Genomic DNA, 72089 nt, shown 5'->3' with positions numbered 1-72089 from the left:
ATTGCAATGTTTTCAACATTACGATAAACTTGATCTTGGCCCGAGAAACATACCGTAGCAAGACCTAAAAAGTCAAGTCCCTTAGGACATTACATAGTACTTTTTTTTAACTATCGATACAAATTTTTTTAGGGACAATTAGAAATTCCTAAAAATAATTAGGTTTTTCAAGAAAAATCAATTTCCTAAAAATCTAATATATTTTTCAAGTAAATTTGAAATCCTAAAAATATAATATATTTTTCAAGGATATTAATTCCTAAAAATAAAAAATATTTTTCAAGGAATATTAATTCCTAAAAATATAAGATAGTTTTTCAAGGAATTTGATTTCCTAAAATTGTAAATATTTTTCAAGGAATTTTAAATTCCTAAAAATATAGATATTTTTGAAGGATTTTAAATTTTAACCATATCAAATATTTTTCAAGGAAATTTGAATCCCTAAAAATATCTTGTCTGCCTGAGAGGTTATAAGTAGGTCTTCTCTTCTCATTCTTGCTCCATGCGCCACTTTTAAATAGTATCAAAGTTTGATTTTTCCAGTTCCTCATTGTACGCTCTGAATATCCGCGCACTTCGGCGAGCTAAAGAAAAGGGCTTGACTCGGTCTACCACGTGTCAACCGTCCACCCGGAGCTGTTTGTTACCATCCCTTAATTTAACTAGCCTGAGCTGGTTAATCATTTAGCTGCTCCCTGGAGCCATTGTGTCGACATGTTGAAAGCTACAAGCTAGCACCACATTAAGCTCGTAGTGCATCAGAGGCCTAACACCCCTGAATCCTTGTAAAGTCAACCACGCAATATAAACGTGCATATCCCAGGTGTCACATGTCTATTCTATTCCTGAATTCTTGGACACGCAGTATAAACGTGTGTGTCCAGACATCCCACGCCTGATTTGGGCCATGCGGCCCATTATCCCTCCTTACCTATTGATTAGACCACACTTCACTGCAAGGTTTAGGAATTAATCATCGATGTCACATAAATGATTTGATGGATGAAGAGGTCACGGGATGACCCCAATATCTACCTAGATATCATCTTCCTATAAATTCCAAGACGCTGGATAGTGCAAGGGGTTGGGATATTTTTTGTAAAGAAGCACTCTGTAAGAAATAGTCAAGAGATATCAATAATATCGACTGGTGGACTAGAGGGATTTTTACCTTCGAACCACCTAAAAAAAGGAGTGACCATCTTTCTATTGCTATTAGTTTCCCAAAATCTAGATTACAATTCTTTTCATATTATGGTTTATCAATTCGCACTAATCCATCCTACTTATTCGTATAATTATTTGTTGGCGAAAAACCGCGTCAACAGTTTGGTGCTTTCATTGAGAGGATTTAGATTAGTGCTATCACAAAAAATTGATCATGGTGGTTACTCGGTCGAGGCATGGTAACGAGGCGGATCAACGTGATGGGCAGGAGGCCCACCATGCCGCCATATCCAACGAACCAAACCCCGAGGTCCAGCAGCGATCGGGAAAGTAGCCGATGGGCCAGGACGACACCGGGAGTTCGGCGCCCCGACTGCCAAATCCGAACCCGGGTTACCTGACGGCGACAGAAATAGAGAACATACAGTTGAGGAGTCAGCTATCCAGAGCAAGTAAGCAAATCGAGGAAGTCTTGGCCCGACTACCCCCTCTTGCAACCAACATTAACGTCGAAAATAGGCAAAGCGGGACTCACAAGTCCCGTGGGGATAGTCGGACTAGACCCAGTCGATCAGTTAGAACCTCAACCTCGAGTTCTGAACCCATGTCACACCATAACCAGGGAGCTATGTTTGAGGAGTTTCCCAGGGCCAATCAGCAATTTAGCCGATCAGTCAGAACCTTAACTCCTAGTTCGGCACCATCATCGAACGCGCCCAGAAGGGCTCGTTACAGCTCGCGGAGGAGGTCCGGGGAAAGCTCGCACAGACAACTTGCTCCGACCAGCCCTCCCATGCCGCGATCAGACCGCCGGGCGCAGGAAGCTGGAGATGGCAGAGTAGAACGACCGCGAGCTAGTTTATTCCGACCGGACGGGATGAGGATCGCTTCACCAATTAGGCATTCCCCTTCGCTGATAAGATACCCATCTCCCCCTCATCCTACTCGAGATATTCCGGTGCACGGGAGTAGCAGAAGGAATCCTCCTCCCACCGGTCCTTCCCATCGCCCACGAGCACGCGGGGAGGTCCTGGATCCTCACCCCCGGCAGCAGGCTCCAAGCTTTTCCAATGGGAGCTACTGGACCGAGAGCCACCGAAGTGGCAGATCTGGTGGAGACCTACGTAATCGCTTAAGTTCGGCGCAAAGCCCTCGGGCCGCCTCGAGGGCTGACCTTCGAGATCGCCTCAACTTTCAGAGAGGGGATCCAGCTAGAAATGAAAGTCATGCTCGCCGAGAGGATGGTCTTTCCGAAGTACATGGCAGTGGGAATGTCCCACCTAACCAAGCTCAAGCTTGGAGGGACAATAACCCCCCTAACACATACAATGGAACTAGAGCTGTTGAATGGCCTCAAAACAACCAAGGGACTAAGGACCAGACCCTAGAACAGTTAGCTCAGATGGAGGAGCTAATGAAGAAACTCTTGTCAGAAAAGGACAAGGACGAGTATGACTCAGGGGACGAGCTCGAGCTTTTTGTGCCCAACATAGCAACCACAACGTACCCACCGGGTTTCTGAATGCCCCATCTATCCCAGTTCGATGGAGACGGGGACCCGTCGGATCATTTGGGTATGTTCAATACCCTGATGATGGCCCATAATATCGACCCCGAGTTGAGGTGCTTGATATTCCCTTCCACCTTGATCGGGCCAGCTAGGCAGTAGTTTAAACAGTGTAAAAAGAATTCCATCAGCTCGTGGAAGAATTTTTCTGCTGATTTCAAGAGGGCATTCCGAGCTTCTCAAGCTGCCCGCGTCAAAGCTGACACCCTGGCGAACGTGAAGCAACAACCCGGTGAACCTTTAAAAGCTTACCTGAGCAGTTTCGCAAACATCGCGGCTTGAGCCAGGGACGCAGACGATAGTTCCAAGCTTATGGATTTGAGGATTGGAATCCTCGTTGGAGGCGGGCTGTGGAAAGAAATCCAGAGAAGAGGTGTCAGCACCATGGATGAATTCTTGAACAAGGCCTAGGAATGGATAAACCTGGAAGAGGCACGAGCATCGGTCGCGGGAACCAGCCAAACCCTTGATCAGCCCGTTGGAGCGGAAACGGATGTTGTGAAAACGACTCAAACCGTTACCCAGAATAACCAAGGGGGTGGAGGCAAGAGAAAGGGGAGCGGCGAGGGCGGCCAACACTGTCCGAAGAAGAACAAGCCTGCAAAAATTTTTAAGCCAGTCTACGCAGCTTATACCGAGCTCACGAACACTAGGGAACACATTTTCCCAGCAAACTCTTCCCGCCTCCCCTGGAAAAAGCCGGAGCCTTTGAAACACCAGAAGGCCAAGAAGGACCCTTCCAAGTTCTGTCGATTCCACAACGACATTGGCCACAACACTGATGATTGTAGGCATTTGAAAGATGAGATCGAGACACTCATCAGAGCCAGAACTTTGGCTCAGTATGCGCGGAATTGGGTTCCTACTGGTCAACCAACCCCGAAAGCTCCGGTAATTCAGCTCGGGCCCCGGATAAATTAGGATATCCCTCCTCCTGTAATAGGAGGAGAGATATCCACAATCTCCGGAGGCCCCCATCTGGCCGGCACGAGCAGAGGTGCCCAGAATAGATATGTCAATGAGTTGAAGACTCATAACGGAGTGGAATTCATCCCGGAGCAGCATCTACCCAAACAGCAGCGATTGGAGAGGCAACCAATCATTTTTACCGAAGAGGACGTTGGCCATGTCCAGTTCCCCCATAACGATCCTCTAGTCATAACCGCCCAGCTCTCCAACCGAAGAGTTAGGAGGATACTAGTCGATAATGAGAGTTCGGTGAATCTGTTGTTCCGATCCACGCTGGAGAAAATGGGGTTGTCCGTAACCGAGTTGAAGGCCACCTCCATGATGCTATATGGATTTTTCGGAGAAGGGTCGGTAGCGATAGGAACAATCGAGCTAGTTATAACCTTGGGAGAGGGACCCCGAACTGTCTCTAAACTCCTTGAGTTCGTGGTTATCGATTGTCGGCCTACATTGATGGCATTTGAGGCCATAACTTCTATCTGCCATCTCGCAGTCAAATTCCCCTCCTCTATGGGGATATGTATGGTCTGAGGTGATCAACTCGCTTCCAGGGAATGCTATAGCATTTCCATGAAGGGAAAATCACAACCTGGGAAGCAGACGATGACCATTCAGGGCAGAAGTGAGGAATCTCAGGAAGTAGGATCTATTCTTGAGATGGAAAAACCTCAAGAAGCCAATGTGGAAGGTATCACCTTGAATGATGTTATCGACCCCAGGATAGGAGAAGATAGATCTGAGCTCCAGGCCATCGAAGAGCTCAAAGAGGTGAACATCGATCCGAGAGACCCCTCGAAGGTGGTGAAGCTCAGGAAAAACCTGTGTAATGAGAAAAAGGCTGAGCTGCTGAGATTTTTACAAGAGAATTTAGACGTGTTCGCCTGGTTTCATGAAGATATGATAGGGATCATCCTAAGCGTCATCATGCATGCCCTAAACTTGGACAAAAACGTGCCTGCGAAGTCCCAGAAACAAAGGTGCCTGGGCACGACCTGAGCTGAGGCCTTAGAAGAGGAAGTAGCTCGACTCTTAAGGTGCGGTTTTATTTACGAGGCAAAATACCCGATCTGGGTCGCCAATCCTGTTTTGGTCTCGAAGCCCAACGGGAAGTGGCGGACCTGCATCGACTTTTCTGATCTGAATAAAGCCTGCCCCATAAATTGCTTCCCCTTGTCGAGAATTGACCAATTGGTGGATGCAATTGCGGGGCACGGGCTCATGTCCTTCATGGTTGCATACTCGGGCTATAACCAGATCGCCATGAACCCTGCAGACCAGAAACATACTAGCTTCATGACCCCAACCAACATTTATTGTTACAAAGCCATGCCCTTCGGGCTGAAGAATGCAGAAGCTACATATCAGAGATTGGTCAACAGGATGTTTGCTAATCAGATCGAGAAAAACACGGAAGTGTATGTTGATGACATGTTGGTCAAGTCAAAAACCGCCGATAACCATGTTCCCGATCTGAAGGAATATTTTAAGATTTTAAGATAGTACGACATGAGGCTGAATCCCCAAAAATGTACCTTCGAGGTTACGTCAGGAAAATTTATGGGTTTTATAGTCAACACCTGAGGAATACAGGCGAACACCGATAAATTCAGATTGCTACTCGAAATGCCATCACCCCAGTCGTGAAAGGACGTCCAAAGTCTGACAGGAAGGGTGGCGGCCCTTAATCGGTTCATTTCCAAATCAACCGACAAGTGTTTGCCATTCTATAACCTGATCCGGGGAAATAAAAAGTTCGAGTGGACCGATGAGTGCAAGCATGCTTTCCTCGACCTAAAGTCACATTTAGCTGAGCCACCCATGTTGTCTAAACCAACAACAGGAGAACCTCTTTTTCTTTACCTGATTGTCACAGAAGATGCAGCTAGCGCTGTGCTGGTTCGTGAAGAGGACCGGTCTCAGAAGCTGGTCTACTACATTAGCAAGAGGCTCCTTGGAGCCGAATCTAGATATCCGATGATGGAAAAGATGGCGTTCTGCCTTATCATGGCCTCTAGAAAGCTCAGGCTGTATTTCCAGTCCCATTCAATCCACGTCATAATCGATCAACCTTTAAGGTAGGTTTTGCAGAAACCTGAGGCATCAGGACGTCTTTTGAAGTGGGCTATTGAGCTCAGCCAATTCAAGATACTATACGTGCCGCAAACTACGATCAAAGGCCAAGCTCTGGCTGATTTTGTGGTAGAGTGCACGGGATTCCAAGAGGAACCAGTGGAAGAACCGGTACGGGCCTTGTGGAATGTCTTTGTGGACGGTTCATCTAATGAGAACGGGTTTGGAGCTAGAGTCATTTTGATATCCATAGAGGGACATCGGTTCCACTCTGCGTTACGGTTCGGATTTGAAGCGTCCAACAACAAGGCCGAGTACGAAGCTTTATTGGTTGGGCTAAGGGTGGCCTGAGAGCTGAAGGCCAACTCCATCCAGTGCTATAGCGATTTCCAGCTCGTGGTAAACCAGGTATCAGGAGAATACCAAGTGCGGGGAACCAAGATGGCGGCCTACCTGGCCAAGGTAAAGAAAGAGTTGTCCACATTTGAGTACAGCCTAGTTGAACAGATACCTCGGGAGCAGAATGCCAATATTGACGCCTTAGCGAAGCTCGCCACCTCCAGGGAGACCGAAAACTTGGGCCTGGTACCGGTGGAATTCTTGGAAAGGCCAAGCATAGAGGAAATTGTGAGAGAGGTCGAGATGATCATCGCTAGGCTGACCTGGATGACTCTCATAGTCGAGTACCTCACAACAGGAAAGCTACCTGAAGAGCGAAACGACGTGAGGAGGATACTTTACCAAGCTCTGAGGTATACAATGGTAGACGGGACGTTGTACCGGCATGGTCTTTCTCTACCACTTTTGCGATGTGTTCTGCAAGGCGAAGCCAAGACTATTCTGCAGGAGGTGCATGAGGGATTTTGTGGGGATCATGCTGGGGGGCAAAGCCTGGCCTTGAAGATATTGAGGCAAGGATATTATTGGCCCACTCTATCAAAGGACTCAATTTTTTACGTCCAAAAGTGTGACAAGTGCCAGCGGTTCTCCACAATTGCTCGAGCTCCGCCAGTCGAGCTGAAGATGATCTCGTCCCCGTGGCTGTTTGCGGTCTAGGGAATTGACATAGTTGGTGCCCTGCCCACGGGAAAAGGAGGAGTTCGCTATCTGGTGGTGGCTATTGACTACTTCACGAAATGGGCAGGAGTGGAGCCCCTGGCGATAATAACATAAAAAAGAGTCATCGATTTCGTGGTTAAGAATATTGTCTGCTGATTCAGACTGCCGAAGAAGATCGTGTCAGATAATGGAACCCAGTTCGATAGCAACCTCTTCACCGAATTCTGCGAAAGGCATGACATAGTTAAAAGTTTTTCCTCCATGGCCTACCCTAGGCTAATGGGCAGGTCGAGGCTGTGAACAAGACGCTCAAAGCGAGCCATAAGAAGAGGCTGGATAAAGCTAAGGGAGTTTGGCCTGAACAGCTTCCCCAGATGCTGTGGGAATACCAGACCTCACACCGAACGCCAATGGGGCACACTCCTTTCTCCCTGACTTTCGGAAGCGAGGCCGTCCTTCTTGTTGAATCAAAGATAACGTTGCATAGAGTCTTGGCGTTTGACCAAGACCAGAACAAAAAATTGCACAGCGCGTCCCTCGACCTAATTGACAAAAAACGAGAAGATTTGCAGCTCCAGCTCTCACATTATCAACAAAAGATCACTCGTTATTTCAACTCAAGGGTCAAGAGATGCGTCTTTAACTTAGGCGACCTGGTGCTCTAAAGGCTCTTTTTAGCTGGTAAGGATCCCAAGGACGGAGTGTTGGGACCAAACTGGGAAGGACCCTATCAAATAATAGAGGTTGTGAAGGAAGGAACTTTTAAGCTTGCTTGGGTTAATGGGGAAACAGTCCAACATACATGGAACGCTGTGCACCTAAAGAAATATTACCAATAATCGTGCTTTTGTAAAGATTAATTGTAAAAGCCACCATGTTTTATTAAAAAATTAGGAGTATATTTCTTGTATCGTATGTTTCCGTGTGCGTATAGGCTTAAAAGAGCGTGTTCAAAGTAACCGAGAAAGATCTTTTTCTGCTTACTTGGGGGGTGTATATCCTGGACCTAACCAGGATTTAACAAAACTTAAAAGTTAGTTAAATTGATTAACCAGTGTTTTCCTAAAGAGCACGAGGTGTCGATAAAACTAACGCGAACTAAATTTTCAAATTAATATCCTGGATATAACCAGGTCCTAAAAACACTTAGAAGTTAGTTAAATTGATTAACCAGTGTTTTTCTTAAAGAGCATGAGGTGTCGATAAAACTAACGCGAAATAAGTTTTTAAATTAATACCCTGGATATAACCAGGTCCTAAAAAAACATAGAAGTTAGTTAAATTGATTAACCAGTGTTTTTCCTAAAGAGCACGAGGGGTCGATAAAACTAACGCGAACTAAGTTTTTAAATTAATATCTTCGATATAACCAGGCCCTAAAAAACTTAGAAGTTAGTTAAATTGATTAATCAGTGTTTTTCCTAAAGAGCACGAGGTGTCGATAAAACTAACGCGAACTAAGCTTTTAAATTAATATCCTGGAACAAACCAGGTCCTAAAAAAACTTAGAAGTTAGTTATATTGATTAACCAGTGTTTTTCCTAAAGAGCATGAGGTGTCGATAAAACTAACGCGAACTAAGTTTTTAAATTAATATCCTTGATATAACTAGGTCCTACAAAAACTTAGAAGTTAGTTAAATTGATTAACCAGTGTTTTTCCTAAAGAGCAGGAGGTGTCGATAAAACTAACGCGAACTAAGTTTTTAAATTAATATCCTAGATATAACCAGGCCCTAAAAAACTTAGAAGTTAGTTAAATTGAGTAATCAGTGTTTTTCCTAAACAGCATGAGGTGTCGATAAAACTAATGCGAACTAAGATTTTAAATTAATATCCTGGATATAACCAGGCCCTAAAAAACTTAGAATTTAGTTAAATTGATTAACCAATGTTTTTCCTAAAAGAGCATGAGGTGTCGATAAAACTAACGCGAACTAAATTTTTAAATTAAATGTCCGGGATATAACCAGGTCCTAAAAAAAACTTAGAAGTTAGTTAAATTGATTAACCAGTGTTTTTCCTAAAGAGCACGAGGTGTCGATAAAACTAACGCGTACAAAGTTTTTAAATTATATCCCGGACCTAACCAGGTCCTAAAAAAACTTAGAAGTTAGTTAAATTGATTAACCAATGTTTTTCCTAAAGAGCACGAGGTGTCGATAAAACTAACGCGAACTAAATTTTCAAATTAATATCCTGGATATAACCAGGTCCTAAAAAGACTTAGAAGTTAGTTAAATTGATTAACCAGTGTTTTTCCTAATGAGCACGAGGTGTCGATAAAACTAACGCGTACAAAGTTTTTAAATTATATTACGGACCTAACCAGGTCCTAAAAAAACTTAGAAGTTAGTTAAATTGATTAACCAATGTTTTTCCTAAAGAGCACGAGGTGTCGATAAAACTAACGCGAACTAAATTTTCAAATTAATATCCTGGATATAACCAGGTCCTAAAAAAACTTAGAAGTTAGTTAAATTGATTAACCAGTGTTTTTCCTAAAGAGCACGAGGTGTCGATAAAACTAACGCGAAATAAGTTTTTAAATTAATATCCTGGATATAACCAGGTCCTAAAAAAACTTAGAAGTTAGTTAAATTGATTAACCAGTGTTTTTCCTAAAGAGCACGAGGGGTCGATAAAACTAACGCGAACTAAGTTTTTAAATTAATATCTTGGACATAACCAGGCCCTAAAAAACTTAGAAGTTAGTTAAATTGATTAATCAGTGTTTTTCCTAAAGAGCACGAGGTGTCGATAAAACTAACGCGAACTTAGTTTTTAAATTAATATCCTAGATATAACCAGGCCCTAAAAAACTTAGAAGTTAGTTAAATTGATTAACCAGTGTTTTTCCTAAACAGCACGAGGTGTCGATAAAACTAATGCGAACTAAGTTTTTAAATTAATATCCTGGATATAACCATGCCCTAAAAAACTTAGAATTTAGTTAAATTGATTAACCAATGTTTTTCCTAAAAGAGCACGAGGTGTCGATAAAACTAACGCGAACTAAATTTTTAAATTAAAAGTCCGGGATATAACCAGGTCCTAAAAAAACTTAGAAGTTAGTTAAATTGATTAACCAGTGTTTTTCCTAAAGAGCACGAGGTGTCGATAAAACTAACGCGTACTAAGTTTTTAAATTATATCCCGGACCTAACCAGGTCCTAAAAAAACTTAGAAGTTAGTTAAATTGATTAACCAATGTTTTTCCTAAAGAGCACGAGGTGTCGATAAAACTAAAGTGAACTAAGTTTTTAAATTAATATCCTGGATATAACAAGGTCCTAAAAAAACTTAGAAGTTAGTTAAATTGATTAACCAATGTTTTTCCTATAGAGCACGAGGTGTTGATAAAACTAACGTGAACAAAGTTTTTAAATTAATATCCTGGACCTAACCAGGTCCTAAAAAAACATAGAAGTTAGTTAAATTGATTAACCAGTGTTTTTCCTAAAGAGCACGAGGTGTCGATAAAACTAACGCGAGCTAAGTTTTTAAATTAATATCCTGGATATAACTAGGTCCTACAAAAACTTAGAAGTTAGTTAAATTGATTAACCAGTGTTTTTGCTAAAGTGCACGAGGTGTCGATAAAACTAACGCGAACTAAGTTTTTAAATTAATATCCTGGATATAACCAGGCCCTAAGAAAATTAGAAGTTAGTTAAATTGATTAGCTAATGTTTTTCCTAAAGAGCACGAGGTGTCAATAAAACTAATGCGAACTAAGTTTTTATATTAATATCCTGGATATAACCAGGCCCTAAAAAACTTAAAATTTAGTTAAATTGATTAACCAATGTTTTTCCTAAAAGAGCACGAGGTGTCGATAAAACTAACGCGAACTAAGTTTTTAAATTAAATGTCCGGGATATAACCAGGTCCTTAAAAAACTTAGAAGTTAGTTAAATTGATTAACTAGTGTTTTTCCTAAAGAGCACGAGGTGTCGATAACACTAACGTGTACTAAGTTTTTAAATTTATATCCTGGACCTAACTAGGTCCTAAAAAAAATTAGAAGTTAGTTAAATTGATTAACCAATGTTTTTCCTAAAGAGCACGAGGTGTCGATAAAACTAACGCGAACTAAGTTTTTAAATTAATATCCTAGATATAACAAGGTCCTAAAAAAACTTAGAAGTTAGTTAAATTGATTAACCAGTGTTTTTCCTAAAGAGCACGAGGTGTAGAAAAAACTAACGCGGACTAAGTTTTTAAATTAATATCCTGGATATAACCAGGCCCTAAAAAACTTAGAAATTAGTTAAATTGATTAACCAGTGTTTTTCCTAAAGAGCACGAGGTGTCGATAAAACTAACGCGAACTAAGTTTTTATATTAATATCCTGGATATAACCAGGCCCTAAAAAACTTAGAAGTTAGTTAAATTGATTAGCTAGTGTTTTTCCTAAAAGAGCACGAGGTGTCAATAAAACTAATGCGAACTAAGTTTTTAAATTAAATGTCCGGGGTATAACCAGGTCCTAAAAAAACTTAGAAGTTAGTTAAATTGATTAACCAGTGTTTTTCCAAAAGACCACGAGGTGTTGATAAAACTAACGCGAACTAAGTTTTTAAATTAATATCCTGGATACTAACCAGGTCCCAAAACTTAGAAGTTGTTTAAATTTATTAATCAATGTTTTTCCTAAAGAGCACGAGGTGTCGATAAAACTAACGCGAACGAAGTTTTTAAATTAATATCCTGGATATAACCAGGCCCTAAAAAACTTAGAAATTAGTTAAATTGATTACCTAGTGTTTTTCCTAAAGAGCACGAGGTGTCGATAAAACTAACGCGAACTAAGTTTTTAAATTAATATCCTGGACTTAACCAGGTCCTAAAAAAACTTAGAAGTTAGTTAAATTGATTAACCAGTGTTTTTCCTAAAGAGCATGAGGTGTCGATAAAACTAACGCGAACTAAGTTTTTAAATTAAATGTCTGGGATATAACCAGGTCCTAAAAAAACTGAGAAGTTAGTTAAATTGATTAACCAGTGTTTTTCCTAAAGAGGACGAAGTGTTGATAAAACTAACGCGAACTAATTTTTTAAATTAATATCCTAGATCCCAAAACTTAGAAGTTGTTTAAATTGCTTAATCAGTGTTTTTCCTAAAATGCAGGAGGTATCAATAAAACTAACGCGAACTAAGTTTTTAAATTAAATGTCCTGGACACGACCAGGTCCTAAAACTTAGAAGTTGGTTAAAATTGACTGGCAGTGCTTTGCAGCCTCAAAGAAAAATAGTCAATGAACTAACACGAACTAAGTTTTTACCAAACACATCATATTAAAGAGAAAACTAAATGATGAAATAACTAAAATCATAAAATTGTCTCGAGGAGAAAAACCTCGTAATAAATAATTACAAAAGATAAAAATGAATAGGAAAAATCCTAAGCCTCCCCAAGTCGCTCTGAGGACGTCTCCTCCTTAGCATCTCTGATTGTAGCTGACCCTTGAACTTCTCTAGGTAGTGTCCCCATGCATCGGGGGCCATGAATGAGAAGTTACCGTCTTGGTTGAAGGCCCAGCAATGGTACATCATACTCTCCATGGAGAATGCTGACGCTTCCTTCTCCTCCCGGACGGCCGCCTCAGCTTCCAACAGCTTTGTAACGCCCTACTTCCTTAGAGCCATTACTAAGTGAGTTTTAAGACAAAACAGTGCAATGAACTCGCTAACCGAGGTTTTAAAACAAAAGTGTGAATAATAAAAAGTTAAGGCTGTAATCTTTGAAAATGCGTTGACTCAATAAAACTTCTAGTATTAAACAATTGGGATCCCAAAATAGGGTTTGAAAACTATTTACATCTTGAAATAAGTTTACAGTTGATCAGTACTAAAAATCATAGATTATTACAGCCATTTTCGAATAAACCCCCAACCAAAGTAGTCGGGCAGGCCAAACATGTACGCGTCGCTTCACGCTCTCCGTACTCATGGTTGGTTGACTCAGTCTTTGCCCTACCTGCAACACGGAGCACCCGTGAGCCGAAGCCCAGCAAGAAAACTCATGCAGAACATAACATATGCAAATATATATATAGTTAATCATATCAGATAGCCCATAGATAAACAAGTCAACCATTAGACTAGGCAAACACGGCCATGCCGCCCCAGAGCCTTACCGAAGCCTGGGGTATCGGTTCTCACCGTAAGTATAACACATGTATCCACCGGGCCCTGCCCTGACTATAGCATCCCATGTGCTAGGTGTTACTTCCGGCCCTGCTGCCGTACCCGGCCTATGCCGCTCTCGGCCCTTGCCGTTCATTCCATTATAATCACACATATAATATAACACAACAACATGCAATCAAATATTAATTCATTTAAGTCTGCACCCTAACATGTGATGCAATATAGGGCCGTGCCCTGAAATCATCTCATCATGCAACATGCAACATAGGGCCGCGCCCCGCAATCATACTATGGGCCCATGCCCTATCCTACGGGTGTTATAGTTTTCTTACCTTAATTCCAAATGCTTTAAATAGAAAAAATGACGGCCCCCGAGCACGATCCACTTCCCGAGCTCTAGCTTAACACCTAGTCACAACCAAGATAATGGATACCAATAAGATAAATCTCAAATGAGTTTCTAAACCAAGTTCTAGTCCCCGGAACATTGAACTTCACCAAAAATATAAAAAGATTCAATCCCGAGCACCCATGGTTAAATTCCCAAGCCTAAATTCTCAAAATCCCAAAATTCCTTAAGCGCCGCGGCATGGCCCAACCATGCCGCGGCATGCCCCCAAACAGGGCCACAAAAATGCCCAGAAACAGGTAAGGGCCGCGACCCTACAAGGACCATGCCGCGGCCCTCCCTCCATCCTCAGCGCATCTAAGCCTTCAAGGGCCGCGGCCCTCCAAGAACCATGCCGCGGCCCGACCCTTCGAACCCAGAAAAACCCACCATTTTCAAGAATAAAACCTCACCTTCAGCCATCCAAAGCTCCCAATTAAAAACCAATTAATAATCACAGCATTAGGATGGTTTAAACAACACAATTCCACCAAAAATCCAACCTAACACTCACCAAAATCCCAATTCCAAATTTTTGAAATTTCAAACCTAAAACTCAAAACCAACCATGGAATTCTCAATTTCAACCATCAAACTTTAATTTAAACCTTACCTCAGTTGTAGAATTGTTTCCCAAAGGATCCCATGACCTTTCTTAAAAGTTTCAAGCCTCAAACTCCACCTTGAATATCGAAATCCATAAACATTCACAACCCAACAAAATCTCATAATTAAACTTGAGAAAAGGAATTAATTGCTTACCTTTACCCTGATTTGTTCTTGATTAACTCTTGAGCTAAACCTCCAAATCCCACCATCAATTTTCAGAAATTCAAGCTTGATTTCTCCTAAGATTTCTGTGGATTTCATGAAAGAAAGAGGAAAGAAAGAAGAAGAGGAGAGGGTGGAGGCTGGGTCGGTTTCTCTAAGTCTCCAAATGGTTTATTTGTTTTGTTTTTATAACTTAAGCTGGTTACCTCAAGGTTCGGGGTACCAAAATGTCCCCGAGGCAAAAATGGTAAAATCCCCCAGTATTCCCGCCTAGACATCCTAACCTCAAATATATCTCCAATTATTTATTTTCATAACCCAATATCAAAAATACTCCTTGACTTGTCCAAAGTCAATTATAATGCCCCGTTGTGACTTTTCCCCGCTATCCAGCTCTAGGATCGCCTCGTGCCGAGAGTTACCAATCACGGATATACCCACATACCACTGTGGTCTCAACAATCGTCACATATTAATACAGTTATGCCCAACATGGCCAAAATTACAATTATGCCCTTCTAACACAATCCGGGCCTACATGCATACTAATATACATAGTCATGCATCTCAAATAATCAAATAGTCACATAACACGCTTTAAATTATAACCATGCATTTAACTCATAAAATCACACATAAATCCCAACACGCCATCCTGGCACACTAATCAAGGCCCTTAAGCCTTATTAGTGAATTCGGGTCGTTACAAGCTTTGCAGGGTTACATTGAGGTCTGGGTCGTTTCGGTGGCGGTGCACGAGCTGGTGTGGGTTAAACCTAACTAACCTAAGGTCCGCGGCTGCCCTATCTACGTCCTGAAAGAGATAGGGGTTACCTTGGCAAGAGGGGCCTGATTGAGCTTGGTCCAAATCTGGATCCTGGGTAGCCTCCGAAGCTCTTCTCTTCCGCACAAGGGGCACCTCCGGCTCATCTTCCTGCTCGTTGCCGTCGCTAGCCATGACCTCGACCTCAGGAATTGTCTCCTTCACGCGGGCTGCTGGTTGATTGGCCCCTGACCTTCTTAAGCCCAGAGTCTTGCCTGCAGAGATCAGCTTACACGCCAGCATTGTCTCATCAGACACGAGCTGGCGGTAGTCCTTATCACTCGACGAAAGCCCTGCTAAGGTGTCGTATTGACCCCCAAGGGTCACTGATTTGGCCGTCCTCGCAAAGATGGCTGCACGACGTTGTTCCAGTCAGTATACACGCGAAAAAAAAAGAAAGGAAATAAATTTTTTTTTTAGCCACGGGCTGAGAATGGAAAGCTTACAAGGACGGTTGAAGTAGTGGTACTCGCAGTTGCAAAACCCCGTCGACATGAAGAACTGGTCCTTAAAGTCGTTGGGGTGGCTGGGCAGCTCGATGACTGCAGGAGAGTTTGGGAAACAGGTCAAGTAGTAGAACCCGTCGCCTCGTCCCCGTTGATCCGGGTTGGCTTTGAGGTAGAAGAAATAAAGGATGTCCGCTAGAGTAGGGACCTCCCACTTGTGCCTCAGGAAGAGGTACCTCAAACTCGCCAACAGACGGTAGGAGTTAAGGGGCAGTTGGAAGGGGGCCAGCTTGACATAATTTAGGAAATCCGCGAAGTACTGGTCCAGAGGTAGGAAGGCCCCAGCCTTGAGGTGTTCGTTGCTCCAGGCTGCGAACTCCTCATCAAGAGGCGTGCAGCTCCTCTCATCCTCGAGGGGAGGTCGGGCTACAAGAGCGCCTGTCCCAACTTCGATGTTATGGGACAGCAGAATCTTGTTGACCCTCCCTTGGGTCGTAATCTTCGAGACCATCCTATCCGCCTCGAAGAAAGCGTCAGGTCCCACCTCAACCTCCTTCTCCACTGTGGGACTGAATTGAGGGATGGGAGACTCCACTTCAATCTCTTTCCCCTTGCTGGACTGCTGGGATGACGAGCCAGCCATACTTTTCTTGGACGCGTTCTTCTTGGGTCCCATCTGGTCGCCTAACGAACAAGAATGAGGAAAAACTTAAATAGGTGACCTAAAAAAATAGGAAAGGGAAAACAGCGTGAGAAGAAATGATTTTCATACACGGGCTAAGGAAATTTCAGCCCGTGGTGTGTGAAGCCACGCGTTGCCATAGTCACGCGCCCATGTTCCCAATGGATCCCTGATCTCCAGGGATCTTTGTGTCAGAAAGGGCAGATTATTTCTTGCCTTGGAAGGGAAGTTTTGAGAACAAAACCACCTAGGAAGCGTGACCCCTAAGCTACCTGGTTTTGCACCCTAAAAACCTCTCACCTTCCATACTCCGAATAGGCATACCCAAAAATTTACCCAGAAAGTTACCCATAAGTCCCCTGGTTATGAACATCACATTCCTAGACATGTTTCTAAGTGTAATCAATATGCCTAGAATTGGAACCTATGCACCGAAAACCAGCCAAAAACAGCCTATTGTTTACAACTAAGAAATAAATTTTCCTATCAAAGAAATAGGGAAATCGAAACATGCATACGGACAGGGAACTTACAGTGTGTTTTTTCGAATGAAAGTTGTAGAAAGCGTAAGGGTAGGAGTCCTGGTTGAATCCTTAAAGCTGGAATTCTGAGAGACTCTTGTGGCAAGAATGTGGTGATCTCTGGGATTATGACCAGAAGAAGGACTTCTGAAACTCAAAAAGAGAAAATGAGGAAAAAATTTCAAGCGAAGAGTGACTAGTACTGAAGATTTCCCACCTTATATATACGTAAGAGGCATGAGAAAGCAATGACTGCCTGATCAAATTAATGCGAGATATGAGGGTAATAACTCGGGAGGCGAAACGACTGCTGAAAGGTGGCTAGGCAATTTAATGCAATTCTCGGAATCCGAACAGTCGCCAACCACGGTGTTCCACATGTCCGGTACCAATATAGTGGGCAGGACATGAAGAGTCGGAAGGGAAGTTTAAAAGCCCCTGCTGTGAAGATCAGGGGTGACGTCATAAGTCACGAGCAGGGGCTTGGGGGGAAAATGTACGCCCTGAATATCGGCGCACTTCAGCTAGCTAAAGAACAGGGCTTGACTTGGTCTACCACGTGTCAACCGTCCACCCGGAGCTGTTTGTTACCATCCCCTAATTTAACCAGCCCGAGCTGGTTAATCATTTAGCTACTCCCTAGAGCCATTCTGTCGACATGTTAACAGCTACGAGTTAGCACCACATTAAGCTCGTAGTGCATCAGAGGCCTGACACCCCTGAATCCTTGTAAAGTCAACCACACAATATAAACGGGCATATCCCAGGCGTCATGTGTCTATTCTATTCCTAAATTCTCAAACAGTGTAACGACCCAAATTTGCAAATGAGGCTTGGGGCCTTGATTAGTGTGCCAGGAGGGCAATAACTGTTATGCTGTATTAATTTATGTGAATTTAATGAATATGTGGTTAGAATGCATGTTTAGATGAAATAAATATGCATGTGGGCCCCATTTGGTTGTTAGGGGTAAATTGGTAATTTCAGCCCACTGAGGGCATAAATGTAATAATTATGTTATATGATTAATACCACGTGTGAGCGGTGATATTGTTGTGATGCACGTGCCGGGACGGTCCTAGGGAGCTAATTAGTATAAATGTCACAACGGGCTTAAATACCCAGCTCGGGAGGAGCCTAGGGGTATTTTGGGAATTTTATAATTTGAGTTTGTGAGTTAATGGTTAATGGTGATTGAGTAACTTTAGTCACCATTGGTAACTATTGAGAGTAACAATTTTAGGTAAGGAAAATGGTAGAATTGTAGGAAAGGTGAAATGGCAAAAATGCCCTTGAGGTTTAGTTAGGAAGGGAATTACATGGAGGGGTAAAATGGTCTTTTGGTAGGATATAGATAACTTCAGATGAGGGAAATGTTATTCACGTTTTAACACTTAGGCATATTCTGTTTTGGCTGGAAGCTTGAGGAGAAAACTAGAAAGAAAGGAAAGGAAGAAGGGAGCTGAAATTTGAAAGACCTAGGAGGAGAATTAAGTGGTTGGAGGCAATTAAACTTGATCATAGACCAAGACTTTTCTGAGGTAAGGATTTTTCTTTGTTTTTGTTTAAGTTTAAGCTTAATTTCTAGAAAGTAAGTGTGGAAATTTAAAGATAGTTGTGGCTGGTTTTGTAAGGAATTCAGTTTGGGTAATCAGGAGGAATTGGCTCAAAGCTGGGATTGGAGAGAATTCAAGCTGAATTATTGATTGAGGTAAGAGTTTTAAACATCTATGAATTTTCGTATCTGATGTGGTTTAAGGAGCTAGAAGCATGGTTTACATTTTTCAAGCCTTTGTTTAAGTTTTAAAAACTATGGTTTAAGTTTCTGGAATTTGAAACCAAAGTGTGGATTTTGGGTGTGATTGTGGTTGTACCTTGTTGTTGGTGTTTTTAGGATGTTAGATGGTTCATTTGAGGTTTCAAATTGGTTTTGGGGTTTGGGTATGTGTTTGGGTTGAATTGGAAGTGTTTTGGCTCAAGAAAAATGCAGGGGAAAACCCAGAATTCTGGGTTCGCGAAGGGGCGCCGCGGCTCTGTTCTTCTGCACCGCGGCGCTAGGCTACAGTAGGGGCGTGGGCCATTCTGGGCGCCGCGGCGCTAGGCCATTTTTGGGCAGGGGAAAATTTCCATTTTAGGGTTTTTGCCCAGGGGGCTCGGGGGTTGTGTTCCGCTACTTTGTTTTGGGAAATTGGAGGTCCCGAGAGTACGGGATTGGTCCTGGGAAATAGTTTTGGATTGGTTAGTATTAAAGAGTGTTTTATATGTGTTGTGACTAGGTTTTGTTAAAGAGGCTCAGGATAGAGGACCGTGCCCGTGACTTCTGTGCTTAAGGAGCTCGGGACACAGGTAAGAAAACCACTATTGACCGCGTTTTTGGCCAACGACGTGAGAACGTCAAAAACGATTAAACCGCCAAGAGAAATAAAATGACACAGACGGTTTTGAAAAGAAAGTAAATAACACACGCAATTTTTATAGTGGTTCAGACCCAATATGTTGGTAATAGCCTAATTCACTTAGAGTTGTGATTATAGATCTGCACTCAAGATCAGATGAAGCTGAGTCAACTGAGTTTCTTCAGTGCAGATTACAAAAATACAAGGATTCCTCTCAAATACAAGTACTTTCTCTCTCTAGAAAATTTGGATCCAAAAAGCCCCAAAAATCCCTTTTTAATCACACAAGCCATATATTTATAGGCTTAGGATCATACATCTGCTCTCCCCTAGAATCGGGATATTTCATTATATTTATTATATTTAAATTACAAAAATATTCAAAATGTAACAGAACACCCACTTTGTGGGAAGAATGAGAGATTCCCGCGTATGCCAAGACCGATTCTTGTTGAAGCCGTTTCTAGGAATCTTGACGTAGTCTGTTCTACTTGGTTGATTAATATCACCTTCTGGTCGGCCATACCTCTACTGGACAGTCACGTACTTGGCTGGTAGGACACGCACTCCTCTGGTCTAACATGGCACATCTCTGGTCTAACATGGCACATCTCTGGTCTAACATGGCACACTGGTCTAGCATGACACATCTCTGGTCTAACATGGCACACTGGTCTAGCATGACACATCTCTGGTCTAACATGGTACACTGGTCTAGCATGACACATCTCTGGTCTAACATGGCTTATTGAGCTACTCCTAAGCCAAGTCACTTTATCACAACTCTGAGGAGCCAATATATTTATTGACTTATTAATGTGTCTTTTATGGACCATGTACTGCCACTTGTCACCACTATTGCCACGTCATCGATCTCCATTTTTTGGGGATAACAACCACTGTCTTCCACAGAGCTTGTATGCAGGGCTGAGCCCTATATGTCTGTGTTGTAGGGCGTAGCCCTTTGATTGATTTGTTCATAATTAGTATTTTCTTTATTATGCTATGTATGCATATGTGTAGATGTTCGGCAAGAGCTGGGAACAGCGCGGGCCGAGGTCGGCAAGGCTGGAAATGGTAAGGGACCAGAAACGGCGTTAGGCACATGGAGTGCAAGCCCGAGAGCGGCAAGGGGCCAGGAGCAGCATTGAGCACGTGGAGTGCGAGCTGCTAGGGCGAGACCCTAAAGGATACCTGGGATATCCTCACGGTGTGGACCGCGAACCCAAGGCATGGTAAAGCGCCTGGGACGGCATGGCAGTATGTGTTTAGCCTGTTGATGGCCTGTTTAACTGATAAGTGTTTGTTATGCATATGTTATCTGCTTGTGAGGGTTTTCTTGTTGGGCTTCAGCTCACGGGTGCTCTGTGGTGCAGGTAAGGGCAAGGGGATAGTCAACCAACCATGAGTACGGAGAGCGTGAAGCGGCGCGTACATGTTTGGCCTACCTGGTTGCCACAGCCAGTGGTTTTGGGAGATGGTTGTATTAAAACTTAGATTTTGTCATCTAGTCAACTTGACTTGTAATTATATGTTGTAAATATTTCTAAACAGTATCTTGGGATCCCAAGTGTCAAACACTCGATGATTTATGGTAAATGGAATTATTCTCAAGGTTTATTTCACTGTTTATGATTTAGTTACACTTTTGACCTAAAACCTCGATTAACGAGTTAAGTGCATGTTTTAAACTCACTTAGTAACGGCTCTAAGGCAGTAGGGCGTTAGAAACACGCAGTATAAACGTGCGTGTTCAGACATCCCACGCTTGATTTGGGCCATGCGATCCATTATCCCTCCTTACCTATTGATTAGACCACACTTCACTGCAAGGTTTAGGAATTAATCATCGATGTCACATAAATGATTTGATGGATGAAGAGGTCACGGGATGACCCCAATACCTACCCAGATATCATCTTCCTATAAAGACCAAGACCCTGGATAGTGCAAGGGGTTGGGATATTTTTTGTAAAGAAGCACTCTGTAAGAAATAGTCAAGAGATATCAATAATATCGACTGGTGGACTAGACAGATTTTAACCTTCGAACCACCTAAAAAAAGGAGTGACCATCTTTCTATTGCTATTAGTTTCCCAAAATCTAGATTACAATTCTTTTCATATTACGGTTTACCAATTCGCACTAATCCATCATGCTTATTCGTATAATTATCTGTTGGCGAAAAACCGCGTTAACACTCATCAAACTCAAATCTTTGGTAAGTACTTTCTTCTAATCCTCACATCATTTAATTTAAATGCACTTAGATTTATAAGAAATACTTTGAGTTTTTGAGGAATTTTCGTCTTAATCTTCTTTTTTTGGTGTATCTTGATCCAAAATAATTAACTTAATTGAATCAAGATCTTTTTGGAAAATGGCGATTTCTAGGGATATAAACCCTATGGGAAATTTCCAGGGATAGGAACTGGGTTAGGCTGAGCACCTTCAGGGCTCCTCCTTTTGCGATTTTCAGGTATAGGAGCAGGGTTAGGCCGAGTACCTTCAGGGCTCCTCCTTGTGCAATTTTTAGGTATAGGAATAGGGTTAGGCCGACCACCTTAGAGCTTGGTGAGTTGAGCCCTTCCTTTCCCTCCCTTAGGCGATTTCCAAACCTAGAATTAGGGCAAGGCCGACACCATAGAGCATTATGGCCCGAGTACTCCCTTTATCTCCCTTGGGCGATTTCCAGACCTAGAATTAGGGCTAGGCCGATCACCTTAGGGATTCATTGGCCGAGTACTCCTTTTCCCTCCCTTAGGGGATTTCTAGGCCTAGAATTAGGGCTAGGTCGACCACCTTAGGAATTCATGGGCTGAGTATCTCCTCTTGCCTTAGGAAATTTTCAAGGATTCAAGGTGGTCGCCCCAAGCATAAGCCAACCACCTAGGACCCTAAAAATAATTTTTTCACCTCAATTGACCTCCTTGGGGGCCTTCCTTGTACTGTAAAAATTAATTTTTCTGGAGACTTGAACAGTCCTCTGGCACCTTTCTGAGGCTTTCATGTGGTCGGCCTAAGGTGGTAGGTCAAACACCTATACCTTATTTTTCATGCTTCGTAATTTGATGGATTCAGGGTGGTCGACCCAGGCTTAGGCTCACTGGGCTGACCCCCTATATAGAATTTTACTCCTTAGTTCATGGATATGCCCCCAGCTATTGGCTTCATTATGCTCATTTACTAACTTTAATCTTCATTTTTCTTCCGTTGCAGATGTCCAGCTCATCTTCATCAGACAAGTCTGTAAGTGAGCGTACTCCTTAGGAGTTGTTGGAAAGGGTGAAAATGATTCTCCCTCGCTCCACTTTATATTTATTCAGTGAGGAAGACTTCTTGAAACAGTATAGCCCAATGGCAAGAGTAAAACAGACATCTCGGCCAGCTTCTGAAGATAATCTTCTTATTTCCCATCACATCACCCAAGGTTCTTCGCCTGACTCTTCTCAGCATAGTACTTCCCGTGGCTCTCGGGGCACATCCCAGCGAAGTCATTCTTTTTAGCAGAGTCTGCCCAGTCAGCGAGACCCCTTGCAACGCCCTTTACATCGGGATACCAGTCGGGTTCCCCATCAGTCTTCTTCTCAGTGAGAACATACCGAGGGCTCTCATTGCCAGGCTACTCATCCTTAGGAGCGTTCTATTCATAGGTTCCGATGGACATGCTCTGACATCAAGTCTGGTGCCCTACTTCCTCTTCATCCATACTTCTGGGGCGTGGCAGATTATTTTGGTCCAACTTTCATTCTGAGCTTGAAGCTGTCCACCATGAGGTGCTGGACTTTAGGCGAGTTCTTGGCTCTAGGGATGCTGACATTGCTTCAAAGAATGAAGAGATCAACACCCTCCGTAGTACCGTGGAGCTCAAATAGCAAGAAGTGATCGAGTTGACTCTTTGAATAACCTAGATGGAGGGGAAACTTGCCGATCAACTCCAACAGTCTGAAGCTGAGAAAGAGAAGTTGATTGCTGACATGGACCAATTGCGGAAGGATTCTCTTGTCGAGAAAGAGCAAAAGGTCAAAGCTGCTCGGGACAAGGCTTAAGAAGAGTATTCAGAGAAAACTTTCTCTTGCTTCTGCTTGAATTGGAAGTCCAACAAAGATCTAAACTTGGATTTCCTTCCCGAGAACACGCAAGCGAAGGAGCTTAGAAAGTGTCTGGCTCGTGAGGCTGCCGAGGCTCAGGGTGGTCTTTCAGATTGTACTCCCCGCCCTAGTTAGTCTTCTATTGGTCTTTTATTCTATCTTTCCTTTCAGGCCATTGGTGGGGCACCTTGTACTTGACAATTTTTACATATGACATTTTATGCCTTTATGCTTTTTTGTTATGAGTACTCAGTATATTGATTGAAAATTTTAATTTCCAATGCTTACTAAGTATATCAACTCACAACCCTCATTGGTTCAGGTATCAGTATACTCTGAACACATGTATTTCACATGCCATACTAATCTTAACAACCATGGTAATGTGAGTAGTATGATACTTCACCAAGTCCCATGAACAAAATAGGTCAGGTCGACAACCCCAAGGTTGACCACCAATGCCTTTTTTGTTTTTGTTTTTTGCACTTTCGAAACATATGTTGAACAAATGTCCTAGAAAAGCTTGAGCTTGCTTAGTACTTAAGGTCATGCCCTCATTGCTTGTGTATACCCCAATCGGTATGTACTATATGCCCCCCATGGGTTTAAAAGCCTTGGTCACTTGCTACTTGACCATGCTTTGCTTCGAGCGTTTAGGCATATAGTACTATCCTTTTAACCCAATGATGCAAGCAGCAAATTCTTGTCCCTCATTGGTAGTTGGGTGATGGTTTCATACTCAGTAGTAATGATACATATACACATATGTAGATTGTGTAGCAAGTGTCGATCACTATCTATGTAATCTCTTGTGTACTCATTATAATGATTGTAGACAGAAGTGTCTAAGTTGGACCAACTTGGTCTAGATGGGCTAATCAAGCTTGTAACGAGTCTTAGATCAAATTATCAATCGGTCCCTCAAGGAACAGATTCAATTATGATTCAATGAGGGCGACTAGTCTTTGGACCAGTCGCTTTTTTGGATCGTATGGGTCGATAGGTTCCCCAAGAACCAGGATCGAACGTGATCAAATAAATTTAGCAACAAGGTCATAGGACCTGTCTCTTGTTTGGATCATATGGGTCGATAGGCTCCTTAAGATCCAAGATCGAACATGATCCATAAATTTAGCAACAAGGTCCTAGGACCTATCTCTTGTTTGGATCGTATGGGTCGATAAGTTCCTCAAGAACCAAGATCGAACATGATCCATAATTTGGCGACAAGGTCCTAGGACCTGTCTCTCGTTTGGATCGCATGGGTCGATAGGTTCCTCAAGAACCAAGATCGAACATGATCCATAATTTGGCAACAAGGTCCTAGGACCTGTCTCTCGTTTGGATCGTATGGGTCGATAGGTTCCTCAAGAACCAAGATAGAACATGATCCATAATTTGGTGACAAGGTCTTAGGACCTGTCTCTCGTTTGGATCGTATGGGATGATAGGTTCCTCAAGAACCAAGATTGAACATGATCCATAATTTCGCGACAAGGTCCTAGGACCTATCTCTCATTTGGATCGTATGGGTCGATAGGTTCCTTAAGAACCAATATCTAACATGATCCATAATTTGGCGACAAGGTCCTAGGACTTGTCTCTCGTTTAGATCGTATGGGTCGATAGGTTCCTAAAGAACCAAGATCAAACATGATCCCTAATTTGGTGACAAGTTCCTAGGACCTGTCTCTTCTTAGGAATGTATGGGTCGATAGGCTCCTTAAGAACCAAGATCGAACATGATCCATAATTTGGCGACAAGGTCCTAGGACCTATCTCTTGTTTGGATCGTCTGGGTCGATAGGTTCCTCAAGAACCAAAATCGAACATGATCCATAATTTGACAACAAGGTCCTTGGACAAGTCTCTTGTTTGGATCTTATGGGTCTATAGGTCCCTCAAGGACCAGAATCGAACATGATCCGATAACTTGATGACAAGGTCCTAGGACCTATCTCTCTTTTAGATTATATGGTCGATGGGTCCCTCAAGGACCAGAATCGAACATGATCCGATGAGGTTGACAGGTCTAAAGGAAAATTCCATCGTTGAAAGAAATTAAAAGAATTAAGTGAAACTTAAGAAAATAACTTCATTCATTGAAGCACAGCGGCTGTTAAATCTCTAGGAACTGTGCATGCACATCCCGAGACAAGCGTAATCCTGCTAATAATGCCTCGTACTCAGTCTAATTTTTTAAAGCGTTGAATCCAAATCTAAGAGTGCAATAGATTCGGTGATTCTCTGGAGTGATCAATATGATTCCTGCACCTGGGTTGTGTTCATTCGATGCTCCATCAACATATAGCTTCCATACAGGAGTATCTCCTTCCTTCTCGGTATCTCCATTCTTTGATTGGTAGGAAGGGTCTTCAAGGTTGGTGCCTTCGACTATAAAATTTGCCAATGCTTGTCCTTTTATCACCGTCCTCAAATGATAAGTGATATCAAACTGTCCTAGTTCAACTGCTCACTTGAGTAATCATCTCGAGGCCTCTATTTTCTTAAGAACCTGTCTCAGCAGTTGATCGGTCAGGACTCGGATCGAGTGAGCTTGGAAATATGGACGCGATTTTTGAGAGGCGATTACTAAACAGTAGGCTAGTTTTTCAAGAGGGGGATACCTAGACTCTGCACCTACTAGCCTTTTACTGATATAGTATACAGGGTGTTGTACCCTATTCTCTTCTTTTATCAAAGCAACACTTATTGCATGCTCAGTGATTGCCAAATAGATGAATAGTACTTCACCATATATTGGCTTTTCTAGGATGGGAGGTTGGGCAAGGTGCCCCTTTAGGGCTTGGAAAGCTTCCTCACACTCCTCGGTCCATTGGATCTTTTTGCTGCCCTTCAGTAAGTTAAAGAAAGGGACAAACTTGTCTGTAGACTTTGATATGAACCTACTGAGGGCAGTTACTCTCCTAGTTAAGCTTTGCACTTATTTGATTGTGGTAGGTGACTTCATGTTGATCAATTCTTTGATCTTCTCGGGGTTAGCCTCGATTCCACGTGAATTAACTATGTATCCGAGAAACTTACCAGAACCAACTCCAAACGAACATTTGAGAGGGTTTTAATTCATGCTATACTTTCTAAGTATTGCAAAGCATTCCTCCAAGTCTTGAACATGCCCTCCAGCTTCTTTAGACTTGACCAGCATGTCATCGATGTATACCTCCATATTTTTTTCGATCAAGTCTCGGAACATGCCATTCACTAAACGCTGGTAGGTGGCTCCTACATTCTTCAAGCCAAAAGGCATAACCTTATAACAGTACAATCCCTTGTCTGTCCGGAAGCTGGTATGTTCCTCGTCGGGAGGGTGCATACTTATTTAATTATACCTAGAATACGCATCCACGAATGAAAGTATTTCATGTCCTGCCATTGCATCGACTAGTTGGTCTATTATAGGTAGTGGGAAGCAGTATTTGGGGCAGATATTGTTCAGTTCTATGAAGTCCATGCATGTTCTCCACTTCCCATTTTGTTTTGGGACTAGCACGTGGTTTGATACCCAATCTAGGTAGTAGGCCTCCCTTATAAAACCATTTTCCTTTAGCCGCTCGACCTCCTCCTTCACGGCTTGTGATTGGTCTTTGTCAAGTAGTCTCCTTTTTTGTTGCATTGGTGGGTAGTTTTTGTCTATATTGAGTACATGACTTATCACAGATGGAGAAATTCCAACCATGTCCTTATGTGACCAGGCAAAAATGTCCTGGTTTTTCATCAAAAATTCTACCAATCGTGCTTTAATTTCCACCTTTAACTCCTTCTCGACTTTGATTACTCAAGTCGAGTCCTCCTCATCTAGTAGGACTTTGTCAAGATCTTTGACTGGTCCCACCCCCCATGACGTCATCCCCAAAGCGAGGATCGATGTCGTTTCCCTCGCTTTGAGAAACTCGCTATAGTAACAAATCTTCGTTAAAAGGAGCCCTCGGCTCCAGTAGAATGTTTCTTTCAACATCAACTTCTATGTTGACAACCTCATCGGTTCCTTCACCTTATTCGCAGTAGGTTACTATCATGTTGTTTACACACGGTCCTTTCTTTGCCTTGAACACTGACGCATTATAGCATTCTCGTGGCTCCCTTTGGTTTCCCTGTACGCATCTTTGCTCTGCGCTGGTGGGGAAATTCAAAGATAGATGCCAGATAGATACTGCCACGTGTAATGCCATCAGGAGGGGTCTCCCGAGCACTACATTGTAAGTCGATGAGCAATCAACCACTAGGAACTCTGTCATCACAGTCTCGTGCCTGGGGGCATCCCCCACCGTGATCTGTAGTCTGATAGTTCCTGCTGGTGCTAGGCATTCTCTCGTGAACCCATATATCACTTGGGAACATGGTGTCAGGTCCTTGACCGTGAGCTTCATCTTCTCGAGGGATGATTTATGATATCTACTGATCTTCACGAATCCACCAAGCATCTCTTCACCCGGGCATTGGTGATTTGAATGGTAAGGACTAGAGGGTCATTGTGGGGGTACCTCACGTGTCGGGCGTCATCCTCTCTAAAAGTGAGAGTTTCACTTACATACTTTGGATTTTTTGGAGATCGCTCCTCGACTGCCATACACTAGGAAGACTCCCCTACCTCATGTCTGTGGGTCCTTGCACATCGCTCCCGGGCATTGTTACTGTTGCATGCTATGTGGGCCCCTCCACATATGGTATCCACTTTGAAGTCTACAGCCACCAGCTCCAGTGGTGGACTTCTCTGCCTTCAGAATTCTGGATTCCTGCTTGGGGTTTCGGTCTTGACTCGGTATCTTGAGAGTTTTCCTGATCGAAGAAGAAACTCTATCTCATCCTTCAATTGTTTGCACTCGTTTGTGTCATGCCCATAATCATTATGTAAACGACAAAACTTATTCTTGTCCTTCTTTCCTTCTAAACGCAAGGGTGGTGGCTTTCGGTATGGTACCTCTGGTTATGCTGCCAAGTAAATCTTAGCCCTTGATGTAGTCAAGATGGTATAATTGGTGAACCTGGGCTGTCTATCCTGTCTCAATTTTGAGAAATTTCTCGAGCTAAAGCCAGGGACGAGGAGCTCTGAGCTGCCCTGGGTGCTGATCAAGAGAGTGAACAGACTGCCAATGCCGCCCTAGTTTCCTCCTAGGAAAGCGAGTGGTCTGCAAAAGTTGCCCTGTCTGCCTCCCAGGATCAGGTCGTGGAGGTGAGCCGTTGAGTGGACCAACTTCAGGCTGAAAATGAAGAACTCAAGAAGAAGCTAATCGAGGTTCAAGCCAAGGCCAAGGTGGAAGCTGTGGAGTCATCGGCTCAAATGGAGGAGATGCTTTACCATTGCTGGGCTCTCAACCAGGATGGGAACTTCTCTTTTAGGCAGCCTGAGCTATGGGACCCATATCTTGCTAGGTTCAAGATTCGGTTCTCATAGGAACCATCGGAGACTGCTGATGCCTCTGGAGTTGTTGAGTGAGATGGTGAGGAGGTTACTTCTTTGGAGCAAGCTGACAAACCTTAATGACTCATTACTTTCATTTTTATCAGCAAGCTTTTGTAATCAAGTCCCTTAGGACCAATTGTCTTCAGGCTTAGGTCAAGGTTTTTTCCCCACGAGATGACAATATATTTTTGAATATTCATCTAACTTATGATCTATCTGCATTCCCTTTAGTCTATTATTTTCTCATGTTTATAAATCCTTAGATTCTTGTACATTCGAAATCTTAGGGGTTGACTTCACATCGAGATAGATTTGATCATTATCTTAGTTGTATCCTAAGATTTTGCTTACTTATTTGCGTCATACCTGTTAACAATCAGGCCTCAGACCTGGTTATATCCAAGATTTTTAATAGGCTTAGTAGCTTTATACCTGTTAGGAATCAGGCCTCGGACCTGGTTGTTTCCAGGGTTTTTTAATTTGCTTAATAGCATTGTACCTGCTAGGAATTAGGCCTCGGACCTGGTTATATCAAGGGTTTTAGTGATATTTCAAACTTGGTTCGAGCTTTAAAAAGCTGTTGAATAATCAATTCCTATAAACTCTAAGTTTTTAATCCTTATTTGAATAAGCTAAACTCTTTTAAAAACTCTCCTCGGTTATGTGCCCCCCAAGCAACCAGAACGTTGAGAGCATGTGATAACAAAACGATAAAATTGATTATTCAATAATCCAACTGTTATTAAACTGAAATGGATTTTATAAATAAGTCTTACAAAGATGGTAACTCTGAAACATTAAAGACAACAAAACTATTGATAATAAATTTTTAAGTGTAGGGCATTCCAGGTTCATGGGACTATTTCCCCACATAGCCGGGCTAGCTTGAAAGTTCATTCACATAGGACCTCTACAATATGATACGGTCCTTCCCAGTTCGACCCTAACACACTGTCCTTGGGATCTTTATTTGCCAAAAAGACCCTTTAGAGAACCAGATCGCCTAAGTAGAGTTTTCATCCCTTAACCTTGGAATTGAAATAATGAGTGATCTTCTTCTGATAATGGGCAATTTATAATTGCGATGCCCCTCATTTTTCTTTGATCAGATCGAGGGGTGCACTAAGTAGCTCATGATTATGATCTTGATCAAATGTCTTTTGTCTGTGAGTCATTACCATTTCCTCAATTGGGAGCATAGCCTCGCTTCCAAAGGATAGGGAAAAATGGATATGTCCCGTGGAGGTTCTATGTGATGTCCAGTAGGCCAAGAGTACTTGTGGGAGCTGCTTGGGCCACGATCCCTTTGCTTCATCTATTCTTTTCTTCAAGCTTGCTTTCAGGCTCTTATTTACAGCCTCGACTTGTCCATTGGCTTGTGGGTACGCTATCGACGAGAAACTCTTGGTTATGCCATATTTTTCACAAAAGTCTGTGAAGAGATCATATCGAACTGAGTTCCATTTTCTCAGACGATCTTTTTAGGGAGTCCAAATCGACATATGATATTCTTCACAACAAAGTTCAGGATGCTCTTCGAGGTGATGGTTGCCAAAGGTTCAACCTCTACCCACTTCATGAAATAATCGATTGCAACTACTACATAACAAACTCCTCATTTTCCCATTGGCAGGGAACCAATTAAGTAAATTCCCCATGCCGCAAATGGCCAAGGGGATGAGATCATGGTTAGCTTGACTGGAGCAGCTCATGCAACTATGGAGAATCCTTGGAATTTGTCACACTTTTGCACATATGAGATCGAGTCCTATGTTAAAGTGGGCCAAAAATAGCCCTGTCTAAGTACCTTTAGAGCTAGGTTTTGCCCCTACCATGGTCTCCACAAAAGCCTTCATGTATTTCTTGCCAAATAGCTTGTGCTTCCTCGGGCAGAACACATCGCAGGAGGGGCAATGAATGCCCTTGTCGATATAGGATCCCCTCAATTATAACATACTGCAGAGCTTGATACAACAACTTTCTCGCGTCCTTCCTATCATAAGGTAGCCTTCCAGTTGTGAGGTATTCCACTATGGCAGTCATCCAGGTTGATTTTATGTCAATCATTCTGACCTCAACCATTTATGCTATACTTGGGCTTTCCAAGAACTCCACCAAAACTACATTCAATGTATCTGCCTCTTTGGTGGTAGCAAGACGAGCCAGAGCATCAACATTGGAATTCTCCTGGAAGGGTACTTGCTCAACGGAGCTAAACTCAAACTCAAACAACTCGCCCTTTACCTTAGCCAGATAGGCCGCCATCTTGATGCCTCGAGCTTGGTATTCTCCCCATATCTGATTGACCACAAGCTAAGAATCACTATAACATTGGATGGCTTTTGCCTTCAGCTCTTTCGCCACCCTTAGCCCTTCCAATAAGGCCCCATACTCTACTTTGTTGTTGGATGCTTCAAACACGAAGCTGGGAGCTATATGGAACCGATGTCCTTCAGGTGACATTAAGATTATCCCAGCTCCCGATCTGTTTTCGTTAGATGATCCATCAATGTATAATTTCTATAATTCTTGCACCTGCTCTGTTATCAGCTTGTCTTGAAAACCTATGCACTCGGCCACAAAATAATTAATGGCTTGGCTCTTGAGTGTAGTTTGTAGCATGTATAATATTTCAAACTGGCTGAGTTCGATGGCCAATTTTAATAGAGGCCCCGATGTTTCAGGATTTTGCAAAACCTTCCTTAAAGGTTGGTCGTTTAAGACGTGAATAGAATGGGACTGGAAGTATGGCCTTAGCTTCCTTGAAGCTAAAATGAGATAGAACACAAGCTTTCTATCAACGAGTACGGTAATTCATCTCTGAGAAGCCTCTTACTTACATAATATACGGGTTTCTGCGCTCGTTATTTTCTCGAACAAACACAGCACTAACTGCGTTTTCTATCACAACCAAGTAAAGAAACATACATTCTCCAAACATCAGTTTTGATAGTAGGGGGGGTTCAGCTAGGTGCGCTTTCAGGTCGGGAAATGCCTGTTCGTATTCTTCGACCCATTCAAATTTGTTGTTTCCCCTAAGCAAGTTGTAGAATGGTAGGCACTTGTCAGTGGATTTTAAAACGAAGCGGTTTAAGGCCGCTGCCTTTCTAGTTAGGCTTTGTACCTCCTTATGCGACCTGGGCGAAGGCATTTCAAACAACGACCTAATTTTTTCCAGATTCGCCTATATCCCCCTTGTGTTCACTATAAACCCCAGAAACTTTCCCGACGCGACTATGAAAGTGCACTTCTGGGGAATCAGCTTCATGTCGCACTTTCTCAATATGCCAAAACATTCTTCTAGATTGGGTACATGGTTATTGGCAATCTTTGATTTGACGAGCATATCATTGACATACACCTCCATGTTTATCCCCTTCTAGTTAGCAAACATTTTGTTGACCAAATGTTGATATGTAGATCTAGCATTTTTCAGCCCGAATGGCATAACTTTGTAGCAATATACGTTATGCTCAGTCATGAAATTGGTATGCTCTTTGTCTGCAGGGTTCATCGCGATCTGGTTATATCCAAAATACACATCCATGAAAGACATGAGCTCGTGGCCGACTGTGGTGTCTACCAGTGGATCAATTCTTGGTAGTGGGAAAGAATCCTTGGGACACGCCTTGTTGAGGTCGAAGAAATCGATACAAGTTCCCCATTTCCCATTTGGCTTCGGGACCAGCACGGGGTTAGAAACCTAGATCGGGTATTTTGCTTCCCTGATAAACTCGCATTTAAGTAGGCGAGCTACTTCTTCTTCTAATGCTTCAGATTGTACTGTCCCTAAAAGCCTCCAATTTTGGGACTTTGCAGGTACATTCTTCTCCAAGTATATAGTATGCATTATGATACTCGAATTGATTCCCACCATATCTTCGTGCGACCAGGTGAAAACATTCAGGTTCTTGTTGTGTAAATTTTAATTGATTTAAATACGCAAGTATACACAGTCACACAAGTAATACAGTGACAAATAAATCGTCTCCACAGTAATACCTAGAATTGTACCTCTAGGTTTCCCAATTTGGCCATCCAAGTACAATATTGCCCCCTTCTTTTGGTATATACGTGAGTCTCCTTTTTCATTCCTTTGACATTTGCTTCTAATTTTGACTCATGCTTTCCATACTTGCCACCTCAGCTACTATTCCACCTCATCCTCTGAGTTTCCAAGCACACTTAGATGTCCAAAAATAGCCTGATCAAAATGCTTCAGCAAAATCTGCTTTGCAGCCGCAAACCTGCTATTTCAGCAATCAAAATTCAACTTTGATAGTTTCACACGTTAGTTCATTCTTTGTACAAATATCTATCTATGAAACTATGGTCTTCAACCCATTAGCTATTAAAAACTACAAAAACAACTAAACTTAACTAAGATCATATAAGCACAAAAGTTAGTTACAAAAGCTAATGATAAACTAACATCACCATCGATTTTTTCACAATTTTAAGTTCAAAAGAACATGAAATAACTCTTTATTCAATAGCTATCACACCCCCAAACTTATGACATTACTCGTCCTCGAGTGATGAATCTAAAAAGATAACAAAAAGACACCAAAGACACAAACTAAAAAACAAAAGAACAAGGAAATAACAAAAAAAGACACAACAAAAGAGGATAAACTTTGCTTTGCCAATGGTAAAAATGGGAAGGATCTCGGGAATTTTATTTTTGAATAAGAGAAGCTGAATTTCAATCTTACATAAGCTTTAAACCAAATTCTTCAAGCATTAATGTTGCTATCAAAATATGAGTCAAGTGTTTCACCCTTTAGTGCATGCATAGCTTTTCCTAAACATTTTCAATCACCAAAAATCAAACTAGGCTTTGGTCCTAAAGCTTAAATAATGTATCCATAAGTTACTTAGTAATTCCCTCTCCAATAATGTAGACAAACACCACACCAAAGATCAATAAGAATTTATCAAACTTGAAATGATAGGCTAGGGTGAAGGTAGGATAAGAGAGATTAATTTAGGCTCAAATCACCCTAAGCACCTCAATCTTTCTAGGACCTAAATAAATGCACACATTAATTTCCCCATTGAACACCCCACAACAAAATATAAATCTTGCCACTAGCCTTTATTACTACATACAAAGACAAAAACTAAAACAAACTTTTCTTTTATTTGAAGAGTTACACCCCCAAACTTGTTTACACACATAATTACTTTTCGCTTTCTTTTTCTTTTATGATATATTTTTTTAACTTTGCTTTGATGCAAGAGAGTGCACTCTTTAATCCTATTTTTGGAATTTATTTTTGTTTTTTTGTTTTTGGATTTTCTATTATTTTTTTTAGAATGAAAATAAACCACTAGATGGCAAGAGAACAAGAAAAACTAGAATACACTCTCCCCCAAACTTAAACTTCAACATTGTCCCCAATGGTGAAAAAAACAAAAAGAAGAAAATGAAAACGCTCACCCAATTTCCTCTCTTACACTCAACTCCGTTCAACCCCCCCTCCCAAAATGCAATGACAAATCAATCCTATCAAGATTAAGGTGCTAAAGGGTTATGGTCAAAGGAAGTTATTATATTTAGCTAGGCTAATGAGTGGCTAAGAAAGAAAGTGACACTTAAGCTCAACGGGGTGAATAGGGATAACAATGCATAAAAGGTAGGCTTCAAAGGCTCAAACGGTCCAAGGATGGCCTAAATCATGTCATTGGTGTGGTGTTGTCTAGGATTTTTCCTCAAGGAAAATCACTAAGCAATTCTAGAAAACTAAGCTCTCACGTGAAAATAGCTCTTTCTAGGGTCGCAAAAATGTTTAATCAAGCTATGCGCACACTAAAAAGAAAAACACGCTCATCAATCAATTGCTAGCAACATTCACACCCAAAGAAAGACATCCAGCTTGAACTTAGATTTATTATATTTTTGTAGTTTTTCAAGATTGTCATCGAGACCCCCAGTTAAACACTAACAAAAACAAAGATTATCCGAAAAAGATCAACCAAACAACAGGACAAGGACACTAAACACAGCAGGACAAAACAGAACAAAAACTAAACAATAGACTAATAAAAGAAAACAACAGGACAAACCCAAAAAGAAATTAAGTACAGAACAAAAGTTGGGTTAAAGATACTCCCCACGCCTATTCCTCAGAATTGGCATCCGAAGGAATAGGGTCGTCTTGAACAACTAGAGCTGCCCACTTCTCCAAAATGGAGCTGGGGAATGCAGGAAAGGCAGCAGTAGGCCTAGTGAAGTTTTGCTGAAGGGACTTGATTAACGCCGCATCCTGCTGTTTGGCATATTTCCAGTATGCTTGCTGCTGAGTTTCAAGAGATACCATTCGCCCAAGAATTTCCCGCTGGTGAGAAAGGAGGTCTACGAGTGTGGGAGCAAGGGGGGGTGCTGGTGGAGGTGCGGTGGATGGCCCAGCTTCAGATACAGGCTCTCATATCTGAATAGGAGTGAGGAAATCAATGTCATGGCGCTCAAAGAGTACATCCTTAGTGGAATCATAAGGAACCCCAGCTCGCAGGCACAATTGAGTGATGAGCGATGGAAAAAATAACTTTCCCTTTTTCTTTTTGGCACAACTAACAATCTGCCTTGTGATCAACTTGCCCACATCGATACTTAGCCAAGCCAACATACAATATAACAGAATTACCCGCTCTTTCGACACCATAGTGTCATGTGTTGTAGGCAGCAGATGTCATTTGAGGAAATGAAACCACACTCCAGCTTCAGGTAACACAGAGGTGTGCAATAATGTACGCACACCGCTAGAAGAAACACACCACTGAGCACCTGGAGATGCGACAAGCTACAGTGCCTTGTCAAAATTTTCTAGTGTAGAGGCCACTACCATATCATTATAAACAGCACACTCAAAGTTGTCCAGCCCAAATATTGAATTAATAGCATCACTAGAAAAGGAAACAACCTTGCCTCTAACTACCACGTCAGAATTCTCATAGGACATCATGTTGGCGTAAAGCTCACGCACCAAAAGAATGATAGCAAGCTCTGGTTTATGACAGAAGGTTTCCCAATTCTGCTTCTCAATGATGTCACTGATGAAGGCTGGCACCTCAACAGTAGTAGGCAAAAATCCTTTTCCAGGTAGCAATTTATTTTTCTTAATGGCTTCATATTTCTCCTTGGCTTGAGCAGAAACAAATTTCTGAGAGGGTATTGAAGGGACTGGATTTTTCTTGGTCTTTGGGGTCGGTACAGCAGTAGGTTTCCGCTTGGGCACACATTTTGTGGTAGTGGTGGTCTTTTGTGTCTTGGGTGGAGGTGCAACTGATGAGAGTTTGGTTGGCTTTTTGGATTTGGGGATGGTTGTTGTTTTGGTTGATGATTTGGTAGTGCTAGTGGTAGGGTCAGTGACAGTGGCTGGTGAAAGCAATGGTGGTGGGGTAGTGATTGAGATAGAGGTAATCTGTTTGGTTGATGGTGGGGTAGATCTTGGGACAGTGGTACTCTTTTTGGTTGGTGGTGGGGTAGAGGGTGGTTTGGATTTCCTATTCTGAGCTCTTGTTTTGGTGGCCATTGATTTGTAGAGTTAAGGAAGTATGTGGGTTAATATTGGACAGAGTCTCACAAAGCACAAGAATACCACAACAAAGCAGAATCTAACAGTAATAGTGGAGGTACAACTTGCTCAATGCATCCAATAAGAACCCAAACAGACCAAAATAACAATCCCCCCACACCCAGCAGAATCTACAGTAGAGGCACAATTACAAAGTACCCAGGCAAAATAATAGGAAGCAGTGACCCAAGAGGAATTTCATATAATAGAGTGTATGAGTCTATGTGAAATTTCCAACAATCTCAGTGTAACTCATAGTGTAGGCAGAGAGTGACTACACCTAGGCTCGGTTTGGTTGATGCTCGACTCTAGCTTGGAGGTGCATGGGCACCGAGTTGGTTTAGGCGAAGGTACGGGTGGATGGGGCTAGGTGCCTGGTGAAGCCGCACCTTTGCATGGTGCATGAAAGGAGTTGTGCCTGGGTTTTGAGTCAATGGGTCATGTCTGACCACGCATGGCAGCTGGGCTCTCAAAGTACAGGGCTTGACGGCTGGACGACATAGGCAGAATCGTACCTATGAGTGGTGCTCGAATGGAAACATATCTGGGTCCGAGGGTGGTGGGTCGCGTCCGGGTGCTTTAGAATCATGCACCTGGGTCTGAGTGTGGTGGGCGGTTTGGTGATGGGAGACTCTCATTCTCTCTTTGAGGTGGCCGTGGGTGGAAAGGATCAGAGATCAGTGGTATTGATGGAAGGAAATGAGGAAGATGGGGTAGCAGAAATAGGGCAGTTGGGTGTTGGTTTCCTTAAATCTGGGGGGTTATTTTGTATATATATATATATTTTCTATGTATATATATATATAGTATTATATGTTATTTATATTTTTTTCCTCTCTGAATGACACCACGCCCCAAACTTGTGCATGCTCCAAAATTGCCAAAATTTGCTTCAGCAAAATTTTTGACGAATCCCCTCTTTTTTTTTTCAGAAATTTTTGCTCCCTATTTGCTGAAGTAAAAATTTCGCAAAACCATCAGACCCAAAAATGACGTCCAAAATTCCAATTTTTCACCTTTTAACCCCTGAAACACTAGAATAAATGTAACACCACTTCCAAAAATAATACAATCACATGAAATTAAACCAACAACACTAAAGAACTAAAAAAACTTAGATAAACAACAACTACATATATGTATATTTATATATATGTTTAATATATATTTTTTTATATATATATTTTCTTTATTTTTTTATATACATATCAATTTACACTTCTGCCTCTTTGGGTTGTCTTACAGTTAGTGCCTGAATCACTTGGCAACCCAAAAACAACAATTACTTTAAGGATCCTCCAAAGTGATAGAGGTCTTCTCGCAGTCGACCTCACCTCCCCAATAATGCTTCAAGCTGCCCATTCACTTTAAAATCCCTTCTGGATTGATCTTCTTAAACTTCAACTGCTCCAAAGGGATAAACTTTTACCATGGTGAATGGGCCTGACCAACGAGATTTCAATTTGCCAGGAAAGAATTTGACGTGGGAGTTAACGAGTAACACTTGCTGCCCTTTCTCAAAGACTCGAGCTTGAATTTTCTGGTCATGCCACCTCTTAGTTTTCTCCTTATACAGCTTAGCATTTTCATAGGAGAAAAACCTCATCTCTTCCAGCTCATTTAATTGTAATTTACAAGCTTCTCCAGCAGCTTGGAGATCCATATTCAACTTCTTAGTGGCCCAATATGCCTTATGCTCCAACTCAACTGGCAAATGACAAGCTTCCCCAAACACCAAACGATACGGTGACATTCCCAAAGGGGTTTTGAAAGTCGTTCTATAGGTCCAAAGAGCATCATCCAATCTCTGAGACCAATCTTTTCTACTAGGATTCCTTTGATCTCTCTATTGGATATTTTCGCTTGACCATTTGTTTGAGGGTGGTAGGCTGTAGCAATCTTGTGTTTCACACTATATTTGGCTAATAAAGCTGCCAAAATCTTGTTCACAAAGTGGGTGCCTTCATCACTTATAAGCGCCCTTGGAGTGCCAAAGCGGGTGAAAACATGCTTATGTAAGAACTTCATGACCACTTTGGAATCATTGGTAGGACTTGCCACTGCTTTAACCCACATGGAGACATAGTCAACCGCCACCAATATATAAAAATTTCAGAACGACGGTGGAAATGGCCCCATGAAATCGATTCCCCAAACATCAAACAATTCCACTTCAAGGATGCAATTTAAAGGCATTTCATTCCTTGCTGAAATATTTCAAACACGTTGGCATCGATCATATCCTTTAGCAAAGTCATGAGCATCCTTGAAGATAGAAGGCCAATAGTACCCTGATTGATAAGCCTTAGCTGCTGCCCTTTGCCCACCAAAATGTCCACCATAAGGAGCTGAATGAAAATGCTCTAGTATAGTCGAAACTTCATCCTTAGGCACACAACGTCTCATGATTCGATCTGGACATTGCTTGTACAAATAGGGCTTATCCCAATAATAAAATCTTACATCATGAAAGAATTTCTTGAGCTGCTGCCTATTTAAACCAGGTGGTTGTAAACCACTCACCAAATAGTTTACAAAATAAACGTACCATGGTGTAGTGACTTGGTTCACAACCAACAATTGCTCATCGGGGAATGTCTCTTTAATAGGCCCTTCACCTTGCTTTTCATTACCAGCCTCAAGTCTAGATAAATGGTCAGCCACTTGGTTCTCCATTCCTTTTCTATCCTGAATTTCCATGTCAAATTCTTGAAGAAGAAGCACCCATCGAATAAGTCTTGGCTTAGCATCCTTCTTGGCTATTAGATACTTGATCGCTGAATGATCTGTGTAAACCACAACTTTAGTCCCCACAAGATAAGCTCTAAACTTGTATAAATCAAACACCTCCGCCAAAAGTTCTTTCTCCATGGTGGTATAGTTCAGTTGAGCATCGGCTAATGTCTTGCTTGCGTAATAAATGGAATGAAACACCTTCTCTTTTCGCCGCCCAAGAACGACACCCACAACAAAGTCACTAGCATCGCACATCAATTCAAAAGGAAAAGACCAATCCAGAGCTATAATGATGGGTGCGGTGATAAGAGCTTTCTTTAAAGTTACAAATGCTTCTTGACACTCCTTAGTGAACTCAAATGCTCGATTTGGCTCAAGTAAGGAACAAAGGGGCTTGGAGATCTTTGAAAAATCTTTTATAAACCTCCTATAGATGCCCGCATGGCCCAAAAAGCTTATAATTCCCTTGACTGAAGTAGGTGGTGGTAACTTCTCAATGACTTCAATCTTAGCTTTATCTACCTCAATGCCCTTGTTAGAAATCCGATGACCCAATACAATGCCTTCCTACACCATAAAATGTCACTTTTCCCAATTGAGCACCAAGTTTGTTTCTTGAGCATCAAGCCACTTAACCACTTCTTTTTTTACCACTTCCTTCATAATGAGATTCAACCTTCTTTGTTGTTAAACAAAATTGCTACATGAATCTTCCAGCAAAATCTTATGCATACAATGTGAGGGACATATACCCTTTATATCATCCATAGTCCAACCAATAGCCTTCTTATATTTCTTCAACACATCCAGCAACATATTCTCTTTTTCAACTCCCAACAACACAAAAATAATCACCGATAAAGTCTCTTCACACCCCAAATAAGCATACTTCAAATGACTAGGCAAAGGCTTCAATTCCAACTTTGGTGGTTCTTGAATAGATGGCTTGGAAGGCTTGAAATTTCTTTCCGATAACTCTAAGGACTCAAAATTCCTTCCAACTTTAGTAAAAGACTGCTTGGATTCAACCCATGTAACTTGGGTTTCTTCCTCTTCACTCATTTCTTCAAGCTCTTCAAGTGAAATCACTCCTAATCCATCCTTACAAGTTTCTTTTAGAAATTTTTCAGCCACTATAGTATTAATTACACTCAAAGAAGAGCATTCCTCAATCTCACTCGAAAACTTCATAGATTTGAACACATTGAAGGTCACTTATTGGTCATTCACTCTCATATTAAGCTCTCATTTTTTAACGTCAATCAAAGTCCTTCCGGTGGCAAGAAGTGGTCTTCCCAAAATTATTGGAACATCTTTATCCACTTCATAAGCAAGAATAATGCAGTCCGCCGGAAAAATGAATTTATCACTTGCACAAGTACATCTTCAATCTTTCCTTCCAGATGTGCCATAGATCGATCCGCTAATTACAAAGTGACTGTGGTTGGCCTTGCTTCTCCAATTCCCAACTTCTTGAAAATTGACATGGGCATCAAATTGATACTAGCCCCCCAAGTCACAAAGTGCTCTACCAACATCTCTACCACCAATAGAACAAGGAATTGTAAAGCTGCCTGGGTCTTTCAATTTATGAGGAATTTTATTCTTTAATATGGCACAACAACCTTCATTCAAGGCCACCGTTTCAAATTCTCCAAGTCTCCTCTTCTTGGTTAAAATATCCTTCAAGAACTTCACATAGTTGGGCATTTTTTCCAAAGCTTCCACCAACGATATATTGATGTGAAGCTATTTCAAAACATCTAAAAATCTTCAGAATTGACCATCTTGTTGCTGCTTTTGAAATTGCTGAGGAATTGGTGGAGGTGGCTTGCTCATAGGCTTCTCTAATACATTTTGCTGAGGAATTACTGTAGCAATTGCTTCAGAATCAGCATTTGACATTTTCAAACTCATAGCTCTGTCTTCCTTTTTCACACTACTTTGGATTGAAGTGGGCTCTCTTGTGCTCTTAGGATTATCCTCAGTCAACTCTAGATTTTTACCACTTCTCAAGGTAGCTGCCTTGCAATGCTCCTTACCATCTCTCCTTGGATTTTTGGTATCACTAGGCAAGGTGCATTAAGGTCTAGTCCTTAGCTCATTAGCTAGCTGCCCCACTTGAATCTCTAGGTTCCTCAAGGATGCTGCTTGGCTCTGAATCACAACATCATTCTCTGCCATATATTCTTTCATTAAACTCTCCAATGATCTTGGTTGAGACACTTGAGGAAGAGGTTGTTGAGTTCTTGGTGGTTGTTGAGAAAACCCCAGTGGATATGTAGGCTTGTTTTGCATTGGTGCTCCACTTTAACTAGCTCATTGACCGCCCCATGAGAAATTTGGATGTTGCCTCCACCTCGGATTATAAGAGTTTGAATATGGGTTATTACAGTTTGCATTTTGATTCTCCACAAAACAAACCAAAGCGGGATTCGAAGGAGCACTCTCAAATGTATGCCCATCTCCACAATAAACACAAGATACATGTAACGACCCAAATTCACTAATAAGGCTTAAGGGCCTTGATTAGTGTGCCTGGAGGGAATAATGGGAATGATGTGTGACTTTAATGAGTAAAATGCATGATTATGATTTAAATCATGTTATATGACTATTTGAATATTTGAGATGCATGACTATGTGTATTAGTATCCATGTAGGCCCTGATTAGGTTAGAAGGGCATAATTGTAATTTTGGCCATTATGGGCATAACTGTATACATATATGTGATAATTGTTGAGACCACATTATTATGTGGATATATCTGAGATCTGGGACTCGAGACGATCCTAGTGAGCGATTTAGTGGAAAAGTCATGGCGGGGATTTATACTTGGCTCGGGGTGAGCCTGGGGGTATAAATGGGAATTTAGAGAATATATTGGGGTCTATTTTGATATCAAGGAACATATTTGGTGATTAATTAGGTATTAGGAAGTAAGCAAAAAATATTAGAGACACTCGAGGAATTAGCGGGAATTGGGTAAAATGACTATAATGCCCCTAAGTGGATTAAAGGGTTTAGAATTAATAGGGAGGGCATTTGGGTCAATTGGCTTCTCAAAGATAGATAAGTTAAGGCTTTATACTAAGTGGGAATTGTAGAATAATAGAGAAGTCTTAGGAAAGAAAGAAAAGAAGGAAAAGAAAGAAAAAGAAAAAGGAGGAAAACAGAGTTGTTTCTCTAGGGTTGGTTTGTGGTTCTCTCACCATTTTTCTTGGGTTTTCTTGGAGAAAAGCTCAGAGGAGAGCTAGGTTAGGCTGAGCATCAAGGATCCTAAGCTAGGCTTGAAGAATTGGCAGGGGTTTAGCAAGAACACACCATCACTTGAGGTAAGACTTTGTAGCTTCTTCAGTTTCTGGTTTTAGTTTTTGACCTATGGTGCATAAGCTGGATTTGATGGGAACTTTAAGGAATTCAGGCCAAAGGTTGAGGAAGAGAAAGCCAAGGAGGTGTAGAGGTTGTCTTGAAATCTAATTCCCATTAAAGGTATGAAATTCTAAGCTTTGAACTTTGAAGGTTTGATTGTCTTTGCTGAGTTTCTGAAGTCTGTGAGCAACAATGGTGAATTTTGAGATTAAGGATGCATGTGATTGGATTTTGAGTATTTGGGGTGCTTGGGATGATTGGAGTGTGTTAATAAGCTTGTTTTTGAGTTTGGTGAAGGTTTGGAGAAGTTTTGGTTAAGTTTGGCTCGAGGAAATCGCAGGAAGGGAAAATGAGCTGTTGCCTGTCTGTGACTAGCGCTACAGCGCTAGCGTTTGGGCGCAGTAGCACTAGGCCATGTATGCTGAGGGTATTTTGGTTCTGTTTGTAGCACTGTAGCGCCCTCCAATGAGTGTTGTAGCGCTACCCTATCTTCAGAAAGGGATTTTAGGGTTATTTTCAAGGGTTTTTGACCAAGGGTTCAGGGTTTGATTCCACCACCTTGTTTGGTGGAACTAGAATTTCCCGGGGGCTCGGGATTGGTCCCGAGGCTAGGTTTTCGACTTGAGGTTTGGTGATGACTTTGACCTATGGTTGTGTTTAGGTGAGCGCTAGGGCTCGAGAGGGATCGTGCTCAAGGAGTCAAATGATCAAAGCTGGGGAATCGAAAGGTAAGAAAACTGCACCCGGTTATATGTTTGTGATGGGACTAAGTGCTCCCGATATTTATATTATGTCAATGATGGTATTATTCCATGGGACATGTGATAGCGGCCTAAGGGTGCCGTACACAATATTTGCGCATAGGGCGCGGCTTGGCCACTGGTAGCCGAGGACAGCTTAACATTCACTGAGCTCGGTTTAAGCGGGCCGGAGTTAGTGGGATAACGGAGGGTGCGGCTTGAGGGCGCTAACCCTAGTTATCATATGTGCTTTGGTTTATGATATGAATTGATATGTTTAGTATGTTGAATGCTTGACTATTCTGAGTGTTGATATGATTAAGAATATGTGATGCAACATGAGATATTGATTTGTCTGTTGATTGCTTATGCTCTGTTGTTGTGTTTTCTTGCTGGGCCTTGGCTCACGGGTGCTACGTGGTGCAGGTAAAGGCAAAGGAAAGTTAGACCAATCCTGAGACGGAGAGCTGCGGGGTTGAATGTACATAGCCAGCTGTTCGATCACCATGGTCGAGGAGTGGATCAGGACAGGGATTGCCTAACTGTCTGTTTTGCCTTAATATGGCTTGATATTGTATTTAGTTCTTGAATCTTTTGTAAACGGTTCAATCATAACATTTTTGGGATCCTGTGTGAACAGGAAAAGTTTCTTTATGAAAAATGTGACTTTTGAGACCAAAACATTTTATCCCTAGTACTTTTATAGTTTCAGTAACACATTTTTAATTAAATGACTTGATTAGCGAGTCTAGCACTTTATAAACACACAGTGTAACGGTCTTGGCTATCCAGGGCGTTACAACACATCAGCAACTTGTCCGATAATAGCTGGTTGTGCCATTCCCCTCAAACTCATGTTCTTGAGAAGGTTAGTCATTCAATAAACTTTAGCGGTCAAAGCAGTCAATGCATCCACTTCAAGTATACCAGCTATTTTTTGACTTGCTGATGCTCTAGCATTGGACCATTGGTAATTGTTGCTCGCAATCCTTTCCAAAATCTCATAGGCTTCATTGTAGGACTTAGAGAGAATAGCCCCATTAGCTGAAGCATCCAACACCATGCAAGTGGAAGAATTGAGCCCATTATAGAATGTTTCCATTTGTATAAAATGCGGAATCCCATGGTGTGGGCACTTCCTCAATATCTCTTCAAATCTCTCCCAAGCTTCATAAAATGATTCATCTTCTAGCTGCTGAAAGGACATGATTTCATTGCGAAACTTGGCATTTTTGTTAGGAGGAAAGTACTTCATCAAAAAAATTCAGCCAACTCATTCCATGTAGTCACCGAGTCGGGAGGAAGGGTGTTGAGCCAAGCTCTAGCTCAATCCCTCAAAGAGAAAGGGAACAATTTCAACCTTAGGGCCTCGTCACTCACTCCTTGTAGCTTGAAAGAATCGCTCACCTCCAAAAATGAACGAAGATGAAGATGAGGATCATCAGTAGGCAGCCCACTAAATTGACCCACTATTTGCAACATTTGGAAGATCATGGGCTTTAACTCGAATTGGGGTGCTTGAATTCCAGGCCTAACAATGCCCGGATTGAGCACATTGAACATGGGGGAAGCCTAATCCCTTATGGCTCTTTCTCTATCATCAGCCATAGCAATCTCGTTAGCGACATTATTAGCACACTCAAATCCTTAAACCCCTTCAGCCATATTAAGGCGATTTTGAGCCCGTTGTTCCCTTAGTCTTCTTCTAACTGTTCGTTCAATCTCAAGGTCAATAGGAGCTAGTTTAATCTCTTCTTGCTCGTTCATACAGTAGATCATCTGAGAAAACACAAGAGCAAGCAAACACGGCCAGCTCAACAAAGAAAAAATAAATTGCAAGTAATTGATATTACACAGATTTCTAATTCCAATCCCCGGCAACGGCGCCAAAAACTTATTGTGTAAATTTTAATTGATTTAAATACGCAAGTATACACAGTCACACAAGTAATTCAGTGATAAGTAAATCATCTCCACAAGGATTGAAAAATAGAAAAATAGGCAAAAAAATTACTAAACAACTTAAAGATATTGACAATTAAATGTGTTGTTTGTAAGCTAAACGAAATATTAAAAAGATAAAAAATACTGAAAATAAATATGATTTAAACAAAGTTATTCGGAAAAAACACAAAGATTGTAAAATGGACATGAATTATTAATTCCCCCTATGTTAATTATACTGAACAGATTGCGGCAGCAATATTTTAGAAAAACTCCCAAGTTAACAAGGATTCACTACACATTCATAAATTTTTTCCAAATTTTATGATATTAATTCTTTTACCTAATTAAACATATTCCTATGCCAAATTAGATTTAAGAATGAAAAATCAAGGTTCAATTATCAAAAGTTATACAAAGAAATTAACACATCCCTATGTTACTTACTAACATAACCTAACCTAGATTATGACTTGTGTCATCCAAGTTCTTCCCATTATATTTAATCCTTCCAACATCAAACATAATTAAACAATCTTGCCATTGCTGGCCAACCAACAATAAGAAATTAACAATAAGCACACTTGAATGAACAAGAGAGATTTCACTAAAATAAGGTGCAAGAAATTACTACACTATAACATAGGGTTCATTAACAATTCAAGCCACAAAAAAATTAGTTCATGGCTGAGTTAAAAAGAATTAATCCCAATTCAATACAACCCATAAGTATTCAAAGTAGAAATCAAAATAGAAAATATAAAATGAAGTTTAGAAACAAGAGAAAGAACAAATCCATTTGATGCTTTAGCTTCCTTATGTGTTCTCCTCTTCTTCCTCCTTGATTTCTGGTGTGTCTTTCTTTCTTTCTTGCTTTTTCTCTCCAAAAATGGCAAACCCCCTCAATAAGCGGCTGAACCTTCTCTTTGTACCTCTAGGTTTCCCAATTTGGCCATCCAAGTACAATATTGCCCCTCCTTTTGGTATATGCGTGGGTCTCCTTTTTCTATCCTTTGACATTTACTTTAAATTTTGACTCGTGCTTTCTGTACTTGCCACCTCAGCTACTATTCCAGCTCATCCTCTGAGTTTCCAAGCACACTTAGGTGTCCAAAAACAGCTTGATCAAAATGCCTCAGCAAAATCTGATTTCCTGCCACAAACCTGCTATTTCAGCAATCAAAATTCAACTTAGATAGTTTCACACGTTAGTTCAATCTTTGTACAAATATCTATCCATGAAACTATTGTCTTCAACCCATTAGCTATTAAAAACTAAAAAAACAACTAAACTTATCTAAGATCATATAAACACAAAAGTTAGTTACAAAAGCTAATAATAAACTAACATCACCATCGATTTTTTTCACAATTATAAGTTCAAAAGAACATGAAATAGCTCTTTATTCAAGAGTTATTAGTTCTTCCTGAGAAACTCGACCAGCTCCTTCTTCCTTTCTACTTCAAGATTTTTTTCCAATTTTGACAACTCTTGAAGGTTCTTCTGGGTCTATGTTTATTTCCTCGAGCTCTTCTACTACTTTAAGCTCAGACCTATCTTCGCCTACCCCCAAATCAATGTTGTCTCATGGGCAACCTCATCATTTCCTTCTCGAGGTTCTTCCGTCCTACGGGAAACTTCCATTTCCCGGGACTCCTTATTTCCTTCACCTATAACCATCGCTTGCTGCTCGAGTTGTGATTTTCCTTTCATAGCAATGCTGTAGCATTCTCTGGCAGCGAGTTGGTCTCCTCTTACTGTGCATATTCCTGAGGTTGAGGGGAACTTCATTTCCAGGTGTCAGATCGAAGTGATGGCTTCAAAAGCCATCTACCCAGGTTGTCCCAAAATCGCGTTATATGCGGTCTGACAATCGATTACAAGTTACTCTTCTCCTAATGTAACAACCATTTCGATCATCCCTATGGCCACCGTTCCATCACCCAAAAACCCGTACAGAGTCATTGAGGTCGCCCTCAAATCGATTACGGACAATCCCATCTTTTCTAGGGTGGACCTAAGAATTACATTTACAGAACTTCTGTTATGCACTAGTATCCTCTGTACCCTTCAGTTAGCAAGCTGCATGGTTACCACCAGCAGGTCATTGGGTGGGAATTGAATGTGGCTAGCATCCTCTTCTGTGAAAATGATTGTTTATTTTTCCAACTGCTTTTGTTTTGCTAATCGCTACTTCGAGACAAACTCCACACCATTATGAGTTTTCAACTCATTAATATACCTCTTTTGGGCCTCGCTGCTCATGCCCGCCAAATGAGGTCCTCCTGCAATAGTAGTTATATATCCTCCTACTATCGAGGGAGGGTCAACCTGATCCATCTAAGCTCCAGGTTGACTTGTCGGGGCTTCCTGAGCTGGCTGAGGATTCTGCCTGATAGGTTTATTGGGAGCAACCCAATATCAGGCGCACTGGGCTAATGGAACAGCCTGAATGAGAGTCTCAATCTCATCCTTCAGTTGTCGGCAGTCATCAGTGTTATGACCGATGTCATTGTGGAATCGACAATACTTTGAGGGATCTCTCTTCGCCCTCTGATGCCTTAAAGGCCTAGCTTCTTCGATGTGAGGCGATTAGAATTTTCTAGGAAGATATGTTCCCGGGTGTCCGTTAGGTCGGTGTAGGTGGAATAAACGGGCTTGAATTTCTCTACAGACTTGTTCTTCTTCATGCCATTCTAGTCACCCTCACCATTCCCCTTCCTCTTGTTGTTTCTCGCTTGGTTATTCTGGGTACCAGGTTGAGCCATAGTTGCAACATCTGCCATTGCTCCAACAGGTTGGATAGGGGCTTGGCTGGTTCACTCGATAATAGATCACACCTCTTCTAGGTTTATCCACTCCTGGGCTCGGGCCAAGAATTCATCTACACTTTTAACTCCTTTTCCTTGGAGTTCTTGCCACAGGTCGCCTCCCACCAAGATCCATGTCCTCAATGCCATGAACTTGGACCTATCATCAGCATCCCTAGCTCATGCTGCAACATTGGCTAATCTGCTCAGATATGCCTTCAGTGATTCGCCAGATTTCCATTTTATGTTGGCCAATGAGTTAGCCTCTACATGAGCTGCCTCTTAAACTCGAAAGAAAATTTCTTAAACGAGCTTATCGAACGTTTCTTGTATTGTTTAAACCATTGTCTGGCAGGTCTGACCAGAGTCACAGGGAACAGGATACACCTTTGGTCGAGCCCGATATTGTGGCCCATCATCATTGTGTTGAACATCCCAAGGTGATCGGATGGATCTGTATTTCCATCAAATGTCGAGATGTTCAACATCCTAAAGCCAACATGATACGTAGTTCCGACAATGTTTGGAGTGAAAGGTTCGAGCTCTTTATCTGAGCCACAATCATCTGCCCCCTTTCTAGATAGGAGCCTCTTCATTTGTTCCTCCATCAAGTCTAGTTGCTCAAGGGTTAGGTCCTTGGTCTCTAGGTCAGCCCCCATCCTATTGTATGCATTTGATGGATTGTTGTCCCTCCAAGTTAGAGCTTGGTTAGGTGGGACATTCCCATTGTCGCGTACGATAGACGGACCTTCCTCATGTCGAGTATAACTAACATCCTCGTTCCAAGCTGGAAACCTTCTTAGTGAGTTCAAATGATCGTGCAGGTCGTGCTGTGGATCATACCGTGGACTTTGTGCTGTGCTCAGATGATTCCTCAGCTCGCTTTCAGACCTGCCTCCACGCTGGCTCCCCGTCTAGTAACTTCCATTTGCAAAAATTACAGCCCTCAGTTGAGATCGAGAACTTGGATTCTCAGCACATGCTCGTGGGACGTAAGTATCTACCAATGGGGGAGGATTTATCCTACTGTTCCCACGAGCTGAAGCATCTCGTTGTGGGTGAGGTGGTGTAGGATGTCTAACCAGTGATGGCGGATGCCTTATTGGCAAGGCTATCCTCGTTCCATCAGGATGAACTAAATTAGCCTGCCTCAGCTCTACTCCAATGTCCCGAGTTCTCTGTGCCTGGGGTTCTGATCATAGCACAAGAGGATTCGCTAGAGCATTTTTCCTCCGAGAACTTGTCCTAGCCCGCCCTGGTGGGTTGTTGTGGGCACTCCTGGGAATCTGCGAAGAAGGCACGGAGCTGGGGGTCGCAGTCCTGACCGACCGACTGACATGTTGGTGATGACCCTTGTGACAACTAGTGGGCTGAGAACTCTGGTGGTTTCGCTCTGAAGGCACAGAGCTTGGAGTGGTGGTTCTGACAGAACAACTAGGTTTAGACCTGTTATTCCTGTAGGACTTATGAGACCCATTTTTCCTCTTTCTGACATTAATGTCAGTTGCAAGAGGGGGTCACCGAGCCAAGACTTCCTCGATTCGCCTGTTTTCCTTAGCGAGATGACTTCTTAATTGACGACAGTGAAATATCCCAGATTAGGATTTGGTGGGAGTGATGTTGAACTCCCTGCGTCATCCTGACCCACCGGTTGTTTTCCAGGACGCTATTGAACATATAGACCCCTTTTAGCGGGAACAACGGTATGATGGGCCTCCTGCCCACCAGGCTGTTCCATCTCATTGTCATACATCGACCGAGTGAGCACAATGATGAATGTCGACTAAAACTTGTGAAGCACTAATTTCTTCTCAACGAAAGCACCAAACTGTTGATGCAGTTTTTCGCCAACAGTAGATTAAGAAATAAAATAGGTAGATTAATGCTAAATTATAAACCATAATGAAGTAATAAAAGAACCGTCTCGATCACACACAACTTTTACGTGGTTCAGTGGTTGAAATCCACCTAGTTCACGAGACAATGTTATTTCTTTTCTCTCTTGATTTATGCAAAGTTTTAGTAATACAAAAATGGTTGTCCCCTTCCCTGTCCATTATCCCTGGTATTTATAGTGGAATTTCCTGGTCATGTTTGGGTAACCGCGTGAATAAATAAGGTATACATTTAATACAGATTATTCCCATTTACATTGGGATATGATTTGATAATAGAATAGAATATACTCCTACTATCTCAGATAATAAATGATAGATATGCAATACAACCTAGACATTAATGAGCATCTAAGGAACCTTTGAATCTATTGAGAACCTTCAGAATGTGTTATGTCCATGTTTCCCCGAGTTGAATATCTCACCCGATCTTGGGCTCAAAGACTATCTGAACCCTAGCTCGTAGTAAGCTCATAGTGCCCAAAGTTGGATCTGGTCATTATAAGTCTCGAACTCAATTGTTATCCCGTGAGGCGATCTGATCATAACCTGTGTATCTTGTTGTCAGGCCCCCAAACTCAAGCTATTCACATCACCGTTAGCCAGATATTCTACTTGGCTATTTTTCCACATATTCACCTGCCAATTGTACCCAAGTTAAGTAATTGAGCTCATGCCACTAGCCTCATACACTCAGCCACTACTAATGATTCCTTATTTTTTCCAACTTTGATTTAAATAATTAACTTAAAAACTTAAAACTAGAGTGAATTCTCGGATTTTGGCATGAGTGCCTTTTGAGATACCTAAAAGTCCACTTAAGGGGTGGTTGAGCCCAAAAATAAGGCCCAAGGGTGGAACCTAAAGTCCATTAAAACATGATAAAAATGTAAATATAGCCACCCAAAATTTCATCAAAGTCCCCTTATAGCATTTGTGGAAACCATTTAAGTTTTTTTACCCCAATAACGTCAAATAAGCATTTTCTCTCAAAATACATATTAGGATTTCCTAGGAATTTTATTTAAAATTCTCTCATTGAATTCTTAATATTCTTATGCCAAAAGAAATTTTTTTCACCAGAATTATTTATTTTCTAATATTTATTATCCAAGATTTTACCCGTGTAAGGTTTTTGTTTTGGTCTGGCACCGAAATTCTTAATTTGACCAAAAGTCAATTATATTCGAGATAATACCACATCTTAATTTCAACTTTGAATTTCAAATCATAATACAACGTACCCCAGTATGACATACATTATGGGAATAAAATCTTGATCCGAATTGTTATTATCACGTGCCCAAAACGCAGGGCGTTATGATGACAGTGCAGCAAAGCATGAGATAACATATAAATGCGATAATAACAATTATTAAAGCATGGGATCAAATAACTCTAGAAACCATAACTATAATGGGGTCTTTCTCACGCAACATGAATCTGAATAAAATAGAAATTTTATTTGTATGTATAACTTTAGTTTACCTTTTGTAGATGCATAACATGAGTAGATCAAATAGCATTCATGCCTCCTAATCAACCATCTTTCATACTATGGCTCGCACAAAGAGAATGAGACAAGTGGATGTCTATGCTATTCGGTAGGATACAAAATAACACACTTTTGAATCTCAACACATGAGAGAGTGTTCTTCTCACAAAACAGAGAGAACAAAGTTCTTTATTTTTCTTTCTTGGCAAAAATAACATGTAATTCGCATCTTCTGTCTTCTCTGCTTGATGTTATGTTCTAATTATAGAACAATCAAAAGAAGACCTAACACTAATCTCATTGGGCCTATGCGTGGGCGACAGTCCATTTGGATTGTGGTTGGCGCCAACTACAAGGTCCATAGCCCTGTGGTATTTTATCTCAATAAAATGCTATTTGTTGGGCGTTTATCATATTATTTTATGTATTATAGAATTATACCATGAAAATAAATACAATTAAATTAATTTTCAATCAAAATATTTTTATTTGCCATTAAATATTGTTGACGTTGTTTTTCAGCAACAGTAGATTAAGAAATCTGAAAAAAGATGATTACTCTTTTGCAAAACGTAAAATGAAAACAAAGGAAATTTTATGTGGTTCATTGGTTAAAATGAACCTAGTCTACGAGTCTATATTATTCTGTTTGTGAACTTTTGGAGAAATTGTTTAAGACAATTTCTGCAGAGTTTTTGCAAACAAAATTCGGTCCCTTTTATAGTCAATTCCCTCTGTATTTATAGGGGGTTGATGGAAAATTTTGGGTAACTGTACAATATTTGGTAATTTACAAGAATGGGTAACTTCTTAAATTCATAATTCCTTAAATATGCTAACTAGCTTGCTATCGGGCATTTATTAGATAACAATTAAAAGTATTAATTGCGTATAGAGAATCTCTAAGTCTATGGGAAATATTCCTTATGCGCGTCACCGAATTTTCATGAGCTAAACATAATCCTTGGAGTAGAGGTTATACACGAAGGGCGATTTGAATCAAGTGATGCAACCTCGATTTTTTTGAATAGACGAATTGATTAAATGTCTTCATAGTACAATAACGCTTCATTTATTGCTTGCCAGCTATACCTCGAACAAGACGATTGAGCTCATATTTTTAGGGTACTACATTTGCCCCCCCCCCCCCCCCCCAAGTCCTTGCTCATGCATGACGTCACTTCTGACATGCATAGGAGGGGCTTTTCAACTTCCACTGTGGAAAAATGTGCCCACCTAGCTACTCGAGTGCAGGACACGTGTCTACTTTCTATAGGCGTCTATTCAGATTTTGAGCATTGTGACAGTTTTCTTATCAACATTTTGCCACGATTTGGTTTATTTAAACTTAGTCCTCGGATCTCGAACTACTTTAATCATGTGGCTCAGATCATTCCCCAAACTTTACGTATATATAGGAGAGTAGGACCTGATTTTCGCCACCTTTGCATTTGCATTTCAATTTCTTCTCTCTTCCCAGAAACCCTCGAGTATTCATAGCTTTCTTTGGCGATCGTTTCCAAGAAGATTTTTGTAATTTTCAACATTCTTTATTTTCCCTACACCTCGATCAAGAACAAATCGTAAGTATGTATATTTTCTCTACTTTAAACTTCTTCTACACGTTTATGTACATTTTAATGAATTTTCCTAGTTCTTTCTCTTTATTTTGGTTCTGTATGAGATTTGGTACGCTGAGATAGATAAGCCATCTTATAGGACCAAAAACAATAGAATGTGAGGCACAAAATAGGCAACCTTCTTGGTTTTTTTTTTTTTTTGTCTTGGTTTTTAGGTTGAACGGATAGCAATTTGGGCAAAAATTTTAAAGGTTTCGAGACTGCAACTAAGTAGCTTAAGCGACATGGTTCTGGGGGTGGTCTTGCATTAAAATTGCATTTCAAAACAACTTTTCTGACACGTGACGAGATGACAATACTTCTCTAGATTAGGGCGCGTGAATTAGGGGCACCGGTGGATACACATATTAGGGTTTTAGATACATTTTCAACTTGTAGAATATTTAGTTTGATTAGTGAAGCCTTTAATCCTTAGGTTTCCCTTTCCCATGTTTTTAAAAATAGGTTACATCCCCAGGTTTCCTCGAACTAGTTGTTTTGTAATCAAGCAAACTAAAAACATTAAAAATCAGCAACCAAAAAGGAAAGGCTATCATAGGTTCCATCTCCCATGATAAACAGGTCGTTGAATCCCCCATCCCCCACTTTAGACCAGTGGTGGAGAGGGAGGTCGAGGTAGACGCAAACAATTTTTTTGAGGCTGAGCGGATAGTTTCTCGTATAACTTCGATTCCCTAGGTGAATAAAATAATGAGAGGCCACGGGATCAAGATGGATTCCAAGTTTTACGCGCGGCCTGTACTAGAGGGTGAGCAGAGATGCAGCCCATTAGAGGATAACTTTGGGGCCTAGAGTGATGAGCACCTGAAGGTAGGTGCATTCCTTCCCCTGATCTCCTACTTCAAAGACTTTCTGAATTTTGTGAAGCTCACCCCATTTCATCTACCGCAAAATACATATTGCCTCCTTGCAGGGCTAAAATATTTACTACACAAGAACAAGTAGGAGGACCCCAGTCTAGAGGATATTTTATATTTTTTTTGTCTAAAGGCCAACCCAGACACCAAAATCGGAGGTGACGATTTCTATTACCTCACCTGGTTCCCCAAATCTGCCAGCATCATCGACCTCTCGAGCTATCCAAATGGTTACAAGGACCAGTTCTTCATGTCGAACAAGTTCCAGACCTGCGAGCACTGATACTTAATCGACCTCGTAAGAATCTTTACCTTAACCCTTATTTGAGTTTTTATTACTAGGCATTTAATTATTCTGAACGAGTTATTTCCTTGTGCAGCTATTTACAAAGATCCAAAGCTTCTTAGGCCTGCTTGGGTCAATACCCTGCTCTTCCTGCTAAAACGGAGTATCGAGCAGTAGTGAATGATGCCACCATGCTGGCATGTGGTTTGATTAAGGAGGGTCGAACCTTGGCCAATAAGCCCCAAGGTCATAAGAGGCCTCTAGCAGTTTCTCAGAAGGTCAAGAAAGAAGAAGTTGTGCCTTTGGTACATAAGAGAAATGTTCAGGGAGACTAGAATAATAACCAAGGTTGTGCAGAGTCGGGGACAGCAGCTGCCACCTCTTACCAAGGTAACCCTTATAAGGAAATTAACCAGGTTGCTACTAGTTTTGTATTAATCTGACACGATCAGAGGAAGGTTGTGACTAGGCACCCTGAGGATCCAGACATGGAGGTCACGTTGCGACAATGTGTCAACCTCCAGGTCCTCCGCCACGATCTTTCCTACCCTAAATATACAGTAGTTGTAGATAACACCTTCCATTGTAGGTCCACCATTATTGAACAATACGGGACAAACCTCCATCCTGGGTACTCCTTACATTATGCCACTTTTACCCCGGTCTTTAGGCAAGCTGAATACGAGCCTAGCCCGGATGAAGAGAACGAGCCTGAAAGGGTTCCCGATTTAACTTTGTTAGAGTCTCCCCCACCCCTAATAATCCAAGAGTGAGAGGTCCCCACTATGGCTAGCTCGGTCCCTAATCCAGAGCTAATCATTGTAGTTTCCTCCTCTAGTTTGGAGGGTAGGACTCTTGTAATTTTACTATTTGTTGTTCATACAATTAGAATTTTTCTAACTCTTTTGGTCATTTTGCAGAAGACGATATGAATCTAAAAATTTCCTTCTTCAACTCCTGCCCTGTCATTAAGAGACAATGGGTCCTCAAGAAGAACATATATAGGGCTGGAATTTCGACAGGAACTCCAATGAAGGCCAAGGAGACCATCTCTTCCCAACAACAACCCCGATCTTCCATGATAACAACCAAGGAAGCTCCTCCTCCAGCTCCCCGGGACGTCTCCTCAGTTCCCCACATTATTGATGTAGTTCCTTCCATAGTGTCAGGTCCTCCCATTGAGGTTGACAAGCACCCAAAGCATTTGCGGGCTCTACTTCAGGGTATCACCACTCATGTGATCGGGCATATCAACCCACTCACTTCGAGGGAGTTGGCAGCCATTGAAGAAAATCCTGCCACAACCATGAGTTCTCTCATTGTCTTTTAAATTCCTCATATATATAAATTTTTATCTAATTCCTTATTTGCATTTCAATGTAGTCCTGCTTTGCCCAGATCCGGGCAGGAGAGCGAATTCGCTTTGCCCTCGTCGAGGGGGAATGAACCGCCCAGGAGCTTGAAGAGGTTAAGGCGAACCTGGAGACCTCGCAGAATAACGAAAATATTTCCAAAGCCCAGGCACTTGAAGTGATCCAAAGTCATGACCTTCTTCAGAATAAGGTCGAGGGGGTGCAACTAGAGGCTAAGAAGAATGTTGCCCATGTCGAGCAACTAAAGAAGAAGGTGGAGGGCCGACGCCAAGCTGGAGGACGCATTGAAAAAGATGTTTTACCAGGTCTCGTGTTTCAACCAGGGAGGGGAATTTTCTTTCCTTGACGTCGAGCTCTAGGGGCGTTACCTCACCAAATTCTAGGAGCAGTTGACGAAGGAGCCCACGAAAACGGTTGACATGGCATCCGAAGCAGGCGGAGATGGTGGGGAAGATGAGGTCTCATCCCAAGGGCATGTTGGTGGAGCTCAGGGTTGAGAGGCTCTGCTTTATTTGTTTTTATACTTTTTTATTTTCTGGGGATACTTCCATCCCTTGCAACTAGCCTTTTTAGGCCAAGACAATTGCCTTAGGGTATGGTCCGAGGACAATTATCCTCATTTTCTTATTTTTTTTATATATTGTTATATTATGCACATTCTTTATGCTATCTCCCTTCTATTAATTATTATCGTGTTTTTAAACTTTCAAAGTTTTTATATACTTGCATAGTTGTAGGGAGTGCTTTTTTAGATCGAGGCATATGCCTGATGGCTTGACCAGTTAATTTCATGTCATGGGCCTGGTTGTATCCAAGAGGTTAATCACCTATTTGCGTATACATGTTAGTAGTCAGGCCTTAGACCTGGTTTAGTTACAAGATTTTTGTACCTTGTTAAATTCCAGGATTTTTCTGTTGCTTTGAATTTTCTTAACTTAGTTCATATAAAAAATTACTTTGAAAACTCAAGCCTTAAAAAGCCGCAAGATTTCCAAATTTCCAAAACCTAAGTTGCAAAAAAAATTTAAAGTTGCAGAATGTTTCAAAGATTATACTAAGGGTTATATGCCCCCCGAAGCAGTCAGAATTTACAAATATTGCAGATCGTTTTTACACAATGTAATTAACCAAGATTTAATGAAAAAACATTATGGTACCATGTTTAAACTACACAACAACCTTTTATTGCTTCAAGGATAAAAAAAAATATTTGGACTTTATAATCAAGCCTCAGAAAAATGTAACATAAGCTAAATCTAACAAATAAACCCTATTCTTGATAGTACTTATTAGAAGTAAGGCATTCCAAGTTCGCGGAACTGCCTCTCCATTTAATCGAGCAAGTTTGAAGGTACCTTCTGGCAAAATCTCCAAAATCCAATATGGTCCTTCACAGTTCAATCCTAAAACACCGTCCTTATGGTATTTGTTTGCTAGAAACACCTTTCTATGTACCAGCTCTCCCAGTTTGAGTCTTCGCTCCTTCACCTTTGAGTTGAAGTAACATGTCACCCTTTGCTGATAATGGGCAAGTTGTATCTGTGATTCTTCTCGCCATTCTTCAGTTAGATCTAGGAATGATTCTGCCCCTGGTCAAAGGTTTTTTTTGCCTATGTGATGTTACCAAGGTCTCAACTGGGAGCATAGCTTCACTTCCATAGGTAAGTGAGAAGGGAGTATGCCCAATAGAGGTACAATGTGAGGTTCTGTAGGCCCAAAGCACTTGTGGGAGTTATTCAGGCCATAGCCCTTTAGCATCCTGTAGTCGTTTTTTTAGACTCACCTTGAGAGTTTTGTTCATTGCCTCGACCTGTCCATTAGCTTGAGGGTATGCTATTGACGAGAAACTTTTGATGACAGTGTACTTCACAAAAAAATTTGTGAATAGATCGCAATCAAATTGAGTTTTGTTATCAGACATGATCTTCTTTTGGAAGTCCAAAATTTCATATTATCCTTTTCACCACAATGTCCATTTCTCTCTTTGAGGCTATAGCCGCCAGTGGTTCGACCTCAACCCAGTTTACAAAGTAGTCGATCACGACCATCGCATAATGAACTCCTCCTTTTCCAGTAGGCAATGAACCGATTAGGTCAATCCCCCACACGAAAAATGGCCATGGTGAGGAGATCATAGTCAACTCCATGGGTGCAGCTCGCACAATTGTGGCAAAGCGCTGACACTTGTCGCATTTTTTTACATATGACGTTGAGTCCTTCTTCAGTGTAGGCCAAAAGTAACCCTACCTTAACACCTTCAAAGCCAAGCTTTGGCCCTAAGCATGATCTCCACAACATCCTTCATGGATTTCTTTGAGGATAGTCTGTGCTTCCTTGACCAAAACAAACTTTAGAAGAGGCATGTAATGGCTTTGTGTGTAAAGCATCCCCTCAACCAGAACATTCCTTGGGACTTGGTACAGCAACTTTCGAGCATCCTTACGGTCTTCAGGCATTTTTCCAGATGTGAGAAAGTCTACTATTGGTATCATCCAGGTCAAGCTTGCTTGACTATTCCTTTATTGTAATGCCCTAAACTCCAGGGACCGTTACGGTGTGCCTTGTAAATAGTGCTAAACCCGCTAATCGAGTCATTTGGCCAAAATCGTGTAACTAAGTATGATTAGCGGTTAAGGGAATAATTTTTTTGATTACGATGTAACGTTTCACTAGAACGTTTACTGTATACATTGGGATCCCAAAAATATAATTTAAAGGTCTATTATAGGACAATATTTACAACAGGCCGATCTAAGCGACAAAATAGGGTTTAACCCTAGTTCCTCTTTCAACCCTCGGCTGTGGTGGTCGAGCAGCCGCATATGCACATGTCGTCACCTAAGCTCTCCAATTCAAGGATGGTCCAGCTTCCTTTTTCCTTTACTTGCACCACATAGCACTCGTGAGCCGAAGCCCAGCAAGAAAACTTAATATGCTCATGAACAGTGATAAGATGTCATCAAATCATAAGGCACACGCCTAGCAGATATAGCCCTAATCATATAAGCAAATGAGTTCACGCAATGTTGAGTATAATACATGAACCAATTATCATAATAATCATCCAGGGCTTTTAGCCCAAAATAGAAGGGTGACAGTAGTACATTCACTGAGGTGGGTTCTGTTCCCTTTATAAATAAGTGATCCTTTCACTCGCTTCAACAAGATAGGTACCTGGTGAAATAGTCACCAACGTAAACCTATCGAGTAGATAAGTGATCCTTTCACTAGCTTAAACAGGATAGGTACAGGATGACTAGTCAACATCATAACCTTCCTTGTGACCATAGAGTCATAACCATGGAACACTGCTCCCTAGCCATATGACAAGCAGTCACCTAGTCCTTAGGCCCTGGCTCTGAGTAACTATCTTAGAGTAGTCAAGCAATTATAAGTTTCATCGACCTTAGGGTCGGTCCAGCATTAATGCCTTAGAGTCATTCAATGCTGATATCCATTAGATCTAATCTTCATTCTGCCCTGCGTTCAGGACGCTTATGCCGTTTCTGACTCTCAGGTAAGTAATATGAGATCAGTGCCCCCCCTGACTAATCAGTGCCATACACAAGTAAGCATTGCCACCAAACATATATCATAGGTCAAATATCTGAATACAGGGCATTCAGCATGCTTACTCAATAATTACTAGCACGATTAGGATCATGCATAAACACAGAGGCTCAAGCTCTGAACAATATCATATTCAGTATACATAGCATGTCCTAATCACATGTTTCTCGTGCATTACATTTAAACATCCAACATGCATCAAGAATAACTATGTATGTCACATATACACAGGGTGCAGTTTTCTTACCTCTAGTTCGAGGGAGAATTAGAACAAGAGCGACCCTTGAGAATGATCGATCCTTAATCCTTTAGCGGTCACCTATTCATAACCAAATACAAGCTCCGATTAATGAAAATCAACAATAATAGGGTCTTGATCTAAAACCCACTCTCGGGACCTCGAAACATGCCCACACAGTGAGTAGATTCGATCTTGGGCCTTAAGGATTGAAACCCCGAGCCAAAAACCCTTAAAAACACTCAAAACTGGGTTCTGAAGAAACAGGGTAGTGCTACAGTGCTACCCTCCTAGCGCCCCAATGCTCTTCTCAGAACAACAAACCGCCCATCAGCAAACCTATGTAGCGCTATAGCGCCCTCTGATGGGCGCTGTAGCGCTACCCCCAGACTGAACCTCCCCTGAAACCTCCTTCTTCGACTACTTCAATTCTAACTCGATTCCAATGCTTCCAAACCCCAATATTGATGCCAAATGAACCCAAAACCCATCCTCACATGCCCCAAGCAACACAACCCCAAGAACCCTAGCCAAAGGTCAAATCAATTCCCAACTTACCAACTCAAAAACTAGCTGAAACTTAACTAAGAAAACAGAGGAAAACCAAGAGTTCTAATAGTTAAAAACTCACCTCAATCTCAGCAACACACCCTCTTCAATGGTGGAGCATAACCCTAGCTTATCCCAGCTTGGTTCCTTGGCGGTTCCTCAAATAGAAGCTTGAAAATTCAAGGAGAAATGGAGGAGAAAAAACCATCGGGAGAGAAGGAAAGAAACACTCTGTTTTCCTCTTCTTTCTATAGCCTTAATGGCTTATATCTATCATAGGGGTGAAAATACCAAAATACCCCTAGGTCTAATAAGGGTTTCTAAAGGCTCCCAAGGGCAAAATCATCCTTTCGCACCTATTTCGTTAATCATAATTAACACCCTCCAATTCCCGCTCTTCTCGACATTCTTAAACACCAATAAATTATATCCCATTACCCTTTAATTCCCGGTAATGCTCTAATCATTAAAAACACCCTGAGACTCACCCCGAGCCCCAAACTTAAACCCGTTATGACCAGACCGAACACTTGCATTTCATGATCGTCTCATGCCGAAAGGCTCGAACAAAGCCACATATAATGTGGTACCATTCATAACTCATCCACATGCACGAAAATACACAATTACGCCCTCAACGGGCCAAATTACCAAAATGCCCTTATAATTATAAATACACCCATATGCATGCATTTAACATCATATTATAATATAATTCACATAGACATGTGTATGATCACTAAATAACATAATAAATCAATTATGGCCCTCCTGACCTCGTAATCAAGGTCCTAACCCTTATTAGGAAATTCGGGGCATTACAACTATCCCCTCCTTACAGAAATATCCTCCTTGAAATTTATCTGAACAGTCCGGAATAAGAATTCCGCACAACTGATTCCAATTTTCCCAGGTCACTCCCTCAACCGCACTATTCCTGCAACATACCTTAACCCAAGGTACACTCTATTCCTCAGAACCTTATTACTTCTGTTGTAATCTGAACTGGCTATTCCTTACCGGAATACTTAACCTTAACCTTTAGATTCTTATGACTCAACTCATGAGTTCCTTTAACCCATGTCCCCTACATGAAAATACATAACACACTGTATACAATTGACAGTGCCAAAGATAAGGCTGATCCAAAGTCAACCTAACCAGTCCTATCCAGGATTCAAACTACCAAGGTAATCTAAGGCTTAACTTGCCCTTAATTCCTCATCCCTTTCCATGGTGATACTTTAAGGAAGATACATTCTCCTACTTGGAATTCCACATTCCTACTTTTCCAATTCAGTAAAACTTTTCCATTTATTCTGCGAAGTGAGCATCCAAGCTTCAACCTTAACTAATCTCAATAGTCCCCTGAACCATCACAGGATCCAGATATATATTAACTCATTCATCTTATAAGATGTTCTTTCAATAATAGTTGGATAACCCTCTCTCTCTCTCTGATTTACCATCAGTCTGAGAGTAATAAACTGTACTGAATTCCATCTATATACTCATTGCTTTCTTAACACTTTCAAAGCCTGGAAATCGCACTAGAGTCTTCATCTGATAAGATAGACCTTGAGTTCCCAAGAAGGCACTCTATTCCTTTCTCACAATAATTCACCTGATCTCTTAAATTACCAATACAATATCACATTTTCATCATAACATAACCACATAGCCTGTATAACAACTTTATGCCTCTCTAAATGCAACAAACAAAGGAATAGCATAGCACCAAAACCAAAGAACATAACTTAACAATCAGAACTAAAAACTAATCTGCCACCCCCGAGGAACTAGTCTCAATCTCAGACTCTGCCTGCCTCAGAATAAACACTCGAGTTGGAATCGAGCTGTCTATCCCCTTTTTCTCATCCTCTCTTAGCTTTGGGAAATCCCTTTTGAAATGCCCAACCATGCCACATGCAAAACATGCCCTTGCTCGACATTCTCCCAGATGACGCCTCTTGCACCGAGTGCATATTGAACGAGTCTTCCAGCTTTCACTCTTGCCTGCTCTAATAAGTGGAGATACCACTGTCTGAGCTCCGTGCTCCCTGGCACTCTTCTTCTCACCTTTTATGCTCTAAATTGATGTTCGTGGTTTGTATAGTACCTTGAACTGATTGAGTTCAATAGCCCACTTCAACAAACGTCCCGATGCTTCAGGCTTTTACAATACCTGCCTTAAAGGTTGATCGGTTAAGACGTGTATGGTGTGCGATTGGAAATATGGCCTAAGCTTTATCGAGGAAAAAATTTGGCAGAACGCAATCTTCTCAATCAAGGGGTATTGGGACGCATCTCCCGAAAGCCTCTTGCTTATATAGTACATTGAATTTTGTGCCTGATTATCCTCTCGAACTAATACAGTGCTAATCGCGTTCTCAATTATCGCTAGGTAAAGGTCTAAGCATTCCCTAGCTACTCGTTTTGACAAAATGGAGGGTTCAGCTAGATGCCTTTTCAGATCTTGAAATGCCTGTTTGTACTCTTCAGTCCATTTGAATTGTTTATTTCCCCTGAGCAGATTGTAGAAGGGGAGACATTTGTCAATGGATTTGGATATGAACCGACTTAGTGTTGGGACTTTTCCAGTTAGGCTTTGAACTTCTTTCCGTTATCTAGGTGATGGAATTTCTAATTGTGTTCTTATTTGCATGGAATTAGCTTCAATCCCCCTATATTGATAATGAAGCTTAAAACCTTCCTTGGCGAGACTCCAAAGGTACACTTCTCAGATTGAGCTTTATATCACACTTTCTTAACACACCAAAACATTTTTCCAAGTCGGCTACATGGTTATTTGAAGTTTTTGACTTGACAAGCTTGTCATCAACATATACTTCCATGTTTTTCCCGATTCGGTCAATGAACATCTTATTTACCAATCTCTGGTAAGTTGCTACAGCATTCTTCAGCCGAACGACATGACTTTGTAACAATACACGTTGTACTTGGCCATGAAGCTGGTATGCTCTTGGTCCTCATGGTTCATTACGATCTGGTTATATCCAGAATACGCGTCCATGGAGGACATGAGCTTGTGACTCGCTATGACATCGACTAACTGATCAAATCTAGGTAAGGAAAAACAGTCCTTTGGACAGGCCTTATTGAGGTTGGAGAAGTCGATGTAGGTCCTCCACTATCTGTTTAGCTTTGGAACAGGACGGAGTTGGCTATCCAAGTTGTATATTTCACCTCCCTAATGAATCTACATTTCAAGAGGCAAGCTACCTCTTCCTCCAAGGCTTCTCCTCGTTCCGTCCACAATAGCCTTTTCTTATGTTGCTTTGCAGGTACACTCTTGTCCAAATTCAGTGTCTGCGAAGACATCGAGGTTTTTCCTCAGAAACTCAATCATAACCTTTTTATGTTTGACACTAAGGTTCTTACCAATCTTGACAAATTTTGAAGTTGTTTCTGGATCAAGGATTACCTCTTCTATCTCCTCTAAAGCCTGGAGCTCAGATCGATCTTCACCTACTCTTGGATCTATTTCTTCTCGCTGGACGTCCTCATTTATTGCCACCTGAGGTTCTTCTGCCTCGTCAACAACTATCATTGCCTAAGGCTCCTCATTTTCTTCAATTACCACCATGGCTTCCTGACCGAGTTGTGATTTTTTCTTCATGGAAATGTTATAGCATTCCCTAGCAGGGAGTTTGTCCCCCCTTATAGTGGATATCCCCGAGGGCCAGGGGAACTTTATGGCCAGGTGGAGAACAATATTTATGGCTTCAAATGTCATTAATTTTGGTCTTCCTAAAATTGTATTATAAGTAGCCCGACAGGCTATTACTACGGATTCAAGCATCTTAGCAACAACTCGTACTTCATATCCCATAATTATAACAAGCTGAATTTTCCCAATAGTTATCGATCATTCTCTTGAAAAACATACAGAGTTGTGGAGGTCACTTTCAAATTGGCTATTAACATTCCCACCTTTTCTAGAGTGGACATGAATAGCATGTTTACTAAGCTTCCATTATTGATCAAGATTCTTGTAACCCTCCGGTTGGTGAGTTGAATGGTTATTACAAGTTGATCATTATAAGGGAATCAGACGTGGCTAGTGTCCTCTTCTATGAAAATGATAGGATTTCAAATGCTTTGATAGCCACTGTTCTGGGGTGAATATCGCGCCCTTGTGAGTTTTTATCTTATGAATATATCTTTTATGGGCCTCATTGCTTGTACCCGCCAAATGTGGTATGCCTGGAATGGTGGCTTTATCTCTTCCTTCGATAAGAGGATGGACGATTTGATTTTCAAGAGCTAGGAGAGCTAGAAGCGGATTAGTTAGATGTCCCTAAGGTGGTTGTGGGCTCTGCATAGCCGACGGGTTAGGAGCTACCTAGTTTCAAGCGTACTGTGCTAACGGTCCCGCACAGATGAGTGTCTCGATTTCATCCTTTAATTGACGAAAATTGTCAGTGTTTTGGCCAATGTCATTGTGATAACGAAAAAAATTGGTCGGATCACTCTTTGCTCACTGATTTTTCAAGGGCTTTGGTTTCTTCGAAGGAAGGCAGGCAGAATTGGCACTATTATCGGCATCCCTAGCTCGAACTGCTATGTTTGTGAACCAGTTGATGTACGCCTTAAGGTATTCACCTGGTTGTTGTTTTATATTGGCCAGGGAGTTAACCTCTACTCGAACTTCTTTCGCATCTCGAAACTGCTTTTTAAATTGGGTCGATAACTATTTTCACAAAGTGATTGAGTGCCTTTTAATCTTATTGAACCACAATATGGCTAGTCCTATCAACGTGTTTTGGGCATTAGTCGGGTTATGGTCCCTCCAATCTTGAGCTCGATTAATTGAGACACTATGGAAGGATCTCCCATTGTTTGAGTATTAATTAAATCGTTTGTGCGGGATGGCTATCCTCTCTGAGAGTTTAATTGATCACGTAGGTTGTACTGAGGATTAGAACACAAACTTTGAGCCAAGCTCAACTGATTTCTCACATCACTTTCTTGTCTTCGGGGGTGTGTATTGTGAATACTCCCTAACCTTCCCTCACCAGGGTTTTTTGTCCAATAGCTTCCTGTCGGAAAGCTTACCATTCATGGCTGAGCTCGTGATTGTTCGCGTTAACTCGGACTCTAGTGTCTCGAGATGGAGAAACATGCATGTTTTCTCTGAGTGCAGAATTTCTTTGATTATTCCCATGAGCCGAAACATTCCTTTGTGGTCGCGGGGGTGTTGGATGATGTATAGGCGATGGAGGGTGCCTTATTGGTAAGGCAATTTTCTTTCCATCAGGGCGGACCAAGCTACCTCGTCCATTATCCACTTCAATTTCTCGAGTCCGTGGTCAAATTTCCTCATTTTTTTATACCTGACTAGCTAGTCAGGTTGGTGCTGGAGGATTTACAAGGACTTCTGCTCTCCTCGATGTGTTCCCTGCTTGTCTCGTCTGACTAGGCTTGTTTCTGGCAACATAGACTATCTGTTCAGTCCTATCATTGTGGACAAGGTGGTTGTTTTGGGGAGTTTGCTTAAATAGCACTAAGCTTGAGGTTTTTGTTAAAAAATAATGGCTCACATCAGGGCAGTTACGCCTGTGGGATATTGATCAGTGGGACACACTTGCTCTCCTTCTGACATTATCATCGGTTGCAGGAGAGGGTAATAGTGCCATGATTTCTTCAATCTGCCTATTAGCCTAGGCAAGGTGGCTTCTCAACTGAGCATTCTCCATATCTATTGTAATGATATATTCTAGGTTAGGATTGTGGGGATGCAAAGCTGAGCTTCCAGTATCGCCATGGTTATAGTCCTGGTTTTGGAGTTGCTTCCTAGGACGATGAGGTACAAAGGTCCCTTTTTCCTAGCAGGGTCAATCGTAGGGATTTCTCCTTGATTTACAGGTCTCTCATACTCATTGTCGCACTTTGAACGTGCTACCACCATAATGATATTGGGATGAAAGTTTTTTGAAAAATTTCAGTAAGCCTAATCTATCTCTCAACAAAAGAACCAATCCATTGACGTTGTTTTTTGCCAACAGAAGATTAAGAAATCTGAAAAAAGATCATTAGGCTTTTGCAAACTGTAAAATGAGAACACAGGATATTTTATGTGGTTCAGTGGTTAAAATCCACCTAGTCCAGAAGTCTATATTATTAAGTTTGTGAACTCTTGGAGAAATTTTTTAAGACAATTTCAGTAGAGTTTTTGCATACGAAATTTGATCCCTTTTACTGTCAATTCCCTTTGTATTTATACGGGGTTGATGGAAAATTTTGGGTAACCGTACAATATTTGTTAATTTACAAGAATGGGTTAATTCCCAAAATAATAATTCCTTAAATATGCTAATTCCCTTGATATCGGGCACTTTTAGTTAACGATTACAAGTAGTAATCGCGTATAGAGAATATCCGAGCCTATGGGAATTCTTCCTTATGTGTGTCACAGTACTCCTAAAGCCCTAAACTCCAGAGACCGTTACGATGTGCATTTTAAATAGTGCTAAACTCGCTAATCGAGTCATTTGGCCATAATCTTGTAACTAAGTATGATTAGCAGTTTAGGGTTAAAAATTTTGGTTAAGATATAACGTTTCACTAAAATGTTTACTGTATACATTGGGATCCCAAAAATATAATTTAAAGGTCAATTACAAGAAAATATTTACAACCAGCTGATCTAAGTGGCAAAATAAGGTTTAACAATAATTCCTCTTTCAACCCTCGGCCGTGGCGGTCGAGCAGCCACATATGTAGACATCGTCACCTAAGCTCTCCAACTCAAGGATGTTCCAGCTTTCTTTTTCCTTTACCTGCACCACATAGCACCCATGAGTTGAAGCCCAGCAAGAAAAATCAATATGCTCATGAACAGTAATAACATGTCATCAAATCATAATGTGAATGCCTAGCAATAATAGCCTTAAGCACGCATGAAAATAGGTACAAATATATATTTGTGGAGTCCTGCGCTCTCAGTAGATGACTAGTAAGTCAATCTTGGTCAGATGACTAGTAAGTCAATCTCGGTCAGATGACTAGTAAGTCAATCTCGGTCAGATGACTAGTAAGTCCATCTCGGTCAGATGACTAGTAAGTCAATCTCAGTCAGATGACTAGTAAGTCAATCTCTGAGATCCCATACCCTCCTAGCCATGTGACGTGTAGGTCACCTTAGTCTTTCTGACTCTGGCTCTAAGTAACTAGCCTTTAGACTAGACAAGTGCTTTTAGTTTTCATCGAACTTGAGGTCGGTCCAGCATTAATGCTCATGATGAGTCATCCAATGCAGATGTTGATTAGATCTAATCTTTTATCGACTCTGCGTTCATGACGCTTATGCCGCTCCTGACTCTTAGGTCAATAACACCCGACCTGTGCTCAGTACTACTGTTGAATTTGACTAGTAAGTCACAGCTTCACAGTCAGTTCTGACACCATTGTTGATTCTGACTAGTAAGTCAGTGCCACGCACAAGTAAGCAATGCTACCAGGCATATATCATATGTCAAATATTCAAATGTAGGGCATTCAGCATGCTTACTTAACAATTGCTAGGATAATTAGGATCATGCAAAAATATAGAGACTCATGCTCTGATCAATCTCATATTCAACATTCATGGCAAGCCCTAACCACATGTTTCTCGCGCATCACATGCATCACATACTGGGTGCAGTTTTCTTACCTTTCGTCCAAGCGCAGGTTACCAATAAATGAGCCACAAGCACGATCCTGATTCCAAGCCTCTAGTGATAATCTAGTCACAACAATAATATAAAACCTCATGAAAATGAGTAATAAAAGGTTCCAAGACCAAGACCTAGCCTCTGGGACATCGAATCCCACTAAATCAGGTAGTAGGAACGATCTCGAGGCCTAAGGTTTGAGTTCCCATAATCAAAACACCATTTTGGCCACAAATGGACTCAAGCATCGCGGCCCTACCTCCAAATAGAGGCAAAACCCTTCTCTGCCTGAGCCTAGCGTCGCGGCAGTAACGCCCTGGTTACCCCATGATCGTTACGGTGAACTTTGAACTGTGAATTTAATTCGCTACCGGAGTCCTTTGGTTAAAAACGTGCTTCTAGGTTTTATTAATAGGTTAAGGTGGAAAACCAATCAAAAGGAAAGGATATATTTTATTTAAAACATATAACTGTTCATGGGCCCATAAAAAAACGTTTACAAGTTATTTACAATGCAAAATGGTCACTACATTATAAAATTTACAACCCGCCAATCTAAGCGGCAAAAATAGGGTAAACCCCCTAGTTCCCCTGAGAACTCATTTGCCGTGGTGGTCAAGCAACTACATATGTACACATCACTACCTATGCTCTCCACTCAAGGCGGGGTGAGTTTTTCTTTCCCATTACCTACACCACATAGCACCCATGAGCCAAAGCCCAGCAAGAAAACTCAATACTCCATGAATATAATATCAACAATGATCATAGTAATCATTTAGGACTTTCAGTCCAAAATAGAGGAGTGACAGTTGTAAAAGTCACTAAGGTGGGTTTCGTTCCCATTAGCCATGTGACGATAGGTTCACCGGGGCTTTACAAATAAGTGATCCTTTCACTAGCTTATCAAGATAGTTATTTGATGAAATAGCCTCCATCATAACCTACCGATTGACCATAGAGTCACAACCATGGGATTCTGCTCCCTAGCCATGTGACAAAATAGTAACCTAGGCCTTTGCCCTGGCTCTGAGTAACTAGTCTTAGACTAGTCAAGCGCTTATAATTTTCATCGACCTTAGGGTAGGTCCAGCATTAATGCTCCTAGAGTCATTCAAGGCTGATATCGATTAGATCTAATCTTTTATCGGCTCTGCGTTCATGACGCTTATTCCGTTCCTGACTCTTAGGTCAGTAATATGCGACCAGTGCCGATTCTAAATAGTCAGTGCCATACACAACTAAGCAAGATTTGCTAAGCATTTAATATTCAATCAATTTCCACATTTAACAACCAACATGCCTCTATAACAACCACGCATGTCATATACACAGGGTGCAGTTTTCTTACCTCTAGTTCGAGTGAGAATTAGTATAAGAATGACCCTTGAGAACGATCAACCTTTTGGTTCCTTGACGGTCACCTGGTCATAACCAAATATGGGATTCCATCAATAAAATGAATAACAAAGGTTCCCGAACCAAAACCTAGCCTCCGAGACATCGAATCCTACTAAACCGAGTAGTAGGATCGATCCCGAGGCCTAAGGCTTGAATCCCCAAGCCAAAAACCAACTTTTGGCCAAAATGCCACTAAGGGCCACGAACCTCCTTGTACATGCCGCGGCCGTTCGGCCCTTCAGCCTCTTCCTCCCATTTTCTCAAGCTTGGGTCGCGGCATTCTAGAACAGAGAAGTGACCCCACCTAAAACTCAGCCAAAACGCTTGTTTTTCTCCCTTTGAACTCATTCTAAAACCTCATTAAAACTCCCCCAACATCACCAAACACAGCCACCAATTGTTACTACAACTTACCCAGCATACAAGCATCAAAACCCAAGTGAATTTCCTCCAAAAACTTCCATTAATTCATAACTAACCACATCAAAATCTCTTAACTGAAAAACTTAAGAAAAACAGAGTATAGCTTAAATTCATGGATGAATTATTACCTCAAGCTGGGTTTGTGTCCTCTTCAATGGATGAACTAAGTTCAAAAACTCCAATCCTTGATTTCCTAGCTTGTTTCTTCAAATTGAGGTCAAGAATTCCAAAGGAAAATGAAGGAGAAAGGATGCACGGGAGAGGGGGAGAACTTGCACTATTTTGGTAAGCTTCTACAGTCTACAAAGCTGATATATATCTTAGGGGTGAAATGACCATTCTACCCCTAAGTAATTTAAAGGTTTCTAAAGACTCCCAAGGGAAAAACTGCAATGCCCACGTCACTATGGCTGCTTTCTAGAATGATGACTGGCCCTACAAAGCAACACGAGTCCTTCCAGCGTGCTTTGTCCTCACTCGCACGCTTCCTGGGAAAACTTCCTAGGAGGTCACCCATCTTCAGATTACTCCAGGTCAAGCACACTTATCTTTGGAGTTCTCAAGTGATGGGCTACCGAAAAGAAGATGCATCTTGCTGATATAGGTAGTACCCATCAATCCATTTAAGCCATCTTCAACTGTATAGTCCCATACCTACACAGTCTTAGAATCATCACACTTGACCTTCCCCAGGCGGTGTGGGATTGCATAGCTTACCCGGTCTTTCCCCTTACGGAGCACGGGATTCTGATTGTCACAAAAATCGTCCTTTCCTGCCTAATCATACGTAACGTTCTCCAATTCCCGATATCCTCAAATACCAATAATTCACAATCCGTTACCCTTTCATTCCAGGTAACGCTCTAATCACCAACACACCCCGAGTATCACCCCGAGCCCCGAGCTTAAGCCTGTTATGACCAAACTGATAGTTTATATTCAAAGATCGTCTCATGTCGAATAGTTCGAACAAATCCACATTATAATGTGGCCTCAACAATTAATCACAAGCATGCACCAAAATATACAAATATGCCCTCAACGGGCCAAATTACCAAAATTCCCTTACAATCAAATGGGGACCCACATGCATGCATTTAACATCATATTATAATATAATTCACATAGACATGCATATAATCAATTAATGGCATAATAAAACAATTATGGCCCTCGTGGCCTACTAATCCAGCCATTAAACTATCCCCTCCTTACAGAAATTTCGTCCTCGAAATTTACCTGAACAACTCGGGATACTGACTCTGCATATCTGACTCTAGCTCCCAGGTCGCTTCCTCGACCTTGTTGTTCCTCCACAATGCCTTAACCAAAGGTATTGTCTTATTTCTAAGGACCTTGTCCTTTCTGTCAAGTATCTGGACTGGCTGCTCTTCAAAGGAGAGATCTGTCTCAAGCTCCAGATCTTCATAGCTCAAAACATGAGTCACATCAGACACATACCTCCGAAGAGCTGAAACATGAAACACATTATGCACAGCTAACAATGCCAGAGGCAAGGCTAATCTGTAAGCTACCTGACCAATCCTCTCCAGGATCTCAAATGGACCTACAAATCTAAGACTCATCTTGCCCTTCTTCCCAAACCTTCTCACCCCTTTCCATGGCAAGACTCTAAGGAAGACATAGTCTCCCACTTGGCACTCCATGTTCCTACACTTGAGATCTGCATAGCTCTTCTGTCTACTCTGAGAAGCGAGCATCCGAGCTCTAATCTTTTCAATGGCCTCATCGGTCCTCTGAACTGCCTTAGGACCTAAGTATCTCATTTCACCTGTCTCATCCCAACGAATGGGAGATCTGCACTTCCTACCATACAACATCTCATAAGGTGCGACCCCAATGGTAGACTGATAAATGTTGTTGTAGGAAAACTCTATCAAAGGTAGATACTTACTCCAAGATCCACCAAAGTCCAGCATACATGCTCGCAGCATGTCTTCCAATATCTAGATCGTCCTCTCAGATTGCCCATCTGTTTGAGGATGATAAGCAGTATTGAACTTTAACTGCGTTCCCATGGCCTTCTGCAACCTTCCCCAGAACTTGGAAGTAAAACTGGGGTCCCGGTCTGACACAATCGACCTCGGCGCTCCATGGAGACGCACGATCTCTCTAACATAGAGATCTGCATACTGATCAACTATATATGTAGTCCTCATTGGCAAGAAGTGAGCTGACTTAGTATAGCGATCCACTATAACCCAAATAGAGTCATGCTGACCAACAGTCCTGGGTAAGCCCACCACGAAATCCATCGTGATGTCCTCCCATTTCCACTCTGGGATATCCAGAGGCTGCAATAACCCTGCCAGCCTCTGATGCTCAGCCTTAACCTGCTGACATGTCAAGCACTTAGCCACATATTCCACTACATCCCTCTTCATCCCTGGCCACCAATACAACGATCTCACATCTTGATACATCTTCATGGTGCCTGGATTCAAAGAGTATGGTGTAGTATTTGATTCATCCAGAATCTCTCACCTCATAGCAGTGTCTAACAGAACACATATCTGCCCCTTATACCGCACCAAGCCCAAATCAGACACTGTATAATCTCTGGATGCTCCAACCAAAACATCCTCTCTAATCTTGATCAGCTGTGGATCACTCAACTGACCCTCTTTGATTCTTTCCAACAGTGTAGACTGTAGCGTAATATTGGCCAACTGGCCCATTATCAACTCTATACCAACTCTGGTCATATCATTAGCTAACTCTTTGGCTATCAGCCTCGCACTATAAATCTGCCCCGGACCCTTCCGGTTTAAGGCATCAGCTACCACGTTGGCTTTTCCTGGATGATACAAAATCTCACAATCATAATCTTTTACTAACTCCAGCCAACGCCTTTGTCTCATATTCAGGTCTTTCTGCGTGAAGAAGTATTTCAGGCTCTTGTGGTCTATATAAATCTCACACCTTTCCCCATAAAGATAGTGCCTCCAT

At 41.5% G+C, this 72089-nt stretch overlaps 2 protein-coding genes and 1 non-coding gene across 3 annotated transcripts; 1 reads left to right on the top strand and 2 right to left on the bottom strand.

Moving 5' to 3' along the window:
- Positions 1-35335: 35335 nt before the first annotated feature.
- LOC133806305 (uncharacterized) lies at positions 35336-36067 on the bottom strand. The gene has a single exon (XM_062244426.1). The coding sequence runs from the start codon at positions 36065-36067 to the stop codon at positions 35336-35338; it is 732 nt and encodes a 243-aa protein (XP_062100410.1).
- A 1435-nt stretch (positions 36068-37502) lies between these two features.
- On the bottom strand, positions 37503-37862 carry LOC133806304 (uncharacterized). The gene has a single exon (XM_062244425.1). The coding sequence runs from the start codon at positions 37860-37862 to the stop codon at positions 37503-37505; it is 360 nt and encodes a 119-aa protein (XP_062100409.1).
- Positions 37863-44076: 6214 nt separating this feature from the next.
- On the top strand, positions 44077-44183 carry LOC133807481 (small nucleolar RNA R71). The gene has a single exon (XR_009879393.1). It is a non-coding gene; the product is annotated as a small nucleolar RNA R71 (small nucleolar RNA).
- Positions 44184-72089: the final 27906 nt, after the last annotated feature.

This window comes from Humulus lupulus, chromosome X, assembly GCF_963169125.1.
Source record: "Humulus lupulus chromosome X, drHumLupu1.1, whole genome shotgun sequence".
NCBI classification, from domain to species: domain Eukaryota; kingdom Viridiplantae; phylum Streptophyta; class Magnoliopsida; order Rosales; family Cannabaceae; genus Humulus; species Humulus lupulus.
This window is presented reverse-complemented; position numbering and strand designations above follow the sequence as displayed.

Excerpts from the sequence above, each read along its gene's own strand:
- LOC133806304 (XM_062244425.1), bottom strand. The coding sequence starts at position 37,862 with ATGTCACCGTATCGTTTGGTGTTTGGGGAAGCTTGTCATTTGCCAGTT.
- LOC133806305 (XM_062244426.1), bottom strand. The coding sequence starts at position 36,067 with ATGGCCACCAAAACAAGAGCTCAGAATAGGAAATCCAAACCACCCTCT.